We start from the raw sequence: 72,089 nt of genomic DNA, 5'->3' as shown, positions 1-72,089 counted from the left end.
TGTCTCATAGCTATCAGATCAGTTTCAAGGTAGATGTGTGTCATCCTTGGCAACTGTATCTTTTCTTGATCTTGAGTAGATTATCAAATATAATTACTCTTGTAATTATACCGCATGCAGATAATCTAACTCTATCAAGGGGCCCAGTGATGCTATAGCTCGTATAGAGATACAAGGGACAAATAGTATTCTTGGCAGACTATCACTTCCTCAGCTAAGTTATACATATGGAAATGCTACCGTTATGGCTGCTTTTTACAGACAGCGTTAGATAACACTTACTCATATATATTTCTTAGTGGGAACGATAAATACCTCATACTGTAGAACTTTGACACTGAATGAAAACATTAATGACACGAACACAATTTTATTTAATGTTTCATTCGGGGTCTGTCAAATAACATGTTCCTAGAACATGTATCTATGTGATTAAAATGACATCTCGTGTCAAGTGGTTTGTAAAACTTAACCATCTTTTAATCCACATACTAACCTTATAGCGGTAATTAGTGTTCCTGCTAATTACCTTGGTCAGTGACCTTTTAAGAGTATATATCATCTATATTATGGAGTTTCACAATTTCAGTCATGAACTCGAAATGATCCATAAATGCAATAATACTCACGGCAACAAAATGATATATAAATAAACATTCAATTCATGAACAAAGCTTTATGATTAATTTATCGTATTATTGACTTCTAGATTATTACAAACTAACACTTTGATGCTTCAAGTTAAATACTAACAGTTTTTTAAACGCTAATTAATGATTGAGCGGTCCCCCCATGTTTAATGGTCCCCAGTTGTGCGGGGACGATTAAAAAAAAAGGAAATTTTGTGCGGGGATAATTAATGGATTGATTTATTCTTTCATAAATAGATATCATTGCATAGGGTTTAATACCTGACAAATTCAAGGTAAATACTTTAATGTTTCAAGTTAAATACCCGCAGTTTTTTAAACGCTCATTAATGATTGAGCGGTCCCCCCATATTTTTTTTGGCAGTATCTGCGGGGATTGTTATCACTGTCCTTTTTTTTAACAATAAAATTAAAATTGGAGAATAATAAAAATATTGAGATTGAGAGAATGAGAGATGAAAATATTGAGAGAGATGTGAAAATTTGTAAGGAATTGGTGTATATTTATAGAATTTTGTTTGAAGGGATTAAAATTTGAATTTTTAAAATAAAAAAAAAACTGAAAAAAAAGGGTAGGGGTCCAAGTAGAAAGTGGGGCTGTGGGTCATGGGGGGAATTTGAGTTAAAATTTTGAATTTTAGACCAATAGTAAAAAAAAAAAAAAAAAAAAAATCTGCCACGGGCTCACAGGCACGGGCTTACGAGTTCACGGGCATCACGGGTACGGGGGTCCGGGTTCTCACGGGTATTTTTCCAAAAAACCGAGTCCGGCCCGTTTAATACCCGTGCTCGTGTACCCGTGCCCGTGTACCTGTGGCACGGGCACGTTTCGGTCCGGGCACGGGCGAACCGGTCCGGGTTGGGCCCCCGGGGGCATTTACCAAACACTATGTGTCACCACTGCATGGGATAGTTGGTACAGACATAGCCCCTACGGAAGGAACATGGGTAGAGATGGCAATGAATTGAGCCCACAGGTGTTTTACCAAATCCATACCTGATCTGCTTAAAAATTAATACCCAACTTGCCTGGCCCAATATGATGGGTCTAGATACTTATACCCGGCCTGCCCATGGGTATTTCCTTCAAACTTGTGCCTGCTTGTGCCTACGTGCCTATACTCATGGGTTGTCTTGTTCAGCCTAGCCCGATAATGCCTAGTCACATCCAACAGTAGTTTAACACCAAGTAGTATACAGTCAAATTATACTTAAAATAGCATAGTTTTGTCCAAATACAAATAATATACAATATACAACAACAGTTTAAAATATCATACAAATACAACAGCAGTACTAAGTACTAACAGTACACAATCAAATTACACAAATAGAACTTAACACTAAAATAACATAGCTTAACACCAAATAACATAGTTTTAACATTAAACAAAAGATTAACAAGCACATCTCTGATGAAATCAGCTCGATGCCGCATAAATTTCTTTAGGCTTGGCCCTACCTGACTTGTTTTAGTGTTAGGCCAAACAGGTAATGAGCCGGGCCGAGTGGGTATGAGCAGGCCAACGGGCCGATGGGCTTTTCTGCCATCCCTATACATGGGATCAATTCTGTTTGGGGACAGAATTGGGACCTACGGCCTATACTAATATATATATATATATGGGTCTGTCTAAATTGTTGCTGGCAGCATTTCAGCAGAGGTGCTGCCGGGGCTATATTTAGCCGTGTGATGTCCAAACAACAAATCCAAACCGTTAGATGTTTAATCTATATTATACTCTACTTGGAGACCAAATTTTACATTTTTTGGAATTTTTTTACTATATATTAAGCTGGTTTCAAAACCGCTGATTTCAGTAAATTTCTGCAGCATTGAAATCAGCGGTTTTCAAACCAGCTTAATATATAGTAAAAAATTTCCAAAAAATGTAAAATTTGGTCTCCAAGTAGATTATAATATAGATTAAACATCTAATGGTTTGGATTTATTGTTTGGACATCACAAAATAAAAAAAACAGCGGCAACACTATCGGCAGAAATGCTGCCGACAGCAAATTAGCCACAGCCATATATATATATATATATATATATATATATATATATATATATATATATATATATAGAGAGAGAGAGAGAGAGAGAGAGAGAGAGACTAATATGCATTCGGTAGCATATAGGCCGAAGTGCTACCAGTTCAAATTTAAAATTTAAAATCCAAAAAGTCGATCTGAACCGTTAGATATGATCTCTATATTGAAATGTGCTTGGAGACCAAATTTTACATTTTTTTTGAATTTTTTTACTATTTATTAAGCCACTTTGAAAATCGCTGATCCAACGGTGGCTTCTAATTTTACTGTTTTGTTAAGCCACCGTTGGATCAGCAATTTTTAAAGTGACTTAATAAATAGTAAAAAAAATTCAGAAAAATGTAAAATTTGGTTTCCAAGCACATTTCAATATAGAGATCACATCTAACAGTTCAGATCAACTTTTTGAATTTTAAAATTTCAAATTTGGACCGATAGCACTTTGACCCATATGCTACCGAATGCATATTAGTCACACACACACTCTCTCTCTCTCTATATATATATATATGCGCACGTGCGCGCACACACTATGATTACAACTTACAAGAGGACCATACATTTTTTTAGAATTACTTTTTTTTTTTTACAATTTTTATAATTTTTCATTTCTATAATAGAAAGCTTTCATTCTTCAGTTCTCATATTTCTTATTTGACTTTTTATTCAATTTACCTTTGTACATATTAACTTCTAAAGTTAATACTAAATTTTAAAATAAACAAGTACAAATTTATATGTTCAAATTATAAATTTTAACTTTTTTATTTGATATTTTAGTTCTATTATTTTACCTTAAACTTAAACCTATATACAATTGAAATTTAATGTGGATATTGTCTTTACATACATATTTATAATAACAAAGCAAGCATATGTATTTTATTTATGAAATATGATATATCTTAATCAACTAAATATGTAGAAAAAAACTTCAAATTATAAAAATAATTAGAAGAGTTCTTATGAGAAAATTTTGCACTTTAAACATGACATTAGATTCGTTATTTAGATTGCCTGTTCTTCTCGCTGGAGGTTATATATATATCGAAATTACATTTCATATTTTGTTTTGCATTGATGATGATGAAGCATCTCTAATAGTTTTCTATTTATTTATTTTATTCAATTTATAGAACAAGGTACTACTCGTCGGAAGGAGATTTACAATCTGGGAGTGTATGAAATTAAAATCTTACATGAGATGTTCATTTATTGTGTGAAAAATCTGTACGTATTGATGAATTTATCATAATAAGCAGTAGCTTTTACTAAATTAACATAGGTGCAGATTGTACCAAATTGATCATAATACGCAGTTCAGTTGACAGTTTGTGCTAAATTGACCAATTCAATTGATCATATCGTGTACATTCCGTAGTTGAATTTTATTTCGATGAAATTGAAAAGTAAACTGTAGGGCCCTATCCCTATGTGAAGAAGACATGCTCTCTCTCTCTCTCTCTCTTTTAATGAAAAACATAGAAACAATATCTAAGACGTTAGCCTAAGTTAAAAATTGGAGCTTCAAGAATCAAGATTGCCAATGTAATAATGTATAGGCCTGCGTCATTTATTCTTAAAATGGGCTTTAGTATCAAGTGTCAACAACAATAAAGTACCTCATACCAGAGCCCAGAGGATATGTAAAGACTACCAGCTCCAATTTGATTAATCACTTTGTAGATTTTGTCGGAGGTTAATATCTTATATCTAGGAGTAAGGAGTTGTCTCGATGTCTCGATGGGCATCCTACACCGTACGATTTCAAATCTGATCATCACCACTATTAGATTAACGAACCCTCTGATTTTAAACCCGGCGAATGGTTGCTCCATTCATTCCCTGGATGAGCGGATTGAGCGAAGACTAGAGAATAGCAACAGTGAGAAGAGAGCAGCAGCACCAATCGAGAGATCTTTCTGAAAGACTATACGGTCAGATCATTTAAGCTTGGTAACACCTCGATCACCAGCTCCAGCAGCAGATCTTGAGATCTTCAAATCAGACGTTGATTAGTCTTCTAGTAACGGAAACAAGAGAACCCAAGTGGGGTCAACATTTCTTTAGGTAACGGCTTCAATACGGCCAGCTACGCTCACGCTCAGCAACAAATACACCAAGCTGCCGAGACCACCGACGGTCAGGATTTATTGCCAGACCAGACCAACAATGCTCTCAGTATCTGGGTGACTGGGTCTCATGACTCATCTACTGCTGCTGCCACTCCCCTAATACCATCCACTGTGTGTCGAGGAATGTGAATTAAACATCAGTGGTATGTAGTCAAATTATGCTTCTCCAATGAAGTTTCTGTTGGAGTTACACAAGATTTTCAGACTTTAACATGAAAGAATAATCAATTAAAGAACGCTCATTGTCAGAGAGAACGCTGTAGGATAATTTTTACTGACAAACAAAAAAGGGTATAGCTCATTGTCAGAGAGATACTGGGAATTTGATAGTTGGTTCAGATAAAAAAAATAAACAATCAAAATCTTTCAACAAAGGTTGTCAGTACATAAAGCTTGGGTATGAAGGAGCTGCAATCTTTAATATTAATGAGATCCCACAAGGCTATTTGAGTTTAAAACACATACTGAAACACTGGTACCGGTTACTGGTACACGGAAGCTCCCTAGTACAGTGGTACCACACACTGGTACAGTGGTACCGCTCACTGATACAGTGGTAGTGCCTACTGGTACAAGGAGACTCACTGGTACAGTGCTACTTCTCACTGGTGCCATGCTACCGGTTACTGGTACAAGATTGCCATGCATTATTCTGGTGCTTTTACAACTTCATCTTTATTATTGCAGAGTTTAGGTCATTAGATTTTTATGATTTAATTAGTATAGATTTTGATTTCTGCTTCTTCTAGATTGTATTTTCTGTTGACTTTCTGGTCCTTTGTTTATTTTGTTTTGCACTTTGTAATTTTGAGACAACTTGTGTCCGTTACAAATGAAATCTTATGGGCTAGACCCTTACCTTACCTTTACCCCCAAAAAAAAAATTAAAGAATTTAATTAGCTGCCACCTAGATATAGGCAGGACCTTGAAGGGAAACTGGTTTAGGAATGGGCAATTTTGGGTTAGTGGGAGACGTGTATCAGTACTTGATGCTGGTAAATAGAATAAAGCTTGAAGGGAAACTTTATTTGATAGAATTATTTGTTATACTTATACATTATAATGTACAATACTGTTCCTATGTATAAATTCACAGGCCTAAACTAGACGAATCAGGCAAAAATAGGACTGATGAGGACTAATTGCTACGTATGTGATAGAAGGATGTGGCTTGATCAGGGATTATAATTTCTTTTATTCTATGAGTTTTTTTAAAATGTAAAAACATAGACATCTAATTAGGAACAAAATGACTTTAACTAGCAGATTTTAATGATATTTAATTTATTTTGGTAAATAACCTTCAAGAGAGAAAAACTAAACAAATGTGGGGTTTTATCATACATGTAGGTTTTGCCTGGTAATATTTTTTCAATTGTTGACCTTCTCACATAAATCCTATTCCAGATGCAGAAATGAATGTTAGAAACATTCTAACGGTTCAACTTGGAAAAAAATATTGTGACAAGGTACTTGAGTAAAATTGTGAAAGAAAGGGAATTAATTACTCTTGTTACCCGGCCATTCAGACTGCATTGTCAATTTCAGCAAACAATCTAACAATATTTTTTTCCAAGTTGAACCGTTAGAATGTTTCTAACATTCATTTCTGCATCTGGAATAGGAGGCAAAATATTAGTTAAGTCTTAGATGAATTAAGATGCGCTCTGACGAGGGAAGGTGTTCTCATGGAAACATGCTTCAACTCCCAATCTATATATCCTTCAGCATCGGCGCATCAATTGTTATATTCATTTCCCGCATCATTGCTATTAAGCTCAGATGATCCAAATTAGTCAGGAGAATGATCCAAATTACAAACACAAGCTTTCTTTTCCACCCGCTTGCAATCCATTATATATATCAATTATGAAATCATATCAGGTGGTTTGCTTTTCGCTCGAAATAGGCATTGGTTTTTGCCATTTTTTTGTTCAATCTGCACATTTATTAACCAAATAAATTTCAGTGGTTAGCTCCAAATAAATATTTTAATAGGTACAGAAATAATTAACTTACCAATCTATTGAGCATTTTCAGCTTCTAAAGATAAATTACATGTATATAAATATTGTATTTTGGCCTCTGAAAGATCTATATTAGTTTCAAAAGCTAAGTTATCAAAATTAACCATACCTGTTAACAAAATGATAGAACTATACTACATTCAGAATCTTAATAAAAGTATCGATTTGATATAGTGTATATTACCTGCTTGAATATTTAATGATGAAAACAAAATTTGGTGAACTTAAAATAATTGCTTCTCCTTATATTTTTGTTAAATTGATTTCCTCTAATATTTTAAACTAAAATTTTGTATTTGTTTGGGTTGGATTATTTTTCTGCAAATTAAAATAATAATTACTTTTAAACTTAGGAAGTGCTGGTGGTTGATGCAAAACACATCTTAAATAAGCTCACATCTAGCATGCATAAGATGATCAATTATACATAGTTTAGTCATACAAATTGTACTTGTTATCTTTCCCAAAGGTAGAAACATCACACAAATTGAGATTTCTTTATACATGTATTTATTTGCTAGGACAATATATTTAAATTTATGATACATGCAGTTGAGATAATTAAGTATATACATACATATTTAAATAAGTTTTCAGGACTCTCTATGCGAATTGGATAGTTTAGACTGAATTTCAAACAAATTTTGATCCGATGTCCATTAGAAAATGTCTATTCTCGTGCTTACTAACATGTCAAATTACTTTTAACAAGGGACGTTTTGATAAAAAGACACATCCAGTGCGAACCACACTGTGTAATGTGCGACGGGACTAATGCAGAATCGATTGTTCACTTGGTTTTCAGCTGTAGGTACGCGAGAAGAGTTTGGAGAGGTGTACAGCAGTTGCTTGGTGTTCAGATCTTGACCTTAAACCGGGTACCACAAACGGCATACCAGATTTGGAATCACTCGTGGACTGCAATCTCTTTCACAGGGGTGGTCAACAAGAGAGATTGGATGGCAAGAATGCTCTGCACTTGTTGGGAAATCTGGAAACAAAGGAACAGTCTCATTTTTAGAGGAAATAGAGTTGAGCCAGAGGCGTTGAGTGCTAAAATAGTGCAGGAGAGGAGGGAACTATGTGGATCAAAAATTGTTAACGGGTTAACGGGTGGTAGAGTCGTTTGGTCTAGCTGTGTGGCTTTATTAATACTACTGTAATCACCTTGACAGCCCCTGTCAAGCTCTCAAAAAAAAAAAAACTTTTTCACCAATCAGCATTGCTCAGTTTCTTTCTTATTATGTATGCTATTATTATATTTAGGACACTACTTGCTTTCTGATGAATCTATGAACATGGAAACAAAGCAAATAAAACTAATATGATATGATTGTACAATTATAGATGGACCAAATATTTGGCACAGGGTGTGTTAGATGTTGAGATTCAATTATTTCCTCTCAGCCATTGTCTACTGGGAATGGGATCCACCTTGTCAGTGTTTCCTTCTCAGGGCCACATCCGATCATTTTCACACATGGGCATATTTTAGGTGTTGAGTTGTTTTAAGACTTGTAATCAATAATCTAGATGCTATTCATTCTAGTGGAGAACCTTAATTTGATACTTGCATCGTTCTTGTTTAATGCAATTGATCCAAAATTTTAATTATTGATAAAAAATAAATCGTTAAATTTTGAAAGCGCTCGATATAAGGTGATTCGTAAGTAACAAATAATGATGTTTCTTTTGCTAAAGCTGCAATTAGAGTATGGCAAACTGACAACAAAAACAAAATCATGTTAATACCAAGGTAAATGAAATTTGCTAGAGAGTCGATTTGTTTCTTTATAATTTTGTTTACTTTATCCATGGCAATTCTTTTCTCTCAGGACCAAAATCAAATTTGAGTTCACTCCGCGGTTACGCATTTCACACCCGGGATTGACAAACTTATTTGCACAAGTATTTTTTTTTAAATTCATTGGAAAAAATGTTATTTTTTCATGGTAAATTTTTACATAGAACTTAATTACTTGAGACATTGAAACATACACCGATTTATTCTATACTTGTAGAGTTCTAGTACGCTTGAACAAGAAGAAAATTTGTATGCCGATGCAGTTTGTATCAATCTATTTTTGTAATAACATGTCAGTAATTTTTAGAACATCAAAACCTTAAAAATTGATTGCTCTCCTAAACCCCATGCAATTCCTTATTTCGTTTTAATTTTAGAATTTTCAAATATAAAATTTTTCCTCGAATATGAGTGAATTGATATTATATTACTATAGATTTCTATAAATATGAAGCAGAGCATATTAATGGGTTGTCCTTCTGTTGAAGGGTTCATTCGCCTCGAAATAGCTCTTTCAATTATTGATGACAAATTTACCCCAATAAAGAATTACTACATTAATGTATAGTTTCTAAATCCACCTAAATAAATCTTCATATATTTATACTTTGCATATTCAATGTCTCTGTTAGTCTGTTTTAAAAGTCCAACGTTATAATTTTTTTGAATTGAACCAGCTTATAAATTAATGTAATACAAACTGCGAAATTACGAATATATATACATTTATAAGCAGCTGGTTCAATTCAAAACTAGAGGTCAGACGAACAAGTAAATATATAGTGGAAAAAACAAAATAAAAATGAAAGCATGTTAAATGACTATAATCTTAGGAGTGCTATATTAAGATCAATAATTTCAATAATGAGAGCAGAGAGAAAATTTCTTATACTAATATCCAGTTTACCCTTCTCTTTTAATACCATATAAGTAGGTAATTAATGAAAGACTAAAAAGGAAATGATTCAAATATCAAACTGAGCAAACAATATCCAAATAAACCAAAATAAACCGAACAATACTCAAACCTGCCAAATAAATTATAAGTTTATAACAAACCTAGTAAGCCAAATACTACTCAAACATAAACCAAAATAGACCAACCGAACAATACCCAAACATATCAAATAAGCCAAAATAAAACAAGTAACCCAAACAATACTAAAACCTACCAAATAAACCAAAATAAACCAAATGAACCAAGCAAACCCAATAAAAAAAAAAAAAAAAAAAAAAAAAAAAAACATTAGATAGAGTTCTATATATGGTTTCCATTCTATACGTACAAAAAGAGATGAAAGACATTTGAGATCCAAATAATTTCTATACTAGTTATTCATTAATTACGTACTCAGATATAATATTAAAAGAAAAGAGTATATTGGACATTAGTATAAAAAAATTTCTCTCAACTCTCATTATTAAAATTATTGCCTTTAGAATAGCACGTAACTCCCATAATCTTAATACTGTAAATTGAACTTTATATTTACGAAAGCACATTAAATGCCTGTGCGCCTTTGGCGACTTTTATGAAGACATCTTCAAGAGTTGTGTCAGCCAAACCCCACGCGTCAATCGTAAACCGGCTCTTGGCCTTTTCCACTGCCAGAAATATATCTGAAATTCTGACCTCCTGTTTTGGTATTTCAAACTTTTGCGTACCAGATATGTGGTAGATCTTTTTTGCATTTGCAGAGAGGCGCCGCACTAGGGTTTCTACTTCCTGTTCCTGCTCTGCTGAAGTAGTTATGGTAAACACATATGACCCTCCATACCTTCCTTTCAACTGCCATTTAAATTATACAAGCTAGTCAAATTTGTAGAGTGTATAAATAAATTTGTTTCTAATATAAGAAAAAGGAATAAACAAAAGTGAGACCAGATCAAGTACCTCCTTAGGATTGCCTAAGCACTGGAAGCTTCCATCCACAAAAATACCAAGCCGGTCACATAAGACCTCTGCTTCCTCCATTGAATGTGCTGAAACAAAACAATTTGGAAAGTCACTGGCTGTAGTTCTGATTGTTATAAAAAGATAAATTATGACTGAAGAACAAATAATACTTGTAAGAATAATAGCACGGTCTTTCTTGGCACGCTTGACTACATTCCACAAATTGTTTCTTGAAGCGGGGTCCAACCCCGTACTAAGCTCATCCATGTAAACAACCTAAAAGAGTGAAACTGTGAATGATGAAATTATCCTCAGCTCGCAACTTAATAGTAAATTATGCTACAAAACCCAAATTAAATCAGCTGGTGAATCTGAATTCGAGTGGTACAGTATTGCATACCATAGGGTTTCCAATGAGAGAAATCGCAACACTGAGTCTTCTTTTCATGCCACCACTATAGGACCTCACTTGTTTATCCCCAATCCCACCGTAGAATAAATTAACGTCCTTCAGTGATTCTTGGACTGCCTATCTTTGTGGGAAAATTAAAAATGTTTGCTAATTGGTGTTTTTGAGAATATAGCTAGGATGCTCAACAAAAAATAAATAAGAAAATTGCATTTAATAGCGTTATGTGAAGATACCTTCATTAGAGCATCACCCTTAAGATTCTTAAGCCGTCCATAAAATAACAAATGTTCCCGTCCAGTTAGAGTTTCCCATAATAAACTACATTTTTTACCAAAAAAAGCGTTCATCAAATTTCCTGTGAACAACCTTAATTATATGAATGACTTATTATTTCTATCATTTTTTATCAGGATGTAATTAACAAGGGAAGAAAGAGAAGTAAAGAAAGATAATTTGGAACATGAGGAGGATCAGTAAATTAAGCTTACTCATGCTGGGGGCAGACACCCATGTTAGTATGGATACCATCCATGTCAGTTCTCATGTCCATTCCTTGTATATATGCTGTACCTGATGTTGGTTTAATCAACCCTGTCATCTGTTCACACCAAAAGTAATCCCCCTATTTATTACCTAAATATCATTTACCTATATATGCACTTTAAATTCTGATTATGAACAGTTAACAGTTCAGTTAGAAGACAAGAACATGACTACTGGAACAGAAGATTACTCACAAGCATTGGTTCTGGATCTAATAGTCTAATACTACACCTTCCGTTGGAGGAAAAATAATATTTAATGTTCTCAAATTGGAGAAGGTAAGTACAAACCATATCGATGAAGGATGTCTTGCCAGCACCATTGGGGCCGAGCATGCCGAAACATTCACCCTGTGGCAGAGCGAGAGAGAGTCCCTTCACTGCTAGCTTGTCAGGGTTGCCATCCTGTCCAGGGTATACCTTTCTTAGGTTGTCAGATATCACCGCATAGTTGCTTCTATTTTCCTCCATCACCAGCTTCTCCACCAACTCCCTCTGAAATTCAGTTGATTATAAGTTTATAACTTAGTTAACTTATATCCATTCCATTGATCCAATCCAACTACTTTTCCAATTATCTTTGAACCTAGAGAACTTCCTATTATTATACATAACATAACCAAGTAACCAAGTACTATTCTTCTCAAAATAGAAAAACAAAAAGAAACAAAACAAAAAAGAAGAAGATGACATTAAACACACCTCTTGAGTGACATCAGGCTTGTTGTGGACATCAATGATCACTTCGTTGTGGATCTGCACTGTACATCTTCCCTGGAGCGACAATGACCTGCTCATCTTCTTCTTCTTCATGAAGTTCAAGAAAAGGAGGGAATCTTTGCAAATGTTGCCCCCAAGGGACGACACCCGGTTGAGGCAGAGTGCCAGAGGAAGCATAACCAACCACTCGAGCACCATAATGATAATCACATTTCTCATACCGTTCTCTGAGCTGCTTAGGTCCCCCCACTTCATTCCTTTTGTGCTCATGACACTTCCGCTGTACGCGTATTGCCCAAACTCGTACAAGCCCCGGTACAGAGAGAAGCCTGGTACCAGCTCCATCAATATAATCCAACCCTCTGTGTGGAAAAAAAAAACTTTTTAAGTTTGAAAGAAAATTTTGGCTTTTTGGCCAATTAGCCCAGTAGAGGTGAGTAAATTGCTCATAACTCGTGAGCCGCTCATAACTCGCTCATTAAAAACTCGCTTAAACTCGCTCATTTACTTAATAAGTGAGCATGAGCATGCTCCAACTCGCTCATAACTAGTTCATTAAGAATTTGCCACATCTAATCCCTGCCACATTTAATCTCAAATAAATTTCTGCAGCACTAAATTTCTGTAGCATTAAATCAATAAACTAAATTTATGCAACATTAAATCATCCTTGTGGTCTTGTCTCATTAAATCTCTGTCATGTTCATACATTCATATTTTTGTAAAGTCGGCAGAACAAAATCGATAGCAGCTGATGCTATTGTGGAGAATGTAATATGTTGATTCTATTTTTGTTAATTTTTGTTGAATTTTTATTCTATTTTATTTAAATGAATTATGACAATTTGTTAAATTTTGGTACTCATAACTCGTGAGCCGCTCATAACTATTTCATTAAAAACTCGCGCATTTACTTAATGAGCCGAGCATAAGCATACCCTAACTCGCTCATGCTTGCTCATTAATCACCCCTATAGCCCAGTACAAAAGTGAGCATCTCCTACTGTCACGTTAATATGTACTTAAGAAATGATCTTACTTGGAAAAGATGGATCTTCCACAAAGAAACGCAAGAGAAATGCACTAAGTAAGCCAGTTCCAAACACATAAATGTAGCCAATCACTGCATCACATAGTTTAAACGTGCAACACTACAATTAATTTTTTTCTTCATTTAGAGATATTTACAGAGTTGCTGATTAGGTTCCATCGGTTTGCATTTTTAATACAAAAAGTTCTTAGTCTGACCTGAAGCAGTCTTGACAGATGAAAAGAAAGAAGTTACAAGGAAAGAAAAGGCGATCTGAAGATTGATGTAAATGAAATAAAACACCACTTGTATGCTGTAGTCATTTAATCTGAAAAAGTTCAACCCTGAAGGAAACAAAGAGAAATTTATATTAAATGGCTCAAACCATTGGCAATAGTACATATATATATATGCATGAAAAAGGCTGATATAAAAAACAATCAAAGAAGATTGCTACCTATTAAAGAGCCAAATATCACAAAGAAAATCATGTACATTGCAGATAACAATAGGAAGTACAAATAAGAAATGAACCAATAGGGGCCATCAGTTAATCCATGCATCTTCATCATTATCTTCAATTTTTGTTGCTTGTCGTACACCAAGTGAGTGAGTATAACCTTTAATACATGAGGAGATGAAGTATTAGTAAGAAACTATAAGATTACTAATTGGTGTAATTTATTAATAGTATTTGTACTTACCGGAAAAAGTAGCTGAACTACCCAAGTGAAGAATAAAGGACCCAGAAGAGAAGAGAAATCTAACCGAAATTCTGTTCCAACTTTGGGTGTCTCTTTCACAAATTTAAATTCCATAGTTACTTGAGCTCCTTTTAGAAACTTGAGAAAAGCATTTGATGCCTGTTATATGCAGGTGGCGAAAATTATTATGTTTATTCTTTTTTCATTTAAAAAAAAAGAAGAAAACTCTTAGAAGATCAAATTATTATTTCTTTGATGCCTATCTAGTATCTACTATATATTGGTACCAATACAAGGACCATTAATTATAAATAGCTTCTGGTTTCAGACTTTCAGTAGTCAATGTTCCAACACACAATTCAATGCAAGAATATTGCCTTGGATCTTCATGGTTTAGAGGTCTTGATGAAACAAAGTCAAAAACACAAAAAGGGGAGGTTGAGGTTTGTTTTTTTCCTTTACCACATTCAAAGAGCAGGGGACCCTCAGGAAACGAATGCGGTTATATCCGTTATTTTTACTGTAGGTTGAGTTGTACCATATATCAATGTTGTAGCCCATATCACTCGTATCTAAAAAGTCATAAGCTGCCAAACACAAGATTGGAAAAATCGTATCAGCTTCAAAATTAAATAAATTATGGAAATAAACTCTGTCAAAAACATATATAATGCAAGCACGAGAGCACTACCAGTAAGAAACTCGTTTGATTTCCTCTCTGTATTGCTTTGCCAATAACCCCTAAATAGCTCATCATTTATCACTGACGATGCATTGCGCCATAGCGGCAACCCCTGAACACATTCTACATCTGTATATTTTTCGATTCAGAGGAGGCAATATACTTTAGTTTCTCCAAAACTGATAAAATCAAGGTTACTTGGTAAACCAAAGAATTAAGTCATTAACCATGGAGTAGAATCAGACGGACCTATAGTAAAGGATCGATAACCCTAGGTAATTAATTGATTGTACCTTTGGTTGAAGCATTAGAGGGGCAGGATGGTTGAATGTAATAGAGACGTTTGTTTGGGATAAATGCTGGCTCAATGTAATAGGGACGTTTGTTTGGGATAAATGCTGGCTCAATGTACAAACTGTCTCTCGTGCTCATGTATGTGCCCTGAAAAATAAAAAAAACAAATAATACAACTAATATTTGAGAAATTTCTTGCTCGACAAACTTTAATTAAAACACGCAGCTCAGGTTGAGATTGTTAAATGAAAACTCACGAGTACAACATGTGAGATGGGACTAAGATAATCAGAAAAGTTGGGAGAACTATATATCACTGGAAATAGACTCCATATCACTGGAAATAGATTCCCTGCAAGAGCTGTCATGCAACCAACAATAAAGAAATGAATCACTTAGAACAAATAAACATGGCTCTGAAAATCAGAAGCGCAATCGGAATAATCAGTCAGAATCGGCCGAATCGGATCGGAAACTCAGATTTTTTTTTTATCAGAAACTCGTTTATATTAAAGTAAAGAAAAAAAATATTTGTGTAAATTAAATCTTCAAACACATATATTGTGTAAATATTTTTGTATAAAATAACTTTAATATCCATACTAGTAAACTCTTCGATTGAATTATAACTGATCGAAGTTCTATAAAACCAACGGTCTAAGATTTTCAAATCCAAAGACATAGAATAAATAATTATCAAGGCCAATATATATATTTGTGCAAAAAGGTGAGCCTCAATACAAAAGAATATGGATAGTAATTATTAAATGATTAAATTAATTATTGTAATTCGATAATTAATCTTGACAAGCATATTATTACAATCATACAATTTACCGATATCTAGATTCTAGTATGACTAAACATGAAAATTAATGTTTTATATTATAATTATATTCAAGTATTAAAATAAAGATTATAATAATTTCTCAATTTTTACAATTCAAATGAATATCGTGTGCCAATTGATCATTGACATTCTCTTCTAATAAATATTTGTTTGACCAAATGCATCTTCAATGCTCATCCTTTTTTGTGCCCCTGGTTCACTGTGGACCAAACACATTTTCTATTTCTATACTTAGTGGTTCAATACATCAATTTAAAAGAGTTAACCCGGTTCAACCTTTTTCGGTGGAAAAAACACCCAGGCAAAACTCGGGTAAATCTCGACTAGGTCCCAACTGGTACCGTTTCGACTCGGCCGATTTTCTAAACCATACAAATAAAGCTGAAAATTATAACAAATTATATAAAAGGTAAAGATTCAACAAGAAAGAAAAGAAAACGATGAATTGAAAGCTCAGAAAACATACTTTGTACAAAAGTCTGGTTTTGGCCGGTGAAGAGCACAGTGGCAGGACAAGAGCCAGAGAGCCGACATGACGAGTCTGGCAAATCAAGAAATGGGAGATACACATCACGGACCGCACGGAACTCAGGCCGTGGCACCTGCATCAGGGCAGGCCACTTGGTTGGGTTTTCTACGGCGCAGCTACCGACCTGGTCGAAGGTCGAGTACTGGGGCCCACAAACATTCTGGCACTTGCCCGTGCCATTGACCGGGATGCACTTGCATCCACACTTGTACTTGGGCTTGTCAATCTCATTGTTGATCAAAGTTTGCAAGATTATCAGAAGGACGCATATTAGGACTGGATATGCTACAATGCACATGTTTGATTTTACGTTCCTCTTCTGTTCATCACCGCGCGATATTAATTAGTTTATTAGTGTATATATAGTTATATACTTAATTATATTTCATGATTAAGTCAATTTGATTAGCTAAACACAAGGACTTAGTTAATCAACCGGAACTTGTTAATTATTTTTCTCGTGAGGGCCGGTGCCCAAGTCAATATATATGTTGAATAGTATTGCCTCTTGGGTTGTTTAGTAAAGATTAAATTGAGAAAGCAATCTCTTGCTTGCTTCTAGAAATAAAAATACAAAAAATAGAAAGGGGGTCAAATTTGTGCAAATTCTTTTATTTAGCATCCAAGTAATATTGTGCAAATTTGTTGGAATTACGAATTAGTATAGAAAACAAGAGAATAACACATAAATACTTATTGAGTATATTCAAATGGAGATGAGCTTCTTCTTTCACATAGAAGTCGATCGGATGTTGAATAGAAACTGAAATATATAATGGGAACTAATGGAGACAAAAGAGTAGACCTGAAATGTGAGATTCTTTCGGAGAAGAGCATTAGCCTGAGTTAAGAAGCTCGCTGCGCCTCTCTCTCTTGCTACGTCACCACCGCCTTCACAGGAGCCTGGAAGGCTCCGTTCTGATGCCGAATGCGATGATGCTGGTAATATATCTGATGCCAACATTACAACTCTCTCTCTTGCATCACTCAATTAATTTCCTGAATAGTATGATTATTGGAGATGCATGTAGACGAGACGAAGAGATGAGAGAGAGAAAGAAAGTGAGCCTAGCATTCTTTCTTCTCTTCCATTTCCAGGTAATAACATGTATTGAATTCAATATTATCTTTAGTTCATTATTAATTCCTGCCCCCACCCGGTCTCCTCTTCTTTTTCTTTTTTTTTCATTTCTATACGTCAGTATAAAAAGACAATTAAATTTTGAAAAAGGAAGTACGGAAACGTTCCTAGTGTTTTTGGATACAAAATGACAGAACATTTCATGCCCTCTGCTTAGAGCTGCTAATGAATCGAGCCGGCTCGCGAATCAATGAGTTGAGCGGCTTAATATTTCATAATGAATCGGACTCGAAACTAAAAAATGCCCTAACTCGACTCGGCTCACTTTTGAAAGAAAAAAGCTCGGCTCGGCTCGGCTCGCGAGTCGGCTCATGAGCCAGCTCATATTACATGTTAAAAAAATAATCATTTAATTATTTTAAAGAAATATTTGAAGTGGCATAGAGATATTCTTGTGACTTTAAATTACACGTTGAAAAACTTTGATTATTTTTTAAAGAAATGATCTAAAAAAATTTGAAAAAAATATCATTTTTTTAAAATAATTTCAAAATGCCAGCTCATATTACATGTTGAAAACTTTGAAATTTGAAAAAGAAAAAATTTGAAATTTGAAATATGAAAAAAAATTTGAAATATGAAAAATTTTGAAAAATCTGAAAAATTTGAAATCTGAAAAAAATTTGAAATCTGAAAAAATTTGAAATCTGAAAAAATTTAAAATCTGAAAAATTTGAAATCTGAAAAATTTTGAAATCTAAAAAATTTGCAATCTGAAAAATTTGAAATCTGAAAAAATTTGTAATCTGAAAAATTTGAAATGAGAAAAATTTGAAATGTGAAAAAATTTGAAATGTGAAAAAAATTTGAAATGTAAAAAAAATTGAAATCTAAAAAAAATTTGAAATCTGAAAAAAATTTGAAATCTGAAAAATTTTGAAATCTGAAAAAAATTTGAAATCTGAACAAATTTGAAATCTGAAAAATTTGAAATATGAAAAAATTTGAAATCTGAAAAAATTTGAAATCTGAAAAAAATTTGAAATCTGAAAAATTTTGAAATTTGAAATCTGAACAAATTTGAAGGTAGGGCTCATGGCAAATGAAGATATACATGTATTACAAATTTGAAAAAATTCGTCTCTATATGTAAATTAATTAAACATCAGCATGAAGGTAGGCCTCATAGCAAATGAAGATATATATGTATTAAAAATATGAGTCGGCTCGTGAGCCGGCTCGCGAGTTCGTGAGCCGAGTCGAGCTTTTTCTTTTATGAGCCGAGTCGAGTCGAGCTTTTTCTTTAATGAGCCGAGTCGAGCTGAGTTTTTTTCTTTCAAAAATGAGCCGAGTTAAGAGCCGAATCATTGGGCTACAATTGACAAGCCGAGTCGAGTTTGAGCCGAATCTTAATCATTAGCAGCCCTACCTCTGCTCCGGTGCCCCTTTGAGCTTTTGCCTTTTGACCATGACGGCATGATACATATAATATTATATGAGCATTCAAAATTAACAAATTAATATAATTAAGGTCTAACAAATATTAAGAGCATTTAATATTATGAGCCTTTACTGTACGTAAAACCGTTTCAAAATCGTTTCGCTATTGAATTTGACAACCTTTTTCCTCCTTTGCTTGATCAATTAACTTCTATTCATATTTCATTGAATTATAGGTTCAGCTAAACTGAAAATTAAAGCCATTAAATTGAATGATAATGATATTAAGCTGAATTCTAAGAATAATAGAGATAATAATAGGAAAGAAAATATTGGTATATAGCAATTCCTTTCTAGAAAATATATTTTTAATTTGTTGCAACCAATTTAATTCGATTCACTGCACTAAATAATATCTATTACAACCGATTAATTTTATAGCAATATCATTAATTTTTGTTCAGTTGCAATAATTTGTTGTAAAAAGTATATTTGGGATAAATTATTTTGTTTGACAATTGAATATTGGTATGTTAATGTCCATCATACAGATTGTAAAGAGACAAGAAATTATATTTTCCCTTTTGATAGTGTTGTCGTTGGTTCTCTTATGGTAGGGGCTACCATGCAGCTTAGGTGAAAGGAAAATAAAATTACAACAACATTCTATTCTCCATGCAAATCATGCACGTGATTAACAGCGCGCCCACACATGATCGTGCAGAGGAGGGGAGGGGAATTAGTTGAACAGCTCTAAACCCTAAACCCTAAACCCTCTTTCAAATCATGCACGTGAACATCTCACAACTAATTTCCCTTAAAGGTTTATTTTTTCGTCGGTTTTTTTCTTTTCCTGTTGTTTATATTTAAGCAGCTGTATATGATGTAGTAAACATATTTACTTTTTAATTTGTAAACTTGGTAACCACTACCAAGTAATTTCAAAAAAAAAAAAAAAAGTTTTTGCTTTGTAGGTGACTAAATGTTTCTGCCCCTAAAGAACTGTCTCCTTTTAAAAGTCTCTCTCGGATTGAAAGAGGTTAGACTAAATATATATCTTCTCCATATCCATAAGAGAAACTCTCATTTTCTCTTTTTTATATTTAGTAAAAATACAATAAATAACTAACGAAGTTTAAATTTGGTGTATAAAATTGAAAGAGGTTTGAGAGAGTACTATTGACTTAATAATTTTCTTATTTTATAAAGACTCTCAAGTACATTTGATCTAGCTAGCATATATACTTGCTGCCGCAAAAAATTTCCGAAATAATTTTCTCATAAAATTTGGCATCACCTTAATTATGATATTGTGTGTGTTTCTTTTTTTATTTTAATGGTTATGGGTGTTAAGTCCACAATATGTCTAATAAATTAAATTATTCTTTGAGGCTCGCCGTGTACTGTCCGCAACATTCTCCTCCAATAAAAAGATAACAAATAAGAAAAAGAAGCAATAGGAAGGAAAACAATAAAAATACAAAAAATAATATTTAAAAAAAAGTTAACTAAACATGAAGTAATTTTCGAGACAAAGGACAGTAAAGATAAGAGCTAGCAGAGATTTTATTAATGCTGTACATTGAACTCATATATATTTATGAAAGCACATTAAATGCCTTTGCCCCCTTGGCAACTTTTATGAAGACGTCTTCTAGAGTTGTGTCAGCCAAACCCCATGCCTATATCGTAAACCGGCTCTTGGCCTTCTCCACTGCCTGAAAAACATCTGAAATTTTGACTACTTCCTGTTCCTGCTCTGCTGAGGTAGTCATGGTGAACACATATGACCCTCCATACCTTGCCTTCAACTGTCATTATATTATGCAAGTCAAATTTGTCATGTATTATTGCCGACAATTCAGACACATGAACATCGATCGAGTGTGAATATAATATTGTTACTAATACAGGAAAACAATTCAAAGGAAAAAAAAAAAAAACACAAAATTAAGACCAGAAAGTACCTCCTTAGGATTGCCTAAACACTGAAAGCTTCCATCCATAAAAATACCAATCCGGTCACATAAGACCTCTGCCTCCTCCATTGAATGTGGAAGTTATTGGCTGTAGTTCTGATTGTTATAAAATGTTAATTTATGATAGGAGAAACAAATAATACTTGTAAGAATAATAGCATGGTCTTTCTTGGCACGCTTGACAACATTCCACAAATTGTTTCTTGAAGCGGGGTCCAATCCCGTACTAGGCTCATCCATGTAAACAACCTAAAAAGGTGAAAGGAGAAATGATCATCAACTCGCAACATAATAGTAAATTAGGCTAGCAAACGTTAATTAATTAAATTAGCCAATAAATCTGGATTGCCGTAGTACAGTATTGCATTAATTGCATACCATAGGTAGACGTTTGCTAAACCCCTAACGGGTTCAGCCCGTTTTGCCCGGTCCGTACCCGTTACCCGAGCTACCCGTACCCGTTGCCCGGGTACAAACGGGTAGACGGGTAGACGGGTACGGGTAATAAACGGACCGGACAACCTAATTTGAAAAAAAACCCGTTATACCCGTACCCGTCTACCCGCCTACCCGTACCCGCCTACCCGTACCCATCTACCCGCATACCCGTACCCGCCTACCCGCATACCCGTACCCGTTACCCGTACCCGACCCGTTTCACTTCAAAAAAATTTGAATTTTTTGAAAAAAACAGAAAAAAAAGGGAAAAAACAGAAAAAAAAAAAAAAAAAAAACTGGGCGGACCGGACCCGTACCCGGATACCCGGATCCGTACCCGCGGTACCCGTACCCGTCAACCCGCAACGGGTACGGGTAATAAACGGACCGGATAGAGGTTTTGGAAAAATTACCCGTCTACCCGTTACGGGTTTTACCCGTACCCGACCTACCCCTTTACCCGTCCTACCCGTTACCCCTAACGGGTAACCCGGAACGGGTCACGGGTAACCCGTTAGCAAATGTCTAACCATAGGGTCTCCAATGAGAGAAATGGCAACACTGAGCCTTCTTTTCATGCCACCACTATACGTCCTCACTTGTTTGTCCCCAACCCCACCATAGAATAAATTAACGCTCTTCAGTGAATCTTCATTCTTCAACTGCCTATATTTGAAAACATAGTTGTTTACTAATTAGTGTGTTTTCAAAAATTAAGGACACCCAACTAAAAATTATTAAAATTACATGTAATAGTGTTGTGTAATGTACCTTCGTTAGAGTGACACCATTAATTAAGATTCTTAAGTCGGCCATAAAAAAACAAATGTTCCCGTCCAGTTAAAGTTTCCCATAACAACCTACATTGTTTTAGCACAGAAAAAAAAAGATAGAAGCTCATTAATTAAAATATAAGAATGACTTAGATATTGTTTAGATTTTAGATTTTTTTTTTTATTGATGTAACTATGAGGGACGAAACAAAGCTAAAGAAAGATAATTTGGAAAATAGGGAAGATTAGCGTAAGCTTACTCATGCTGCGGGCAGACACCCATATTGGTATGGATGCCATCCATGTCAGTCCTTATGTCCATTCTGTTGGTATAAATTTTCAGAACATTCGGATAGTTAGAAATTAATTAAAATAAATCAAATTGAAATAGAGTTACCCGGATCGTGTACGAAACACTTTCCTTAAGCGTATTCCGTCTCATCGTGCAAGATGGAACCGCAACCAAGATAATCCGGAGTTGTTGCTCCTTAGGCACGCCATGGAAGCAACTGACGATGACTCCGCAATATCCAGCATAGATCAAAATTTGATTAATTGGAATAAAATGAAAATGGAGGATTAATCAAAAGACTTTCTGTGGGAGTAAATCAAAGAAAAGGTTTTTACTCCTTTTCATATATTTCTCAGATACAAACGAACAGAGGAGAGAGATATACTAAGGATTGTATTAGAAGTTGAAAGGATTAAGAGTATTTATTTTTTATTTCTCTGCTCCCATATCAAACAGAGGGAACATATGTAAATATATAGATCCAGTCTAGAAACTTAATGTTGATTAATGATAATTATAAAATGAAAAGAAACGCATCATGAAGATGCTATGAAGAGGTGTAACAGTAAAAGTCATTAACACAATAATGGTGATAATTAGCAATATAACTCACCATTAAAGAAATACTTATTCGATTTAACCCTTTAATTTGCATATATCACAAATGAATATTTTTATCAAATATAAAATATTGAGTTGGAATTTTGAGTTTTCAAATAAAGTTCCAACACATTCCTTGTACATATGCTGTACCTGATGTTGGCTTAGTCAACCCTGTCATCTGTTCACACCAAAAATAAGTCCCCTATTGATTACCTAAATATCATTTACCAATATATGCACAGACATGCACATTATATTGTGATTTTGCGCAATTGACATTTCAAATAGAAGTCAAGAACTAGATTACTGAAAAAGGGAGACGATTCACAGCAGGGATGTAAAGAAGTCACACCGTGACTGGATACATCATGCCACGACATGGAATGTGTAACGGTCACGTGCTGTGACTCGCGTGTCCCGTGTCATGGCTATTCGCGTGAGGTGACCAACCTTCAAAAGATTGGCACGACATAACACAACATGAGAACTAGTTTGGTCATGGCACGACATGACACTTGGTCATGAGAGTCACGCGTAATAAGGACCGTTATACCTTGATTGAATGGTGAATCTTGAATAAACTATCTTAAATTACAACAAAAAATAGTTACATGTGACCAAACACAACAAACATAACTAGCCACGTTTGGACACGACACTTAAGGTCACGGCGCGACTAACGTGCTGCGACCATTCATTTGCTAGGACCATCCATCCGAACTTGGTCATGGCACAGCACGTGACCCAAGTGACGGCATGACTAGTGACTGCACAACACAAATTTACATCCCTCCCAGCATTGGCTCTGGATCTAATACCACATCTTCTGTAGGAGAAAAAAAAAACAATATTTATTTGAAGTTCCACATGGAAAAAGGATAGTACGGACCATGTGGATGAAGGATGTCTTGCCGGCACCGTTGGGGCCGAGCATGCCGAAACACTCACCCTGTGGCAGAGCATGGGAGAGGTCCTTCACTGCCAGCTTGTCAGGGTTTCCGTCTCGTCCAGGGTACACCTTGGTTACGTTGTCAGATATCATGGCATAGTTGTTTCTTTTTTCTTCCATCACCAGCTTCTCCACCAACTCCCTCTGAAATTTAGTTCGTTATAATTTAGTAAGAACTATTCCATTGATCCAACTCCAATTTATCTTCAAACCTGGAGAGCTTCCTATTATTGTACATAACTTAAGCAACGGACTAATATTCTCGTCAAAATAGAAAAACAAAATGAAAAAGGGGACATCAAACATACCTCTTGATTGACATCAGGCTTGTTGTGGACTTCAATGATGATTTCAGGAGATCCCTGGCATTTGAAGCTAGTCGTCAACTGATGCGAAAATGACCTGCTCAACTTCTTCTTCACGAAGTTCAAGAAAAAGAGGGGGTCTTTGCGGCTGCTGCATCCGAGGGACGACACCTGGTCAAGGTAGAATGCCAGAGGAAGCAGCAGTGCAGCACCATAATGATCATCACATTTCGCATGCCATTCTCTGAGCTGCTCAGATCTCCCCACTTCATTCCTTTTGTGCCCATGACACTTCCGCTGACTGCATACTGCCCAAACTCGTACCAGCCTCGGTACAGAGAGAAGCCCGGTACCAGCTCAATCACTATAATCCAACTTCCTGTGAAGAAATTTAGATTTTCAAGTTCAGAACAAAATTTTGTCGTTTTGGCCAATTCACATCTCCTACTGGCTGGTTAATATGTCCTGAAGATATGATCTTACTTGGAAAAGATTGATCTTCCACAAAGAACCGCAATAGAAATGTGCCGAGTAAGCCAGATCCAAACACATAAATGTAGCCAATCACTGCGCCACATAGTTTAAATGGGCAACATTACAATTAAGAAAAAAATTATGTAAGAGATACTTCATGAATTACTAATTTGGTTTCTTCAGTTTTCATTTTATACAAAATGTTCTTAGTCTCTGACTTGTAGCAGTTTTGACAGTTGGAAAGAAAGAAGCTACAAGAAAAGCCAAGGCGATCTGAAGATTAATGTAAATGAAATAGAACACCACTTGTATGCTGTAGTCGTTTAATCTGAAGAAGTTCAATCCTGAAGGAAATCAAGAGATTACTCACCATTACATTAAATGTCTCAAAATCTTCACAATACTATGCATGACAAGGCTCATATAAAAAAGAAAAAAAAAAATCAAAAGAAGAATGCTACCTATCAGAGAGCCAAATACCACAAAGCAAATCATGTAGGCTATGGATAGCAATAGGAAGTACAAATAAGAAATCAACCAATAGGGGCCATCAGTTAATCCATGCATCTTCATCATTATCATCAATTTGTGATGCTTCTCATACACCAAGTAAGAGAGTATAACCTATAATACATGAGAATTATGAAGTGTTAGTAAGAAACTACAAGATTACTAATTTGGGTAATTTATGAATAGTATTTGTACTAACCGGAAAAAGGAGCTGAACAACCCAAGTGAAGAACAAAGGACCTAGAATAGAAGAGATCTCAAACTGGATTCTTGTTGCGCCTTTGGGGGTCTCTTTCACATATTCAAATTCCATGGTCACTCCAGCTCCTTTCAGAAATTTGAGAAATACATTTGATGCCTATCATATGCAGGTGACAAAATATTATATTCCATTTTTTCATAATTTATAAAAGAAGAACAAATTTAGAAGAACAAATTATCATTTCTTTGATGCCCATTTACATTTTGTATCAGCATATCCGTTTCTACATAGAACCAGACATACTGGTACTAAACTACTAATACAACGACCACTATAGATAGCTTGTGGTGCCAGTAGTTAATGGTTAAACACATACATTTCAGCGCATGATTATTTACTTGGATTATGTAGTACTAATTATGGCCTTCATGGTTAAAAGGCCTTGATGAAACAAAAGCACAAAAAAGTGAGGTAGAGACTTTTTTTTTTCCTGTACCACATTCAAAGAGCGCGGGACCCTCTGGATGGGAGCAGGGGCGTTCCGATGTCCATCGGACCACTTTTGGGTTCGATGGGTTTCCTGACCGTCAGATCTGTTTTAGGATTCATGTGTACGGATATTAAAGTAGATGTAAAATTGCGGGTGCGAATTCTAAAACAGATCTGACGGTGAGGAAATTCATCGAACCCAAAAGTGATCCGATGGGCATCGGAACGCCCCTGCTCCCCCCTCTGGATACGAATGCAGCACCCCGTCTCCTCTTTCTTCTCTTTCGGTTTCGTAATTCAGTCTAAACGATCAAATTTAAATTTGAAAAATGAAGTACTAAAACATACCTCGTTCACGTTGTGATCATTCCTCCTGGAACGTTCCAATTATACAAATTGACAGATTTGCCCTTGCCTTAATTTGACCAGACGGCACGACTCAGAATGTCAGATAAACACATCTCTTTTGTATTGGGGGATCGATTGTGTTTTTTTTTTTTTTTTTTTTTTTTTTTAAGGTTTTGTTATAGAGGATTGTTGTTATACTCATTCAAATATTTTAAATTGTGTACTTTTTATCAAAACAAATATATTAAAATTTATTTTAGAGGAAGCCATCATATCCGAGCGGTTCCCCCAAGTAGTTTAACAGAAAAACTTTTCAATATTATATAACTTTCATTTCCAGTGCTAATATCCAAACATTTAAAGCTATGTTTATAATATATTAAAATGTTACTTACAAGCATATAAATATCTGGCTGAAAGCATTTTTAGATAGTTTTAACTCTCAACTATTTTTGTCTTCAAGCCAAAAAAATGAAAGATTATATTTACCCACTTTTTTTTAAATTTTGTCTCTAATTATTATAATTTATTTTTCCAATGATTCGTGATAAATTTTACGAATCTAAAAATATTAATATTTTCTATTCGATTTTATATTTCAAATAAGATCAATGAAGAAATATTTTTAAGTAATTTTAAAGTCATTTGTTTTTTTAAAGTAAAACTCATAAGCACTTTAAAATTTTCAAGGCTTTTGACATGAGGTTTATATGCTTTGTAAATGCAGTGTTATTGTTGAGGTTTATATGCTTTGAAGTGTTATTATTGAGATTTAAATTATTTGTACATGAGGTTTATATGTTTTATTATAGAGATTTAAAGTGTTATTAATGAGGTTTATATGCTTGTAAAAAGAGGTTCAAATTATTTTGAAGAAAAAAAAAACTGAAAGTCACAGAGATTTAAAGTGGTGAAAAAAATTACGACACAAATATAACTCGAAAGTTATTCTTCATGGATCTCGTTTAAAAGAGAAAATCGGGTAAAAAGCATTCATATTTTTAGATTCGCAAAATTCATCACAGATCATTGAGGAAATAAATAAAAATGATTAGAGAAAAAATTAAAAAAAAGTGGGTGAAATGAATCTTTCCATTTTTGGTTTGAAAATAAAAGTAGTTAGGAGTTAAAACTATACAGATTTAGAATTTTAATGTTTGCAGATAGAGGTTTAAATGATTGTGAGTAGCATTATAAAATGTTTGGATATTAGCGCTGTAAATGAAAGTCAGATAACATTGAAAGTTTTTTCTGTTAAACTACTTGGGGGACGCAATCGGAGATTTTGTTTGAGGTACAATTATCATGCTCCTTTATTTTAAATTAAAATATTTTCTTATTTTTTTTCTTATATTTATTAGTTCTGAAATTTTTAAACTTAATCATTTATTTAGTTCTCCTTTGAAATACATTTTTGTTCTATTTTTAAATAGAAACGTCCATAACATACAGTACTCCGTCCCATTTTTTTAAAATACAACATATGTCCTATCCAGTGTTCTAAATAGCGCGCTATAGCGCCGCTATAGCGTTTTTGGAGACCAGACGCTATGCTATGGCATTAAAACACGCTATTTGCGCTACAGACGCTATAGCGGTAATAGCGGTCCGCTATAGCGTATAGCGTATAGCGCAAATAGCGCGCGCTATGCAACATTTGCTGTTTTTTTTTTCAATTTATATGAGCTTTAAAATAAATAAATGGTGAAGATATTGTTTAATTTTGATGAATATTACATTATATCAAATTCAGGTCCGCTATAATAATTTTTTCATTTTGCTCTTGGTTTTTTTTTAACGGATGATAAATCAAATAAATAATTGCTAAATTATGGAAATTTTAGGGACTAACAAGAATTTCTTCAAGGATCATCTGTTTATTTTACTAGAAGTATGATTTTTTTTCTTTTCAATTTCTAGGTTATTTTGAAATTTAAATAGAAAAAGATAAATTATGTTATGATGTTGAGGATATTTTAAATAGAAAAATATTGATAGTTTATGATATTAGTATTACTATAGATATTTTGAGTCGCAATTTGGACTTTGTATTGGTTCAATATGAATATTATAATTTTTTAATCAATTTGATATTATTTATTGTTCTATAAGACTAAATAATGTTGATATTTAGTACAAATATATAATATAATTTTTATAAAAATAAAAAACGCTATTTGGGATAGCTTTCGCTATAGCGTCGCTATTCTCTATAGCTTTTTCTGGAGGCTCCCCGCTATGACGCGATAAACGCTATTTAGAACCTTGGTCCTATCTTTCTGTTATTATTTTTAATATTGATTAACTTTGCATCCTAAGTGCTATTTTATTAACCATCGAGACAAATACTGTTTTTTCTTTTCTTTTCTTTTTTTTTGAGATAGTTCTAGGCTTATACAGAGTTGTATTTGTAGCTAGGTTTGTGGATGTGTGTGTGTTTTTTTAAAAAAAGAATGGAACAACTTTGAAATAACTTGTCAAGAGAAAAAAATGACAGCCCTTTTAATTAGACTGAAGGAATTAATAAAATATTAAGGAGTTCTTTTAAGGCCGTCACTCAAAGTTACATGAAAAAGGTCAATAACAGATTTGTTCATTTATAAATATTATTTTGAAATAATATAGACAATTAGATTAATTATATATTTCGATTTTATAGAAAGAATTAAGATTTTTTTTGGTTCTTTTAGGAGATTCTTAATTTGAGAATCGAAAATAATGATTTCTTAAAGACTTATGTATCGCAGAGTACTACCGAAATTTTTATTAATAGCATAATAAAAAATAAAATAAACTAAAACACCCTCATTTCTGAAGAATTTCATATTTATCTAAGCTGCAGAGCTAATGTGCGGACTCAAATACTAAAGTCCGCAGATTTAATTCAATCCGCAGCTCCAGACTGAAATATGTAGATTAAATCTGCGCCCTAACTATTTTTTTATAGAATATTTATTAATAAAAAACAAAAACAAAACTTTGAGGCTAAAACAAAATTTTGTCACAGATATAACAAAGAAAACGGCTGGATATCTCAGAGGACGTGAATTCCAAGAAAAAAAAAAGTAAAATTAGAGGACGTGAATTACAAAAATTTGTCACTTTTGATTTCTCTGACGTGAATTTTAAAAAAAAAATAGTAAAAATTGAGACCACAAATTGTCTTTACAGCCCAAAACCATCAAAACAAGAGTGTTTCACTGATTTGGTTTTTTTTTATTATACTATTAATAAAAATTTCGGAGAGTACCACACTACATAAAATCCATTTAATACTGAAAATGAATTGGAAAATTTCCGAATTCCTTTTGAATATCCTAAGGAATCGAAAATAAACTCTTAATTTCTTTTAGGGTAATTATAATTTCCCCCACCTATCCATCCCCCATCTCATCCCCCAACTAATTTTCTATTTTAACTATAACTATAACTACTATTTCTAACAACATTTTATTTCTTTCCTCTTTCTCCCTTCTCTTTCACCTCTATTTTTCTCTTTCACCTCCATATTATTCTCCCACCTCTGCCTCCTCCTCCAACCTCCCTCTCCCACCTCCCTCTCTCATCTCTGCCTCCTACACCTCACCTCACCTCCGCCTCTACCTCCCTCTCCCACCTCCACATCCCACCTCCTCCTCCGCCTCCGTTTTTCATTCGATAAGCTCCCCTCCCTCTCCCACCTCGAAATTGTAAATACAATAAGCTCCCTCCCTCTTACACTTTCGCCTCGGTTTTTTCCATCTACGCCTGCTACTCCTGCTCCAGCGAACGTTCTGCCGGAGATCATCCGTCACTCCATCCCAATCAAGCACGCCTCTGCCAGAAATGAATACTTCAACGTATATGAATGAATACTTCATTGTGTATGAATGAATACTTCAATGTGTATGAATGAATACTAGAGCACGTCTCTACCGGGTCAGATCCGTCACTGTCGATCGTATCAAAATAATTTTGTATATGTATATGCAATTAATATCTTTCATGTTTATATTCTCCTTCCTCATGAAGTAGTGAGTTTTGCAAAGAACAAAGCTTTATTAATGGTGAATTAGGTCATTGCGTATTAAATAAATGACATAAAAACAAATTTTGAAAAAAAAATAGAGATATATGAATGAATACTTGATGTGTTAGAATGAATACTTCAATGTGTATAAATGAATACTTGCGTGACAAGATATTAATACTTGTGCAACGGACAACTCGAAAGTATGTCATCATGGATCTCATTTGAAAGATAAAATTGTGTAGAAAACGTTCGTGGTTTTAGATTTGCAAAATTCTTCACAGATCGTCATAAATATTGGTTAGATTGAACGGAGAAAAAAAACCACCTATAAAAATGTGTAAAAGATGGATGAGTTATGTGTTCAGTTTTTATATTTGCACTTGCACGACGAGGATGAATATTTTCTCGATAAGGATGAATACTTGTACAACGGACAACTCGAAAGTATGTCATCATGGATCTCATTTTAAAGATAAAATTATGTCAAAAACATTCGTGGTTTTAGATTTGCAAAATTTCTCACAAATTGTCAGAAATATTGATTAGATTGAACGAAGAAAAAAAATCTCATCTCTAAAAACGTGTCTTGTTTTTTTTTTAAATACTTGATATATTAGGTATGAATACTTGATGTGTTATAGATGAATACTTGATGTGTTATATATGAATACTTGATGCATTATAGATGAATACTAGCGTGCGCCAGTTGTAAAATCTTTCAAATATTATGTGGTCCCCAAATAGTAAGTGGTCCCCTTAAGTAGTTAGTAGTTATTGAAGTAGTTAATGACTAGGGGGTGAAATGGGGGATTGTTACGGGGGGATAGCTAGGTGCTCCCTTTTTTTTATAAGATCGGAACATGAAGACAATTTATATAATAGTCTATATTATTTTAAAATATTTTTTATAAATAAAAAATCTTGAAATTAACCTTCTCAACTTCGAGTGATCCTTGAAAGGGCTTCTTGACATTTATTAATTCCTTCATTCTCCTAATTCACCAACTAATTACGGCCATTTTTATTAATACCCAAAAAATAAAACTTAATTTTAAAAATAACCATCAGTTCTGGTTTTTTTCAAAAATAACCAAACCGCCAGAACTACGGGCGGTTTCCTTGGGGACCAAACCGCCCCTCCCACGGGCGGTCTCCCTGGGGACCAAACCGCCCCTCCCACGGGCGGTCTCCTTTTTTTTTCTTTTTTTTCTTTTTTTTTTAGAGAGACATCTGAATATTTTGATTTAAATAATGTTGTGAAAAAAAACGACATCACTTCATAAATTAAGTTATGGGAATTTCATGAGTAAACAACGAATGAATTATCGAATTTGTATTCTTTTTATCTTTATATATAATTGATCATCAAATGGAAATTCCCATAATGTATTACTTATCAATTGCCCACAAAAAAAAATTAAAGTCATCAAATATATATATTTTTGTTTACTATATTAAACATAAGGATTGTTTCAATAATATTAACTAAATAAATTTATTGAATAATATATTGGAAGAAATCAATGTAACTATTAGTAAATGGATAGTAAATAAAACAAAAAGAAACTTCATTCAGTGGGTTTCACAAGCATAGAAAAAAGTATTGTGTTTTATTGGCACAAGTTTTTTCTTGCAGAGGAAGATCTAAGAATCACAGAGCTAGCATTTGGCCCTCCTGAAGAAGACAGAGGTTGTATTATCTCCACTTACTCAATGTCTTAGATACATGCAAGGATATAAACTAGTGAAAATAAAAGTAAAATGATAATTGTTAACTGGCTTCAAGTCTTTGAATCCTAAATGGGAGTGAAATTGAGTTTCCTTCCTCTTGATATATGGTGCAGAGAGAAGGATATTCTTTTTAGTTTTACTATTTAGTGATAGTATTTATAGAGTGAGGATATATTGTTCATTGTTGCACTGCACATCATTTTTTGTAAACTAATCTATAAATTGTTATAGATTTATGTGATATTAACCAAATAGTAGGACTGCAACCTAATCAGACAAGTGACAAATTTTAGCTAATCAAATTGAAAAGGCATATAACTCACAACGGCCTCTATTATTCTTTCTAAAAACCCAACTTAGCTCTCCACGGCCTAGTTAATTAATTTTTAATTTTACGCACTTCAATGAATGCTGGTGACATTGATTTGATTTAGCGTGAAGAGCCACCACCTCCTTTTTCTTTTTTTTAATACAACAATTCAAGTCGGCATAGTGATGGACTAGTGGATTTTTTTAGAGAACATCCAATGAAACTACATGAACCAACTACCATATTTGTCATAAGTTTATTGTGAATACATTTCATATTTTCTTAGCTGGCAAATCTTTCATGAGTAAACTATGAATGAATTATCAAATTTGTATTATTTTCATCTTTATATATAATTGATTATCAACTATAAATTCATAATGTATTAGTGCGCACAAAAAATTACAAGACAGCAAATATTTTTTTTGTTTTGTTTGCTATATTAAAAGTAAAGATTGTCTTCCAATAATTTTAACTAAATAAATTTTGAATAAAATATTGGAAGAAATTAATGTTAACCAGAAGAAATTTATTGAATAAAATATTGTATATTATACATATATTATAAAAACCGGAAAAAGATCAACAAGCTGTCAGAGCTTGAAAATTTTTGAATAAAGGCCAAGTCATTCATTAGTGTTATATTTACACTTGTGATATCTAACTGACAAATAAAGTCAAAGTTATAAAGAGTAACGACATCACTTCATAAATTTATTAAATGTCTTAATTTTTTGGCATACACTCTAAACAAGAAAACTTTTTTTTTCACAACATTATTTAAATCAAAATACTCAAATGTCTCTCTAAAAAAAAAAAAAAAAAAAAAAAAAAAAAAAGGAGACCGCCCGTGGGGGGGGCAGTTTGGTCCCATAGGAAACCGCCCGTGGGGGGGGGGGGGGGGGGGGGGGGGGGTTTGGTCCCATAGGAGACCGCCCGTAGTTCTGGCGGTTTGGTTATTTTTGAAAAAAACCAGAACTGATGGTTATTTTTAAAATTAAGTTTTGTTTTTTGGGTATTAATAAAAATGGCCGAGCTAATTAATCTAATATTCTTAAAAAAAGTTTATAATCTCATTTTGAAAATCATACTTAATGAAGTCGGAAAAAAATATCGATTTTTATTATGAGGTCGAAATTAGCCTATATTACTTTAAAATAAAATATATTAATAAAAATATATATTATTGGCCTCCTGTGTAATTTTGGGTGACGTCTTAAAAGGACTCCTTGACATTTTATTAATTCTTTCAGTCTCATAATTCACCCGTTAATTAAAAGGGTTGTCACTTTCTTTGTTTGATAAGTTATTTCATCGTTAGCTCTTTTAATAAAAATTTACAGTTATTTTAGAAGAAGAGGAGAGTTCAAATGTTTTTTTTTTTTGGCTCCATCATACTATTATTTTTAAAACGTAAATAATTCAAAATTTAAAACATCAATGTTAAAATAAAACCGTTATATGTGATCTGTGTTTATTTTCTCTACGTGCTCATCCAAAATTATCACAATTTTGATTTTGTTTTTATATGAAACAATAAGTTGAAAATTCAACACCTATAAATTATCCACATTAGTACATTTTTTACAAGCTCTTCATATCAACCAAAACAAAGTTGAAATGTCATCATTTTTTACAAATGCATTGATAAATTATATAGATTGTATCTAATGGTTTTATTTAACTTTTGAATTATTAATGTTTTTAAAAATAAAAGCATAATTAAAGTGAAAAATAAAGACATTTGAACCCTTCTTAAAAGAAACTCAAGGGAAATAAAAAAAAAATTAAAGGAATTATTTTTAGTTTTCTTCTCCACAATCCATCTAATATCGTACAATATTATAATAATAAATTTATAAAATATAAAAGACTGGGTCAAGGAGCTTCTGGAATTTTCGAGCTCAGTTTGACAATGAATACATAAAATGTTAGAGAGCGATTGATTTGAAAAGAATGGAGGAGCCGCTGAGATTCTTAACGGCCCAATTAATGTCATAAATTTAATTTTATTTGTCTATTACTATTGGTGTTGATAAAAAAAAAAAAAAGGAAAAATCAGCATTGCGGCATCTTTATTTAGAATAATTATTTCAATCCCCACCACTCCAGTATCCGCATTGTACCCCCATCTCTTAAACATATTTTAATTTCCCATAAACTAACTTAACTAACTAGTTTAATTAAATTTATTCACAACACTGTGATATTCCAAGTTTAATTAAATTCATGGGTATAAATACTTGGAAGATAATAAATTAATATTCGCAAATTAAGATATATTAACTTGCATGTCTAATTTGATATAACTATATAAAGGGACCACTCAAACTACATGGAAGAAGAATCATATACGTTTTTAGAGGTGAGTTTTTTTTTCTTTTCAATATCTTCCACATTTATCACGTTCTATGAGGAATTTTGCGAATCTAAAACCATGAACGTATTCTACGCAATTTTATCTTTCAAATGAGATCCATAATGACGTACTTTCGGATTAATCGTCACACAAGTATTTATATCTCATTGTGCAAGTATTTATACCTCATCGTGCAAGTATTTATACCTATACTTGTAAGTATTTTATTCCTAATCGTGGACCCCGCATCTCCGCATCACATTTCCCTTAATCGTCCATGCGTCAACCTTTCTCTAACAAAAATAGTTGACCACATAGATATAAATACTTCCGTACATAGGTATAAATACTTGTAATACTTGATATTAATACTTTTAAATGTCAGCAGTGTCATATGTGAAAAATACTAGGTATAAATACTTAAATGACAAGGTATAAATACTTATATGATGACGAGCTCGAAAGTATGTCATTATGGATCTCATTTGAAAGATAAAATTGCGTAGAAGACGTTTGTGGTTTTAGATTCGCAAAATTATTTATAGATCATGAGAAATGTGAATGAGATTGAACAAATAAAATTGGAGGGATAATGGAGGGATGAGAGTACGGATACTCATATCACGTCCCCTTTATTTATATGTAGTCAAACAAGAGGCATCTAATAAAAAAAGTTAGATAGAATTCTGTATCCGAATCAGACCTTTGATTAATTAGTTTAACAAAAAGATAATTACGGCACGCCTCGTAAGCAAATCTTCTTTAATTCCCATGACATCCATGTTCGTATGACAATAATGCCCTCGGCACTCATCTATTTCCTTTTCTAGACTTAGCTCACCTAATCAATAGGAGCACCAGCTTTGCTAATTATATGTCAAATTGTTGTATGATATTTGATATTATGTGTGTGTATATCCTATAATATGTGTGTGTATATCCTATACATACACACGATAAAACTTTTTATTTATGTTTTTTGATATTATTATATGTCAAATTGTTGTATGATATTTGATATTATATTCGAATCGAGCTATTATTTGATATCATCGGTACTTAAAAATAAAGAATCATCTCATCATCAAATTGTTATCAGAGTTCATGATTTATTAAAAATACAGAATCATATAAATTTTCTATTAACATGTGTCTTAATTTTAGATAATTATTATTTTCATTGATATATTTTGTTTTTATAATATGTCCCCGTTGCAACGCACGGGTATGATACTAGTAATGTATTGATTTACACTGAGTAATGAAATTACTCCTACGAGCTTTTATTGTCCAAAAAAAATATAGATCATATTTCTAACTAAAATTTTATTTTTAAAATTATTAAAGTTGTCAAAATAATTATTTTGATTCGTCCTGCATAAATATCATAGTATTATGGTCGTCCAATCTCGCTATGATCTTTTTTATTAAAAATTAAAGGTGAAATCATCTAACAATTTAATATCTACAAAATAATCTTCAATTCAAATTTCAAATCTGCAATTTTTTATGGTCCGGTCTCGTTAGTGGAAATTTGACTCTAACTCAATCCAGCTCATTAAAAGAAGTTTCGAAGTTCAACTAAAATGTTTGTTGGTAATTTAATGGTTTGAGTTCTAATTATTATGTATGAAGCCATGGTTCAATTTCCACTAGTCACTACTTTTTTATATTATTTACATTTAAAAAAAAAGTTCAACTCAATTCAGCTCGCTTTTAAAAGTAAAAGTCCAACTTGATTCGGATCATATAAACGCCACAGCCCAACTGAACTCGAATCAGGTCAGCCCAATTTTTTTTCGCTAAAGCAATTCTGATCTTCTGTGGCCTAAAATACTTTGCCCCCCACCCCCCATAGTGACAAGATACCCGAATTATACCCGTTTAATTCTTTTTTGGGGTGATGCCGAACCGAACACCGAATTATTTGGTTGACCGAACTTTGACCGAATTAAACCCGAATAATTCCCAAATTTTACGATTTTTTTTCCGAATTTTACGAATTATTCACGAATTTTTCCTGAATTTTTCCAATAACAATTATTTTTTTGCTTCCTTACAGGATTGAGATTTCTGATCCGGATAATTCCGAATCATTCCCGAATTATACCCGAATCACGAATTTTTGATCTCGCCGAACCAAACCCGAATAATTCATTTGTCACTATGACCCCCCCCCCCCCTCCTCACATTCTTTTTACTTTTTGTGAATACTAACACCTCAATTTGTATTTATCTAAAACTGTGGCGTAAATAATCTTGCACTATCTAAAACTGGAAATCTTTAGGAGATTTTTTGGAATTGGGATTTATTCAAAAGAACTTTGGACAAAGTCTCATCTAAAGTCAAAATTAAACATTTAATTTGTATTTAGATTCGTACAAATATATTTAAAATTTAATAAATTTAAATGACTTCTTGAATCTAAATATTTATAAGGATTTTAATACAAATTGGACGATTTAGATGAGACTTTGTCCAAAACTGTTTGGACAAAAACCCCACCTAACTTTTTTTTGGGTTCATTATGCAACACAGAAATTCTAAATTTTTTAAATTATGATGAATTTCTTTATGCATGTTGTTAGTTTTATAATTAAAAAACTTAAAAGTAAAATAATTTCAAAATTGTTTTGTGGATACAATTTTTATATATGCACACAATCATTCCTTACACTTCATAGAGAAAATATTATAAATAAATTTATAAAATTTTATTCTAGATAAAACTAATATTAAACTTCTGTATTATTTTTATGATTCAAAAATCAGCTCAATATTTTGTTCTAAAATTGTTGTTTCTTTCCAATTTCTAAAATTGAGGAAGAAAAAATAAGATAAAGCAAAAACAAAATTATCACATTAATCTAAACCAGCAACGTTCCAGTACATCATCTGACTGAAGAAGCAAGTATTATAATTGCTCACAACAAGAGAACACATCACCAAATTCATTTTGCTTAGAAAGATGTCCATCCAGAAAACATTAATAGAAGAAGAATAGTCAAAGATTATTATATTAAAATGGGTCTCGAACAATCGGATACAGGTAAATATTTGAAATAGAATAAACGGATCTGATATCCGATTATATATAAAATCACACAAAATTTGTTTTCGTCTCTTATGGGACTAAATAATACAGATCTGGACCGGACATGTTTTGCTCTGGTCGCTTTGAGTTGCACTTCACGCTGATATATTTACTTCTTTTTTTCTCTAATCTTCTCCATTTAAGGGCCAATGGTCACCTCCATTTGTTTTCATTTTTTATGTTTTTATTATTATTGCTAACTCCTGTTTTCATATTTTTTTCCTTTTTTATTCAACTTAAATTATTTATTATTCTTTTTTATGGGTCAACAATAATGTAAAAATATGAGAAAATTTATTTAAATAGATGAATTTTCATATTTTATTTTTTCAAATTAGTATTTATTTCTTAAAGTTCATATGAGTCAATTATCCGACAATTATTTATTTTGTATTGGATTATCCACTCTGTATCCGTTTAAGATGAATTTGGTTTTAAATTTTGAAATCCGTTTACTATCCGTATTTGTATCCACTCAATGAGTGTCAGATATGAATTTGGTATTAGTATTATCCATTCCGAATTCGCTCTTTTTTCACCTCTAACAATAAAGCATATCTTTCAATTTTTTATAACATGAAATATAATAAAAAAAGAAGCATATTTTTGAAAAAAAATTAAACTGTGTGGATTCGCCAATGTATAAACATGTAAAAAATATTTTTATAGTGGCTGGAGACAAACAAAAATAGAATGAAAAAACATGCGACTGTAATTATTTCTACTTTAACAATTAGCTATATATAATGGCTAAATTTGTCAGGACGAAGTGAGAGAAGGTGACGAATTTGTCAGTCTTGATTGCTACCAGTTGAAAATCAATATAAATTCCAATTGATATAAATTAATATAAATTGATTAAACTTAGTCTGAGCCTCATATTGTTTTTTAAATTAATATAAATTCTTTTGCAATGGTGTCGTTATATTAGATCTTTAATTAGGACTAAAACTTATTTATTAATTATATTGTAAAGCTTTTGACCTAGAAACATGTCTTGGTTTGCTAATGTACTAGGTTTGAACAGCTCATTTTAAGAATTCTCGGATATAAATAGGTCTGTTAATTGAATAGGTTTGTTCATATACAAACGGGCCGAACGACAACAATTGGACAGTATTTGAACAGTATGTTATAAGAAGAAGATAGAAAATCTGTTATGTGCAATCTCAAAATTATTCGTCAACACACTGTAACTTGGAGTTGCAACAATCGGAACCCTTGTCTCAGGTAAAACATGTAGCAGTGCGAGAGAATGAGAGATGGACATTTGGAGTCTCTTGTGGAGTATTAGCTTGCCTATTGTTGGAAGAAATACTGTTTATCTAGCTTGATTGTCACAGAGGTCAAGATATTACAATCCTACTCGGTCTTGATCCTTATGCTCATGTTTTTTGGAATTATTATTATTATTATTATTTTCCTCTTAATTTCATAACAATATTGTTATTTTTATAAATACATTAAATTGCAATCTTTATTTGACAATACTTTTACGGACATTACTAATTTTTTTAATATCTAATGCTTCTTTTTAATAAATCATAAATAAAGAGGCTGGGATATCTAGTATTTTATATCGACACAGCTATTTTACTATTTTTGCAACAATATAAAAAACTTGTCATGATAAAGGACTCGAAAAAAGAGGATTTGTGTTAGCCCAATAAAATGGGCCCATTTTTGGGCTATTCCTATGAAGCAAAATAGACCGACCCAACTAATTGGCCCAACTTCATTTAATTCTTTGCAACGACAACGACAATAATAACAGAAAATAAATAAATAAATAAATAAATAAATAAATAAATAAAACTTTACGTTTAAAACAAGTAACAAATGGTTATTACAATCAGGTGCTCAATTATTAAGAAATTTCGTTACAGAAGGCAACTTCGCCTATCTATTAGGTACGCGGCATCGATTAATTCGGTGGCGCCTATTTAAAATATATAATGTCTGCTTTGACATTCGTGTCAGATTAAAATGGACAACTCACATCACATATCATTCTTCGTTTACTTTTCTTACTTTGACTGAAATTTTGTTTTGTAATTAATGGAAGCAGCGTAGAGGACTGGTACACTGTTTTCCTTCCCCGATTTGCATGGTCAAGGAAATTTGTGGATTATTGATTATCGGTTGTCTATTGTTGAATTTTCAATCTAATCCAACTTGGACATTTTTGTCAGATATTGCTTCTCTCTGACCAAACTCCGGTTATGAGAAATTACACAAGTAATAACAAGTTGTCATTAAGGGAAAAAAAATGTGAAAGTTATTCCTTCAAATTATTTGATTATAATAAATAAGGATTCTAGTAAGACGCACAAGAGCTAAAAATTCACAAACTATGTGAAAAGGTCCCAATTATTCTTCATATACTACAGCAAGGAAAAAAAAAAAAACAGAGAGAAATATACAGGGGAACTAACCAATATCAATCCCTCACCCCCCAATTCAAAAGATAATAATAACAATATTAACAACACAGAAAAAGAAGCAACAGAAATTAAGGAAACAAAAATAAAATAAAAAATAAACATGAGTAATCTTAATGTTGTAAATTGAACTTGTATATTTAGGAAAGCACGTTAAATGCCTGTGCCCCCTTGGCAACTTTTATGAAGACGTCTTCTAGAGTTGTGTCGGCCAAACCCCATGCGTAAATTGCAAACCGGCTCTTGGCCTTCTCCACTGCCTGGAAAACATCTGAAATTCTCACCTCCTGTTTTGGTATTTCAAACTTTTGCGTACCAGATATGTGGTAGATCTTGTTTGCATTTGGGGAGAGGCGCTGCACTAGGGTTTCTACTTCCTGTTCCTTCTCTGCTGAGGTGGTCACGGTGAACACATATGACCCTCCATACCTTGCCTTCAACTGCCATAATATTATTATACAATTCAAATTTGTCATGTCTAGTGTGAAATATTTTTGTTAATAACTCAACAAAAACAAAAAAGTAAGACCAGAAAGTACATACCTCCTTAGGGTTGCCTAAACACTGGAAGCTTCCATCCACAAAAATACCAAGCCGGTCACATAACACCTCTGCCTCCTCCATTGAATGTGCTGAAACAATTAAAACCATTCGGAAAGTCATTGGTAATTGTAGTTCTTATTGGTATAAAATGATAATTTAGGATATATAGAAGAAACAAATATTACTGGTAAGAATAATAGCACGGTCTTTCTTGGCACGCTTGACAACATTCCACAAATTGTTTCTTGAAGCAGGGTCCAATCCCGTACTAGGCTCATCCATGTAAACTATCTAAAAAAGTGAAAGAAGAAATGATCGTTATGTAGCAACTTAATAGTAAATTAATATACGAAACCCAAATAAAAAGTGCCAGTGAATCAGAATTGGAGTGGGGCAGTATTGCACACCTTAGGGTCTCCAATGAAAGAAATCGCAACACTAAGCCTTCTTTTCATGCCACCGCTATACGTCTTTGCTTGTTTGTCCCCAACCCCACCATAGAATAAATTAACGCTCTTCAGTGATTCTTCAACTGCCTATTTTTTGGAAGAAAAAAAAAAAGTTGTTTGCTAATTTAGTGTTTTCGAGAATTATGGACACTAAACAAATAAATAATAAAATGTCATGTAAGTGTGTTATGTGTAATGTACCTGCATTAGAGCATCACCCTTAAGATTCTTGAGCCGGCCATAAAATAACAGATGTTCCCGTCCAGTCAGAGTTTCCCATAACAAGCTACATTTTTTAGTGAATAAAAGAAAAGAAGTTCATTAAATTTTCTGTCAACAACCTTAATTATCAGAATAACTCATATTTGTATGATTTTTTTATCAGAAGTAACTAATTAAGAGGGACGCAGGAAAGTAAAGAAAGATAATTTGGAAAATAGATAAGATTAGCAAATTAAGCTTACTCATGTTGGGGGCAGACGCCCATGTTGGTATAGATGCCATCCATGTCAGTCCTTATGTCCATTCCTTGTACATATGCTGTACCTGATGTTGACTTAATCAACCCTATCATCTGTTCACATCAAAAATAATATCATTTACCTATAAATGCACATTATATTCTGATTTTGCACAATAAACAAAATTATGTTACAAGTCATTGTTCCAAAAGGGGACACACATATATATATATATACTTATTCAATGTTCCAATATTGAAAAAGGAAAATACAAACCATATGGATGAAGGATGTCTTGCCAGCACCATTGGGACCGAGCATTCCAAAACACTCACCCTGTGGCAGAGCAAGAGAGAGTCCCTCCACTGCCAGCTTGTCAGGGTTGCCGTCCCGTCCAGGATACACCTTTCTTAGGTTGTCAGATATCACCGCATAGTTGTTTATGTTTTCTTCCATCACCAGCTTCTCCACCAATTCCCTCTGCAATTCAGTACATTATACTTTAATCATATCCTTTAATTCCATTGATCCAACTACTTTTCCAATTATCTTCAAACCTAGAGAGCTTCCTATTTTTATACATAATCAAGCAACTGACTACTATTCACATAAATATCAAAAAAGAAAAAAAAAAAAAAAAAAATAGAGAACATGGAAAAGGAAGACATCAAACATACCTCTTGAGTGACGTCAAGCTTGTTATTGACATCAATGACGACTTTGGCAGAGCCCTGGCGGTTGAAGCTTTTCGTCAACTGAAGTGATGGCGACCGGCTCATCTTCTTCTTCTTCTTCAAGAATTTCAAGAAAAAGAGGGGATCTTTGCGGATGTTGCCACCGAGGGACGACACCTGATCGATGTAGAATGCCAGAGGAAGCAGCACCATCCACTCCAACACCATAATGATCATTGCATTTCTAATGCCGTTCTCTGAGCTACTCAGATCCCCCCACCTCATTCCATTTGTGCCTGTGGAACTTCCACTGGATGCGTACTCCCCAAACTCATACAAGCCCCGGTACAGAGAGAAGCCCGGCACCAGCTCCATCACTATAATCCAACCCTCTGTGTAGAAAATGTTGATTTTGAAGTTTAGAAGAAAAAATTGGCATTTTGGCTAATCAACCAAGTAAACAAAGTGAACATCTCTTATTGTCTCATGAATATGAACTTCAGAAATGATCTTACTTGAAAAAGATGTATCTTCCACAAAGAACTTCAAGAGAAATTGGCCAAGTAAGCCAGTTCCAAATACATAAATGTAGCCAATCACTGCACCACACATTTTAAACGGGTAACATTACAATTAATTATTTTTTGAGTGAGAGATATTAAAGAGTTGCTAATTAGGTTTTGTAAAGTTGGCATTTTTAATACAAAAAATTCTTAGTCTGACCTGTAGCAGTCTTGACAGTTGAAAATAAAGTAGCTACAAGAAAAGCAAAGGCGATCTGAAGATTGATGTAAATGAAATAAAACACCACTTGTAAGCTGTAGTCATTTAATCTGAAAATTTCCAATCCTGAGGGAAACCAAGAGATAACATTTACATTAGGAATCTCAAATTCATGGCAACAGTATGCATGACAAATTGACAAGTCTGATATAAAAAAAATAAAAATAAAAGAAGATTGCTACCTATTAATGAGCCAAACATCACAAAGCAAATCATGTAGGCTGCAGATAGCAATAGGAAGTAGAAATACGAAATCAACCAATAGGGACCATCAGTTAATCCATGCATCTTCATCATTATTTTCAATTTTTGTTGCTTCTCGTACACCAAGTAAGTGAGTATAACCTATAATACATGAGAAGTATGAAGTGTTAGTAAGATTATAAGATTAGTAATCTGAGTAAATTATAAATATTATTTGTACTAACCGGCAAAAGTAGCTGAACTATCCAAGTGAAGAACAAAGGACCCAGAAGAGAAGAGATATCGAACCGATTTTTCGTCCCAGGTTTGGGTGTCTCTTTCACAAATTCAAATTCCATGGTCACTCCAGCTCCTTTCAGAAACTTGAGAAATGCATTTGATGCCTAGTATATGTAGGTGGCAAAAATTGTTATTTTATAATTTTTTGATTAAAAAACAGAATCAGAAAAAAATTAGAGGAACAAACTTCATTTGGATCAGCTTACCAATTTCAACATTGAACTGGACATACTGGTACTAATACAAGTACCACTATAGATATTTTCTGGAGCCATAAAGTTAATGGTCAAATACTTACATTTGGATGCATGATAATTTCAATGGATTATGGAGTACTGATTGTGATCTTCAAGTTTTAATAATGTTGATGAAAAAAAACCACAAAAAGAAGTGGAGGAGGATTGTGTGTACCGCATTCAAAGAGCGTGGCACCCTCTGGATAGCAATCTCCACATATGCTGAATTATTACTGTAGGTTGAGTTGTACCATATATCTAAGTTGTAGCCTTTCTCATTCGTATCTAGAAAGTCATAAGCTGCCAATGCAAGATTGCAAAAGTTTTGTCAGCTTTAAAAGAAATTATTCAAATATACTCCTTAAAAAATATAACACAAGGATGAGAACATACCAGTAAGAAACTCGTTCATTTTTCTCTCTGTATTGCTCTGCCGATAACCCTTAAATAGCTCATCATTTATCAACGATGAAGCATTGCGCCATAGTGACAACCCCTGAACACATACTACATCTGTACATATTTCAAAGGAGGCAATATTATTTAGTTTAACCAAAATATATATCAAATAAAGGTTATTCGATAAACCGAAGAATTATAACAAAAGAGTTGAAGGAGTACAATCGGACCTATAGCAAGGGATACCCCTTGGTAATCGATTGTAGCTTTGGTTGAAGAATTAGATAGGCAAGATGGTTGAATGTAATAGACAGGCCTATCTGAGATGAATGCTGGTTCAATGTATTGAGTGTCTCTAGTGTATGTGTCTGAGCCCTGAAAATGAAAAAAATAAATAGCTAACAATTAATAGAGAAATTTCGAGCAATACAAACTTTAATTTAAAACAAGCAACTGAGGTTGAAATTGTTAAATGAAAACTCACGGGTACAACTTGAGAGAAGAGAGTAATATAATCAGAAAAGTTGGGAGAAGAACTATCCATCACTGGAAAGAGACTCCCTGAAAGAGCTGCCATCCAACCAACAAGCAAGTGAGCAACAACAAAGAAATGAATCACTTACTTACACCATATAAAGTCTAACAGAAAGAAAGAAAAGAAAATAGTGAATTGAAAGCTATGAAAATATATATACTCTGTGCAAGTGTCTGGTTTTGACCGGTGAAGAGCACAGTGGCAGGACAAGAGCCAGAGAGCTGGCATGACGAGTCAGGCAAATCATTATACGGGAGATACACATCGCGGGCCACACGGTACTCAGGCCGGGGCACCTGCATCATGGCTGGCCACTCAGACGGGTTGGCTATGGCACAGCTGCTGATCTGATCCAGGGTCGAGTACTGGGGACCACACACCTTTTGGCACGTGCCAGTACCATTGACCGGGGTGCACGTGCAGCCGCACTGGTACTTGGGCTTGTCAATCTCGTTGTTAATCAATGTTTGCATCAGTATTAAAAGGACGCATATTATGAATGGATATGCGACAATGCACATGTTTGACTTTACGTTCCTCTTCTGTTCATCACAAATATTAGTACTTTATTATTAGTGTACAGTTATTTTTAATGATTAAGGGTATTTGTTTAACTAATCACATGTATTAGTTAATCAACTATTGTATCGTAATATTGCCTCTTGGGTGCACCAGTCAGTCAATACGTTGAATAATATTGCCTCTTGGGTTGGTTATAGTAAATACTAAATTGAAAAAGCAATCTCTTTCTCCTAGAAAACACAAAAAACAAAAGGGGTTCAATATAGTAGATAGATATTGTCATTATTTTATTCAGCATTCAAACTAATGTACTAAAATGCATAGAAGGAAATATCGGCCGATACTGATCTGTATCGGTATCGGCCATGACCGATTCGATACTATGGATTCTGCGTTTTTCGTCTAATTTCTACTATTCTGGTCCAATACCGGTCATTATTCGACTAAAACAGAATGAACTATGCAGATCCATTGTGTACCCGTGATTAAATAGAAAAGAACACGTGATTAATCAGCACAGAGAACAACCACGGGCAGTGAACAAGTGTGTTTATAGTTTTAATACTTGTATTATTGTATTAGTGGATTATTTTATTGTAATCATTTATCTAAACATAAATTATTGACAATTTTTTTTTTTATCAATTTTTTTTTTATTTTTTGTGTAAAACAAGCTTCTGGTCAAAAAGTTTGATTTTCCGAGCCGAATCGGCCGAGACCGATCCCGATATTTCCTTCTATGCTAAAATGTCCAATTTTGTTGGAAATTAGCAAAATTCGTCGGAATTAGGATACAAAACCAGAGAATAAGACATAAATATATGTTGATTATATTCAAATGGAGCTAAGCTTCTGCTTTCACATAGAAGCTCTTGAATAGAAACTGAAATATATATATAATGGAACTAATGGAGATAGAAGAGTAGACCTGAAAGGTGAGATTCTTTCGGAGAAGAGCATTAGCCTGAGTTGAGAAGCTCGCTACGCCTCTCTCTCTTGCCACATCACCGCCTCCGTCACCAGAGCCCAGAAGCCTCAGCCCTGACGGCGATGGCGATGGCGATGATGCTGGTACCGTTACTGATGCCTCCATCACAACTCTCTCTCTCTCTCTCTCTCTATCCTCACTCAGTTGCTTTCTTAAATACTATGATTACAATGATTATACAATCATTCCAAGATAGATTGATTTGAAATTATGTAACTTAGAGATGGGAGGAAGAGAAAGAGAGAAAAGAACCGAGTATCAGCACGAGTTCATTATTCCTGCCACACCCCGTCTCCTCTTATCATTTCCGTAATTCAGTATATATAAAAGACAAAATTAAAAGTAAAAAAACAATTACTACAACGTATCTGTCATGCATGGTGTCATCATACGCGTAGCGAGGAATTTTATCCGGCTAGGAAAACAAATTACGACTAAGCTAAGCAAATTGTAAAATGTGAATCAATTAATTAATTAAGTAATATTTTGTGGACTGACTGTCGTGAATTAGTTAATTCAGACAGTATATTATTTAGAGTAGATAATTCAATTATACATAAATTAAATTTATGTTTGACTTTTAAAATTCAAATTTAGAGTAATTCTGTCACTACGTGTCATAATTTTGGCTAAAATCCAAGCATGCAAATTAAAATGACAGACTTAATTGCCCGATCTACTCCACCACCTCTTTGAGTCTTTGACTAGCTAAGACGCCATGACCAGAAATCAGAATTCCAGATAAACAAAACTATTTTATTAATTACTATATAATATATATTTATATTTAGTAGGTATGGATAATACTATATTAAATAGTTAAAAAAAAATGTTAATTCAGAAAAAATTTAAAAAAAAAAAAAAAAAAAGTTAAAAACCATATACTATCGTTTTTCCGAAAATTTCAGATTTACCACGACAACTCGATAATTCAGGAACTGATTATAATTAATGAAGGGGCTTGTTTGTAAAACAATTTATAATCATTTTGGGGCTGTACCTGTACGTATGTACGGTCAAAGTTTTGACTTTTGTTCCTCTCTCCTTTTACTTTGAAAATTAAACCACGCCTTCCTTCCCAGTAATTCACTAATAAGCTGACGATTAAATTTTGACAAATACCCCACTACCCGTTTACCTACCTACCTAATTAGCAACATAGTCAATTTGCAGATTAAATCTGAATTAAATTCGAATAATTCATTTTCTTGGTGATATCGAATCGAACGTTGAATTATTTGGTTGTCGGAACTTTGATCGAATTAAACCTGAATAATTTGCGAATTTTACAATATTTTTTTTTATTTTACGAATTATTCGTGAATTTTTCTCGAATTTTTTCCATAACATTTTTTTTTTTTTTTTTTTTTGCAGGACTGAGATCTCTAATCCGGATAATTCCGAATCATTCTTGAATTATACCAAAATTATTCCTGAATCACGAATTTTTAACTTTGCTGAACCGAACTCGGATAATTCATTTGTCACTATATTAGCAACAGGTCATGCTTTTGATAATTAAGACCTTTTAATATTTTTGGGCCGAAATATATATATATATATATATTTTTCATTTTCTCTGCTGTTGTAGTAATAATTTTCAAGTTCAGCTTTAGCAATTGTAAAAAGACCCAAGTAGTTTCAAATATAAGTCCGAAATCCAAATCACAATCAAATTGAAGTTAAGTAGTTAACCCAAATTTATGGGCCCGTATATGTACAATTTAAAGGCTTTTTAACGGTTTGACGCCATATGTTGAGCTAATTCATCAAAATTTTGCACGCTTTGAGAAGTGCCGTGATAAGCAAGCTCAAAGCAGCTCCATAGTTTTTTTTTTATGTGACATGAATTTCATCTTCAATTTATCCAACAGAACTTCTAATTCTACACGATTGAAATTTGAAGCTCATGAATTTGTAAATAATAAAAGATAAATGCATCCTAACTACAAACACTGTCCCCAAATTGCTTTCCAAGCATGAAGATTTCTTCATTTAATTACTTTTCTTATTTCGAATGGAATTTTGTTTTGTAATGAAAAAAGCGTAGAGGAGTAAATTTCAAAGTCCCAATTTCATGTATACCCTCAAAAAGTTCGAAATTACCTATTTTCCCTCTAAAGTTCATAATATCTTTTTTTTAGGAAATAAAGTTCATAATATCATTTTGAGTTTCTTGCTCGGAAAACAACAAACCACCTGATGCATATATTTTTGTATGCTTTGTGAAAAATAATTAATCAAATCATCTCAATCTATAGTTTAAATACAAAATGCAAGTATGGGCAATCATAATCACAACAAAAAATTAGTAGACATCACAACTATTAGACAATCAAACATTATCAACTCATGACATCACACGGCTTTCACTTCTTACTCCGATGTGCTTGTGAATTCTTTGCCCGTCCCCTAATTTTAAAAAAAATGTATTGTCAGTTTCTACAAAAGAAGTATAGCTTTACAAGTTTGATGATTTGTATCTGTAACATTCCGGAAAAAAACGAATTATTATTATTATTACTAACAAGACTTTTTCATAATGTAATGAAGATTATAGGTATCTGATAGCATATTTTATTTGTAAAAATATAAAATAAAAATATGAATAAAATAATTTTAGTCATTAATATTCACGTTTCTTTGAATTATATTCTAGATATTAGTATAATATATTGTACTATTGTACTTGAAATATTACGGTAATACATAATATATCTACTATCTTACTTGTGTTACACCATAGAGTATATTTTAAATTTAATAGATCTTCACCTTTTGTAGCTTTAATATAACAAGGTCACAAACTATTATGTATCTCTGCTAATTTTCAATATGCCAATAACCACTAATCTACTGTATTTACAAAAGTTCAATTTTATAAATATTCGTATCGTCTAGCTCTATGCATCCCTTCCAATTCACCCATGCACCCCTTGAAATAAACCGCCTATATAAATTAACTTCCATTTAATTTTGGATTTGAACCGCACCCTTAAATTTATTTCATTTTCCTGCCGCCTATTTGCTTCGTTTTATCCGGTTAAACTTCCCTTCAATTCCCTGCCGCTATCCTTATAATTCCTTCAATTAATGTTCCCTGCCACTATCCTTATAATTCCTTCAATTAATATGATCATGTAATTTGATTACAAACCTTTTTATTCAACTTCCTGCCACACTATCTCTCTCATTTTTACCTTGCACAACCGATTAAGAAGAACCCTATTATATGTCTGATTCAAATTCCAACTACATCGTACTTATTCTCAACCGTCGTTGCAATCCAGTTGGAAATTCTGAACATCTCGCTATATATAAGGTAACCGGACTTCTCTATAAATGTGTTTTCGTTTTGTATGGTTGATTTGAATATTGGTATATGTTGCATATTGAATTATAATGGTATATTTAACAGGATAGCGGGTCTGAGGTTGGAATTTGGTCTCTCATTGTTGGATGGATTTTCCAGTGGGTTGGCAGTTTAAAGGAATTGTGTTATGAGAATGTGGGAATCGCCTGTGACAGGGATTACACATGTGTGAATATGATGTGACTGGTTTTATGGATAACCTAGACCGACGTGCTATTACTGGTTAAATATGCGTGCATAATTTTATGTGTATTTGTGTGGATTAATCTAGCCTATTTGATTGATTGTTAAATTAAGCCAATTATAGAGAAGCGCGTCGTTAAATAACCAGTTACTGAGCTTTGTAGCTGACTCCGTTTTGTTATTTTGTTTTCATTTCTGTTGACGACGTAGGTTGACGGGCCAAGGAAAGATGTGAAGATGCTTATATAATCACGCTCCGGATGGTAAAAATCTGGGGTGTGACAGTATCAATAAACATGAACCAACAACTAAATTTCAAAGAAGACAATAAACATGTATATACTGGTATCTACGTCAATAAAAATCAGAAACATGATAATTTGCAAGTGTATGGATTTAGTTTCCCTATGTAATGCTAGCCCCTTCTTATTACAATTTCTATTGGGCATTTTCACAAACACCTTATGTGCGATCCAAATTCCTGTTTTTTTTTTCTCATTTTTTATTTTTAGTTATGAAGAAATTATGTTATACTGGTTCTAGTACAGGATTGGAATTATAAAATGTATTAGCCCAATATATTCTCATAGAATTGCTTGCATTTTGAGTACGACCTCAAATTTAATGTATGTCAGAGGCCTCTATTATGATATGCATTAAAATAATAAATCACAAAAATACCTACTATGTTTCAATGGATATAAGAGAAATAGATGAAATTACTCAGATAACAAAAAAATGTTGATATCAGAGAAGGGCGAGGCACTTATCAGAGAAATCGTTGAGAACCTAAATTAGTACTTACCCAATAATAGGTGAATTAGGCATATTCTCCCATCTAGGTCCCGAGGGATTGCTCGCAACCAAGTCCATGTAACTGTGCGGAGCAAATAAAGATTGGTCATTCAAGTCTGATGTTATATCACAATGGCTCGGAATAAGCAAAGATTGGGGCAATGATGCCATATGTGAGAGGGGTGAGGCACTAGGTTTTCTTTAGAGAAGTAATTTATGTGAGATAGGAAGATAAATTTATGGTGAGAGAGGAGAATTTTAGTGTGAGTTTTTGGCGCTAGGTTTTGCAGAAGCAGAAGAGAGGAGAGAAAGAAGGGAGGGAGGGCATATTAGTTATTTTTCATTAATTAATATGATTTATTTAATTTTAAATATTAAATTTGACTAGTTTAGTGATTTTGAGTAAATATGTGAGCTTCTAATGTTTTGAAAGGTAAATATGTTATTATAATTTTTTGAGGCGAAAATATGTAATATTGAAGTTTTTGAGGGGATATGTGAAATTCCCCCTATATAAAAATTCTCTTTTTTGTACAAAAGTAAAGAGAGAGAAAAAAAAAACTCTCTTTGCACCCACGTAAAAGAGGAAAGATAATTTGTTGCACCACGTGAAGAGTCAAAAGAGGAGAGAGAAGATTAGAATATTGAAAATCAAGTCTGAGACTATTTTTAATTTCTCAAAAAAATGAACTGAAATGGACACGTTTGTGGGAACAAAAATGAAAATAGATGACCAAATGTGGTTCCAATTAGCTCCAAAACCTACTCAATCAATTCCCATCTGCCATCCAAACATGCCCTTAGATTAGTCTGCTTAAACAAATAAAAAAATGATGGCCACAAATTCAGTCTCCTAGTTTATTTGAATAGTAGTCAATAGTCAACGAGCAATTAACAAACGAAAAATTACATATGCGCCATTGCAAAATCTTAGTATAACATATGTGGATCTTCTAATGATTTCTAACGGTTTGAAACATTTTTGGTCAAACCCAAATCCATTCTTCATATACTACAGCAAAAGAACAAAAAAACGAGTAATTTACAGAGAACCTAACTTCCCACCCCCAATCAAAAGATAATAATAATAACAACAAAGAAAAAGAAAAAAAATTAATAGATAGGACAACAAAATATAAAAAGAAAAACAAGCTAACTAAACATGAGTAATCATTATGCTGTAAATTGAACTAATTTTACGAAAGCACATTAAAAGCCTGTGCCCCCTTAGCAACTTTTATGAAGACGTCTTCTAGAGTTGTGTCAGCCAAACCCCATGCGTAAATTGTAAACCGGCTCTTGGCCTTCTCCACTGCCTGGAAAACGTCTGAAATTCTCACCTCCTGTTTTGGTATTTCAAACTTTTGTGTACCAGATATGTGGTAGATCTTTTTTGCATTTGGGGAGAGATGCCGCACTAGGGTTTCTACTTCTTGTTCCATCTCTGCTGAGGTAGTCACAGTGAACACATATGATCCTCCATACCTTCCCTTCAACTGTCATTATATTATACAAGTCAAATTTGTCATGCATATATTGTTATCTACATTTCAGACACATGTAGTGTATAAATAATTGTGTTAATAATTCAAGAAAACAAAAAACAGAGAAGACCAAAAAAGTACCTCCTTAGGGTTGCCTATACACTGGAAGTTTCCATCCACGAAAATACCAAGCCGGTCACATAATACCTCTGCCTCCTCCATTGAATGTGCTAAAACAACAATTTGGAGAGCCTTTAGATGTAGTTCAGATTGTTAAAAAATGTTAATTTATGATAGGAGAAAAAAATATTACTTGTAAGAATAATAACACGATCTTTCTTGGCACGCTTGACAACATTCCACAAATTGTTTCTTGAAGCGGGGTCCAATCCCGTACTAGGCTCATCCATGTACACAACCTAAAAAGGTGATCGAAGAAATATTGTCAGCTCGCTACTTAAATAGTAAATTATGTTTCTAAACCCAAATTCAAATTAAAGTAGCCAGTGAATCTGAATTGGAGTGGTACAGTATTGTGGCACCTTAGGGTCTCCAATGAGAGAAATTGCAACACTGAGCCTTCTTTTCATGCCACCGCTATAAGTCTTTGCTTGTTTGTCCCCAAACCCACCATAGAATAAATTAACGCTCTTCAGTGATTCTTCAACTGCCTGTTTTTTTGGAAAAAAAAAGTGTTGTTTGCTAATAATTAGTGATTTTGAGAATTAAGGGCACTAAACAAAAATAAATAATAAAATTACTCGTAATAGCATTAAGTGCAAATTAAATACCTGCATTAGAGCGTCACCCTTAAGATTCTTGAGCCGGCCATAAAATAACAAATGTTCCCGTCCAGTCAAAGTTTCCCATAGTAAACTACATTTGTTTTTTGTTTTTTCAAAAGTAACTAGGAGGGACGCAAAAAGAAGTAAAGAAAGATAATTTGGAAAATAGATAAGATTAGCAAAGCTTACTCATGCTGGGGGCAGACACCCATGTTGGTATAGATGCCATCCATGTCAGTCCTTATGTCCATTCCTTGTACATATGCTGTACCTGATGTTGGCTTAATCAACCCTATCATCTGTTCACATAAAAAATAATCCCCCTATTTATTATCGAAATATCATTGACCTGTATATGCATATACATGCACATTATATTCTGATTTTGTACAATTACCAATAAAATTACAAGTCTAGAACTTGACTACTGAAACAGGAGGAGACACACAGACTTATTCATTGTTCCTATGTTGAAAAGGGAAAATACTTTCCGCAAAAAAGAAAAGAAAAGGGAAAATACAAACCATATTGATGAAGGATGTCTTGCCAGCACCGTTGGGGCCGAGCATTCCAAAACACTCACCCCGTGGCAGAGCGAGAGAGAGTCTCTCCACCGCCAGTTTGTCAGGGTTGCCATCCCGTCCAGGATACACCTTTCTTAGGTTGTCAGATATCACCGCATAGTTGTTTATGTTTTCTTCCATCACCAGCTTCTCCACCAATTCCCTCTGCAATTCAGTACATTATATTTTAATCATATCCTTTAATTCCATTGATCCAACTACTTTTCCAATTATCTTCAAACCTAGAGAGCTTCCTATTTTTATACATAATCAAGCAACTGACTACTATTCTCATATATATATCAAAAAAGAAAAATAAAACAGAGAACATGGAACATGGAAAAGGAAGAGACATCAAACATACCTCTTGAGTGACATCAGGCTTGTTGTTGACATCAATGACGACTTTAGCAGAGCCCTGGCAGTTGAAACTAGTCCTTGACTGAAGAGACGGTGACATGCTCATTTTCTTCTTCTTCAAAAATTTCAAGTAAAAGAGAGGATAGTTGTGGATGCTACCTCCAAGGGACGACACCTGGTCAAGGTACAATGCCAGAGGAAGCAACACAATCCACTCCAGCACCATAATGATCATCACATTTCTCATGCCGTTCTCTGAGCTGCTCAGATCTCCCCATTTCATTCCTTTTGTGACAGTGGCATATCCGCTGAACGCATACTCTCTGAACTCGTACATGCCCCGGTACAGAGAGAAGCCCGGCACCAGCTCCATCACTATAATCCAACCCCCTGTGTAGAAAATGTTGATTTTCAAGTTCAAAAAAAAAAAAAATTGGCACTTTGCCCAATCAACCAAGTACACAAAGTGAGCATCTCCTATTGTCTCATGAATATGAACTTGAGAAATTATCTTACTTGGAAAAGATGGATCTTCCACAAAGAACTGCAAGATAAATGCAGCAAGTAAGCCAGATCCAAACACGTAAATGTAGCCAATCACTGCAGCACACATTATAAACGTGTAACATTACAGTTAATTTTTTTTTTCAGTGAGAGATATTTAGAGAGTTGCTAATTAGGTTCCATTAGTTTGTATTTCTAATAAAAAAAATATTTTTAGTCTGACCTGTAGCAGTCTTGACAGTTGAAAAGAAAGAAGCCACAAAAAAAGCGAAGGCAATCTGAAGATTGATGTAAATGAAATAGAACACCACTTGTATGCTATAGTCGTTTAATCTGAAGAAGTTCAATCCTGAAGGAAACCAAGAGATTACTGAACATTAACATTAAATATCTTAAATTCTTGGCAAGAACAAGGCTCATATAAAAAAAAATATTCAAAGAAGAATTAATGCTACCTATTAGAGAGCCAAATACCACAAAGCAAATCATGTAGGCTGCAGATAGCAATAGGAAGTACAAATAAGAAATCAACCAATAGGGGCCATCAGTTAATCCATGCATCTTCATCATTATCTTCAATTTTTGTTGCTTCTCGTACACCAAGTAATTAAGTATAACCTATAATACATGAGAAGTATGAAGTGTTAGTAAGATTACAAGATTACTAATCTGTGTAATTTATGAATAGTAATTGTACTAACCGGTAAAAGTAGCTGAACTACCCAAGTGAAGAACAAAGAACCCATAAGAGAAGAGAAATCTGACTGAAATTTTGTTCCAACTTTGGGTGTCTCTTTCACAAATTCAAGTTCCATGGTCACTCCAGCTCCTTTAAGAAACTTGAGAAATGCATTTGATGCCTAATATTTGCAGGTGACAAAAAATAATTATTTCATTCTATTTTCATTAAGAAAAAAGGGGGGAATTTCATGTATACCCCACAAAAACTTCCAAATTATGTATTTCCCCTCTAAAGTTCATAATATCATATTTACCTTCTAAATTTCAAAAAATTCATAAATTTACCCGTTTTATTGTTTTTTCTATAAAATACTCATTTTACCGTTTATTAAAAAAAACATCTCTAGCATGTTTCAAAAAAATGTGATCTTTTATTTAGTCGGTTTCTGAGGGCAATTGGAAAAATTCTCTACTTTTGACGCTTATATTGTGACAATTAAGTATATGCTAGTAGAAGCATCAGAAATAGAGAAATTACCTAATTGTCCTCGAAAATCGATCAATTAGAAGACATGACATTTTTCTGAAACATGCTACCTATGTTTTTTTTAAAGTAGGGTAAACGGGTGTTTGTAAATTTAAAATGAGTTTAATAGAAAAGATAATAAAATGGGTAAATTTGTGCATTTTTTTAAATTTAGAAGGGTAAATATAATATTACAACTTTAGAGAGGAAAATACGTAATTTCGAAGATACTGAGGGGTATACATGAAATTCCCAAAAAAAGTAATAAAAGAACGTCATGTACATTTCAACCAATTTCTTTTTCCTTGAATTACGATGTCCTGATTATGGTATTCATGGTTTAAAAGTCCTGGTGAAATAAAACCACAAAAGGGGAAGGTGGAGGATTGTGTGCACCGCATTCAAAGAGCGCGGCACCCTCTGGATCAGGGTAGCAAACGCAAAAGATCCTGTATTATTACTGTAGGTTGAGTTGTACCATATATCTAAGTTGAACCCTTTCTCATCCGTATCTAAAAAGTCATAAGCTGCCAATGCAAGATTGCAAAAGTTGTGTTAGCTTTAAAAGAGATTATGCAAATATAATCTGACAAAAATATATCACACAAGGATGAGAGCATACCAGTAAGAAACTCATTCAATTTTCTCTCTGTATTGCTCTGCCGATAACCCCTAAATAGCTCATCATTGATCATCGATGATGCACTGCGCCACAGCGGCAACCCCTGAACACATGCTACATCTGTACGTTTTTCAGAGGCGGCAATATAATTTAGTTTAACAAAAATAGATGAAAATAATAAAGGTTATTTGGTAAATCAGAGACTTATAACAAAAGAGTTAAAAGAGTAAAATCAGACCTATAGTAAAGGATACCCCTTGGTAATTGATTGTAGCTTTGGTCGAAGAATTAGAGAGGCAGGATGGTTGAATGTAATAGAGAGGTCTGTCTGAGATAAATGCTGGCTCAATGTATTGAGTTTCTCTAGTGTATGTGTCTGAGCCCTGAAAAAGGAAAAAGATTAAAACTACCAATTGTGAAATTTCAAGCTATAAAAACTTTAAATTATAAAAAAAAAAACTCAGGTTGAGATTGTTAAATGAAAACTCACAGGTACAACTTGAGAGAAGACTGTAAGATTATCAGAAAAGTTGGGAGAAGAGCCATCCATCGCTGGAAATAGAGTCCCTGCAAGAGCTGCTATCCAACAAACAATAAAGAAATGAATCACTAACACCATATAAAGCTGAAAATTATAAAAAATTATAAGAAGGACAAAAATTCAACCAAAAAAATGATGAATTGAAAGCAAAGAAAACATACTTTGTGCAAGAGTCTGGTTTTGGCCGGTGAAGAGCACAGTGGCAGGACAAGAGCCAGAGAGCCGGCATGACGAGTCAGGCAAATCAGCGAATGGGAGATACGCATCGCGGGCCACGCGGAACTCGGACAAGGGCACCTGCATCAGGGCAGGCCACTCGGGCGGGTTGGCTATGGGGCACTTGGCGACCTGGTCCAGGGTCGAGTACTGGGGCCCACAAACCTTCTGGCATGTGCCGGTACCATTGACTGGGATGCACGTGCATCCACACTGGTACATGGGATTGTCAAACTCGTTGTTAATCAAAGTTTTCATGATTAACAAAAGGACACATACTATGAATGGATATGCCACAATGCACGTGTTCGTCTTTATGTTCCTCTTCTGTTCATCACCAATATTAGTTTATTAGTGTTTAGTTATTTTGAATGATTACGAGAATTTGTTTAACTAATCACAGGGATTAGTAATCAATTATTGTGTAGTAACCAGAACATTTTTTTCTGGGGTTGCACCAGTCAATATGTTGAATAATATTGCCTCTTGGATTGGCTACAAAAGACTAAATTGAGGAATCAATTTCTTTCTTCTAGAAATCAGAGAAAACAAGAGGGGTTCAATGCAGTAGATAGATATTGTCATTCTTTTGTTCAGCATTCAAAGTAATGTACAAAATGTGCGAAGTTGTTGGAAATTAGCAATATTGATTGGAATTAGGATACAAAACCAGAGAATAAGACATAAATTATGTTGATTACAATCAAATGGAGCTGAACTTCTGCTTTCACATAGAACTCGGCTCTTGAATAGAAACTGAAACATATAATGGAACTAATGGAGAGAGGAGAAGAAAGAGACCTGAAAGGTGAGATTCTTTCGGAGAAGAGCATTAGCCTGAGTTGAGAAGCTCGCTACGTCTCTCTCTCTTGCCACGTCATCACCTCCATCGCCGGAGCCCATTAGCCTCTGCCCTGACAATGATTGTGATGATGCTGGTACTGGGACTGATGCCTCCTCCATCACAGCTCTCTCTATATTCACTCAAGTGCTTTTTAAGGTTCATTAATTGTTTCATTTTAGGATCATTGTTTTCTTGTGTTGTGCATTTATTGTACAAGATATGAGAAGGAAAAAAATTGAAGAACAAATTAGATATAAAGAGCTCCACCCATTTGCAAATAATAGAAGATAAATGCATCCCATCTACAAACACTGGCCACAAATTGCTTTCCAAGCATGAAGATTTCGTTTACTTTTCTTATTTTGTTGACTGACTTCTTGTTTTGTGGATTACTGACTATTGGTTGTCTATTATTGAATTTTCAATCTAATTGGACTTGGACACTTAGTCGGATATTGCTTCTCCACTGGGAAAACTCTGCTTGTGACAAATTACATAAGCAATAACAAATTGTCATTAAGAAAAAAAACAAAAACAAAAAAAGGTGAGAAAGTTATCCCTTCTGATTCAGCTATGATAAATAAGGATTCTATAATACATGAGCCAGTATACGAATAAGATGCACAGTAGCTAAAAATTCACAAAACTATATTAATAAATTCACGACCCAATTATTCTTCATATACTACACAAAATATATAAACGTAAGAAATTTACATAGTCCCCCCCCACTCCCCCCCAAAAAAAAAAAAAATCAAAAGATATTAATAAATACAACAAAGAAAAAGAAAAGAGAAAAAAGGCAATAGAAAGGAAAACAAAAAATAGAAGGAAAAAAAAAAGCTAACTAAACATTAGTAATCTTTATGCTGTAAATTGAACTTCTATATTTACGGAAGCACATTAAAAGCCTGTGCCCCCTTGGCAACTTTTATGAAGACGTCTTCTAGAGTTGTGTCAGCCAAACCCCATGCGTATATTGTAAACCGGCTCTTGGCCTTCTCCACTGCCTGGAAAACATCTGAAATTCTCACCTCCTGTTTTGGTATTTCAAACTTTTGCGTGCCAGATATGTGGTAAATCCTGTTTGCATTTGGGGAGAGATGACGCACTAGGGTTTCTACTTCCTGTTCCTTCTCTGCTGAGGTAGTCACAGTGAACACATATGACCCTCCATACCTTCCCTTCAACTGCCAATTATATTATACAAGTCAAATTTTTCATGTATTATTATCTACATTGGAAGAAAAAACAAAAGACCAGAAAGTACCTCCTTAGGGTTGCCCAAACACTGGAAGCTTCCGTCCACAAAAATACCCAGCCGGTCACATAATACCTCTGCCTCCTCCATTGAATGTGCTGAAACAAAATAATTTGGAAAGTCAATGGCTGTAGTTCTGATTATATAAAAAAAAAAAGTTTATTTATGACAAGAAAAACTAATGTACTTGTAAGAATAATAGCACGGTCTTTCTTGGCTCGCTTGACAACATTCCACAAATTGTTTCTTGAAGCAGGGTCCAATCCCGTACTAGGCTCATCCATGTAAACAACCTAAAAAGGTGCAAGAAGAAATTATAGTTAACTCACAACTTAAATAGTAAATTATGCTACTAAACCCAAATTAAGTGAGCCAGTGAATCTGAATTAAAGTGGGGCAGTATTGCACACCTTAGGGTCTCCAATGAGAGAAATCGCAACACTGAGCCTTCTTTTCATGCCCCCACTATACGTCTTTGCTTGTTTGTCCCCAACCCCACCATAGAATAAATTAACGCTCTTCAGTGATTCTTCAACTGCCTATTTTTTTGAAAAAAAAAAAAAAAAAAGTTGTTTGCTAATTTAGTGTTTTCGAGAATTATGGACACTACACAAAAATAAATAATAAAACTTTATGTAATAGCATTATGTGTAATGTACCTGCATTAGAGCGTTGCCCTTTAGATTCTTGAGCCGGCCATAAAATAACAAATGTTCCCGTCCAGTCAAAGTTTCCCATAACAAACTAAATATTTTAGCGAAGAAAACAAAAATTCATTAAATTTTTTGTCAACACCCATTAAAAGAAAGACTCAACTTCCTATCATTTTTATCATCAGATGTAACTAAGAGGGACGTAGGAAAAGTAAAGAAAGATAATTTGAAAGATAGGTACATAAGATTAGCATAGCTTACTCATGTTGAGGGCAGACACCCATGTTGGTGTAGATGCCATCCATGTCAGTCCTTATGTCCATTCCTTGTACAAACGCTGTACCTGATGTTGGCTTAATCAACCCTATCATCTGTTCACACCAAAAATAACCCTCCTATTTATTACTGAAATATCATTTACCTATATATGAACATACATGCACATTATATTTTGATTTTCCACAATTAACAAATTCCAGTTAGAAGTCGAGAACTTGGCTACTGAAACAGGAGACTACTCAAAGAGTTAGTTCTGGACCTAATACCATATCGAGTGATCTCCATAGTACAGACCAATCCGCGTATTGATCCGTACTATGGATATCGCGTATTGATCCGTACTATGGATCAATATCTTCATTTTCAAAGTTCAAATGGTCAATATGAACCGTTCAACATGATCTCCATAATTTTCCATTTTTTAGAATTTGTTTACTATTTTCTAGATAGGTAGAGAATCACTAGTTTTGAATGGTGTAGAATTTTTAGATCAAATTGTAAAAATGTAAAATTTGATCTACAACTACAAGTACATTTTCATATGGAGATCATGTTCAGATCAACTGTTTGGACTTTGAAAACAGAGAAATTGATCCATAGTACGGACCAATCCGCACTATGCATAGTACCATAGCCTCACTCATACCATATCTTCCATTGGAGGAAAAAAAATATATATTTATTTAATGTTTACATATTGAGAAAGGTAAGTACGAACCATATGGATGAAGGATGTCTTGCCAGCACCATTGGGGCCGAGCATTCCAAAACACTCACCCTGTGGCAGAGCAAGAGAGAGGCCCTCCACTGCCAGCTTGTCAGGGTTGCCGTCCCGTCCAGGGTACACCTTTCTTAGGTTGTCAGATATCACCGCATAGTTGTTTATGTTTTCTTCCATCACCAGCTTCTCCACCAATTCCCTCTGCAATTCAGTTCATAATGTTTTAGTCATATCCATTCCATTGATCCCAACTACTTATCAAATTATCTTCAAACCAAGCAACTGACTACTATTCTCATCAAAATTAAAAGCAAAAATTGAAAAAAGGAGGAGACATCAAACATACCTCTTGAGTGACGTCAGGCTTGTTGTTGACATCAATGACAACTTTGGCAGAACCCTGGCGGTTGAAGCTAGTCGTCAACTGAAGCGATAGCGACCTGCTCAACTTCTTCTTGAAGAAGTTCAAGAAAAAGAGAGGATCTTTACGTATGCTGCCTCCGAGAGATGACACCTGGTCAAGGTAGAATGCCAGAGGAAGCAGCACCAACCACTCAAGCACCATAATGATCATCACATTTCTCATGCCGTTCTCTGAGCTGCTCAGATCTCCCCATTTCATTCCTTTTGTGCCCCTGGCATTTCCGCTGAACGCAGACTGCCCAAACTCGTACAAGCCCCGGTACAGAGAGAAGCCCGGCACCAGCTCCATCACTATAATCCAACCCTCTGTGTAGAAAATGTTGATTTTAAAGTTTAGAAGAAAAAATTGGCACTGTGCCCAATCAACCAAGTACACAAAGTGATCATCTCCTATTGTCTCATTAATATGTACTTGAGAAATGATCTTACTTGGAAAAGATGGATCTTCCACAAAGAACCGCAAGAGAAATGCACCAAGTAACCCGGCTCCAAACACGTAAATGTAGCCAATCACTGCACCACACAGTTCAAATGTGTAACATTCCAACTATTTTTTTTTTTTTTTTTTTTTTTTGCAGTGAGAGATATTTAGAGAGTTGCTAATTAGGCTGACCTGTGGCAGTTTTGACAGTTGAAAAGAAAGAAGCTACAAGAAAAGCCAAGGCGATCTGAAGATTAATGTAAATGAAATAGAACACCACTTGTATGCTGTAATCGTTTAATTTGAAGAAGTTCAATCCTGAAGGAAATCAAGAGATTACTCACCATTACATTAAATGTCTCAAAATCTTCACAATACTATGCATGACAAGGCTCATATAAAAAAAAAAAAAAAAAAATCAAAAGAAGAATGCTACCTATCAGAGAGCCAAATACCACAAAGCAAATCATGTAGGCTATGGATAGCAATAGGAAGTACAAATAAGAAATCAACCAATAGGGGCCATCAGTTAATCCATGCATCTTCATCATTATCTTCAATTTTTGTTGCTTCTCGTACACCAAGTAAGTGAGTATAACCTATAATACATGAGGAGATGAAGTATTAGGAAGAAACTATAAGATTACTAATTTGTGTAATTTATGAATAGTATTTGTACTTACCGGAAAAAGCATCTGAACTACCCAAGTGAAGAACAAAGGGCCCAGAAGAGAAGAGAAATCTAATCGAAATTTTGTTCCAACTTTGGGTGTCTCTTTGACAAATTCAAATTCCATGGTCACTCCAGCTCCTTTAAGAAACTTGAGAAATGCATTTGATGCCTAATATATGCAGGTGGCAAAAAATAATTATTTTATTCTATGTTCATTATAAAAAGAAGAAGAAGAAGAAGAAGAAAAAAAAAATTGAAAGAACGAGCTATTATTTTTTTATGCCTATTTGCATTGGATCAGCATGTCCATTTCAACATTGAACCGGACATACTGGTACTAATACAAGTACCATTATATATAGCTTCTGGTGCTAGTAGTTCATTGTCAAACACGTATATTTCCACCAATTAACATTTCCTTGGATTGAGAAGTTCTGATTATGATCTTCATGGTTTAAAAGTCTTGATGAAACAAAATCACAAAAAGGGAAGGATTGTGTGTACCACATTCAAAGAGCGCGGCACCCTCTGGAGAGCAATCTCTACATATGCTGTATTATTACTGTAGGTTGAATTGTACCATATATCTAAGTTGAGGCCTTTCTCATCCGTATCTAAAAAGTCATAAGCTGGCAATGCACGATTGCAAAAGTTGTGTCACCTTTAAAAGAGATTATGCAAATATACACTCCGTCAAAAACATAACGTAAGATTGAGAGCATACCAGTAAGAAACTCGTTCAATTTTCTCTCATTATTGCTCTGCCGATAACCCCTAAATAGCTCATCATTTATCATCGATGATGCATTGCGCCATAGCGGCAAGCCCTGAACACATACTACATCTGTATGTTTTTCAGAGGAAGCAATATAATTTAGTTTAAGCAAAATAGATGAAATAAAGGTTATTTGGTAAACCAGAGAATTATAACAAAAAGAGTACAACTAGACCTATAGTAAAGGACACCCCTTGGTAATTGATTGTAGCTTTGGTCGAAGAAGAATTAGAAAGGCAGGTTGGTTGAATGTAATAGAGAGGCCTTTCTGAGGTAAATGCTGGCTCAATGTACTGATTGCCTCTAGTGTATGTGTCTGAACCCTGATAAAGAAAAAATAATACAGCTATCAATTGAGAAATTTTGTGGTATATAAACCTTAAATTAAAAAAAAACCGCTCAGGTTGAGATTATTAAAGGAAAACTCACCGGTACAACTCGAGAAAAGAGAGTAATATAATCAGAGAAGTTGGGAGAAGAACTATCCATCACTGGAAATAGACTCCCTGCAAGAGCTGTCATCCAACCAACAATAAAGAAATGAATCACTCACATCATATAAAGATGAAAATTATAACAAATAACAATAAGGACAAAAAACCAACAAAAATGAAAAAAAAAGGAAATGATGAATTGAAAGCTAAGAAAACATACTTTGTGCAAGAGTCTGGTTTTGCCCGGTGAAGAGCACAGTGGCAGGACAAGAGCCAGAGAGCCGGCATGACGAGTCTGGCAAATCAGTGAATGGGAGATTCACATCTCGGGCTGCGCGGAACTGGGGCGAGGACACCTGCATCAGGGCAGGCCACTCGGGCGGGTTGGCTATGGGGCAGCTGGCGACCTGGTCCAGGGTCGAGTACTGGGACCCACAAACATTCTGGCACGTGCCATTGCCATTGACCGGGATGCACTTGCAGCCGCACTGGTACTTGGGCTTGTCAATCTCTTTGTTGATCAAAGATTGCATGATTATCAGAAGGACGCATATTATGACTGGATATGCGACAATGCACGCGTTTGACTTTACATTCCTCTTCTGTTCATCACAGATATTAGTTTATTAGTGTATAGTTATATTTCATGATTAAGCAAATTTGAGTAACTAATCACAGGGATTAGTTAATTACTTAATTTATTATTGTAAAGTCACTGGCAGTTTTTTTTTTCTTTGAGGGTGCACAAGCTAATATGTTGAATAGCATTGCCTATTGGGTAGATCAGTAAGTACTAAATAAAGAAAGCAATCTCTTTCTTCTAGGAATCAAATAAAATAAAAAGGAGTTGAATGCATTAGCTAGATGTTGTAATGTATAAATTTGTTGGAAATTAGCAAGATTGATCTGAATTAGGATACAAAACCAGAGAATAAGACCTAAATGCTAGTTAATTATATACAAAAGGAGCTGAGCTTCTGCTTTCACCTAGAATTCGGGTCTTGAATAGAAACAAAAATATATAATGGGAACTAATGGAGAGAGAACAGAAGGGAAGAGACCTGAAATGTGATATTCTTTCGGAGAAGAGCATTAGCCTGAGTTGAGAAGCTCGCGACGCCTCTCTCCCTTGCCACGTCACCACCTCCGTAGGGGGAGCGCAGAAGCCTCGTGTCTGACGGCGATGGTGACGGCGTTGCCGCCGGTACTATACCTGATGCCTCCATCACCACTCTCCCTCTCTCTTTCTTCACTCAATTCCTTTCCTATTTACTATGATTTTACAATTATTCAAAGATAGATTGAATTGAAATTATGTAACTTGGAGAGGTAAACGAGACGAAGAAATGAGAGAAGGAGAAGTGAGAATTAGCAGGAATTCAACTCCGTATTATTTATAGTCCGTTATTCCTGCCCCCACCCCGTCTCCTTCTTTCTCTTTCTGTTTCGCAATTTTTTGACCAAACTAAAATTGAAAAGGGAAGTACCAAAACGTACCTTATTTGAGATAATTCCTCCTAAAAGCCAAGAATGTAAAATGACAGACTTGCCCTCTGATCCAGCGCTTCTTTTGAGCCTTTGACCAAGACAGGCATGAGAATCCCTGATGAGGATGGTTCAAATGTCATCTGTAGGAGTGAGTAAATTGCTCATAACTCGTGAGCCGTTCATAACTCGCTTACTAAATGCTCACTTGAACTCGCTCATTTATCCGCTCACTTAAACTTGTTCATTAACAACTCGCTCATTTATTAAATGAGCGAGCATGAGTATGTCCCAACTCGCTCATAACTCGCTCATTTAAAATTTGTCACATCTAATCCCGCCGCCACATATATTCATAGTTTATACATTTATTTATTTTTTTAAACAGACGCCTCAAAACAATGTGCTGTTGTTAGTTTATGTTTTTGGATTTATGTTGGATTTTTATTAGTGCTGCTTTAGTTTTTGTTGATTGTTGTTTGTTGATGCTATTGTTAGTTTATGTTGTTATTATTCTATTTTTGTAATACCGTTGATTTTTTGTTATTATTCAATTTAATTGAATTATGACAATTTATTCAATTTTAGTACTCATAACTCGTGAGCCGCTCATAACTCGCTCATTTAAAACCCACTCATTTCCGACTCGCTCATTTATTCGCTCGCTTGAACTCGCTCATTTAACAACTCGCTCATTTATCAAATGAGCGAGCACGAGCATACCCTAACTCGCTCATGCTCGCTCATTACTCACCCCTGGTCACCTGTGACTCCTTAATTTTTTTTTAAATTTTAATAACTCAAAATTTAAAATATAAAAGTTAAAATAAAACTGTTTAAATGTGATTTATGTTATTTTCTTTAAAAATTATCACATTTTAATTTTATTTTTATGTGAATCAATAATTTTAAAAATCAATGTCTAGAAATGATCCACATTAGTAAGTTTTTAACAAGCTCTTGATGATAGGGGTGTCAATGGCACCCTTTTATCTGTTTACCCGACCTGTACAGTATTCGATAAAACGAGTGTGGGTATGATTTTTTTTCCGTAAATTTATTGGAACGGATACGGGTAAAGATTTTTTTTCTATTATCAAAATGGATAAGGGTACAGGTAAAGCCTATTTCGTACTTGTTACCCGATCGGATAATTATATAAAAAAAATTATATATATTATATATATTATATATCTTAATGAGCATTGAATTATTATTCATCTCCAACAGTCCAACTGGCAACTATTCTAGATCTTAGAAAACAAAATTTTTTAAATTTTTTAATTTGAACAATTGACCATTTATGTAACTGTGTTAAACATAATTCACAATTAAAGCACTTGAACAATTGATCATCTTGCTTTTATTTGCATGCTTGATTTTTTTTTAATTAAAGAACAGAGATATTTGTGTTTTGATAAAATAAAAATTTAGTTGAAATTAATTTTCATATTAGTAATTTGATTATATATGTGACAAATAAATGTGTCTTAGTATTTTATTTAATAAATAATAAAAATAATTATTATACAAGTATTAACCGTTATTTATCCGACAACTACAACGGATAAGGGTAGGGCACGGGTAAAACAATTTGTAACGGGTAAGGGTAGGGTACAGGTAAGGATAATTTGTGATGGGTACGGGTATGAAAATGCTTCCACCCGACCCTTACCGTACCCGTTGACACCCTTAGTTGATGACAACCCAAATAAAATTGAAATGTTATAATTTTTTACACGTGCATAGATAAAATGATGTAGATCATATCCAACGGTTTTATTTTGACTTTTAAGTTTTAAATTTTGAATTATTAAAGTTTTAAAAAATTGAGGCATGGTGGAGGCACAAAAAATGGAGGCATTTGAATCCTCCTCATCCCAGATAAGCTAATTTTGCAATTACGATATATTTATTGGGTATGGATCTAAAATGTCTGAAACGAAACAATATATAATAGTTGGGGTATTATTTTTCATAAGCAGTAGGTTACAAACTGATTATGATTTAATCAAGGGACTTGTTTGTAAATTAGAACTATCTATAATTCATAGAGGGACTGTTTGTGGTCCAAGTTTGAATTTTGTTCCTCTCTCCTTATTACTTTGAAAATTAAAATACGCCTTCCTAGTAATTCAATTTCAATGTATTGATAAGTTTTGCGAACTAACAATTAAAATTTGAGAAATATCCCAATACCCAAATCCCCAACTGGCCATGAATTTTATAATTAAGACTCAATAAATTTCTTTCTTCATATATTTATTAGAATCGTACTTTTTAAATTTGATTTTAGTTAGTAATTTAACTAAAAAAATTGCACATCAGTATTTACAATTAATAAATGTAAGAATCTGAAGAAAAAAACTGCAAAGATATTAATATATATAGTCTCAAATTGAATTATAATGAATTATGAGGATAGAGATAGTTTCCAATTAATTAAGAAATAATTGTTAAATTTACTGATGTGCTAGAAAAAATCATATTTTATAATGGTGAAAATGAAGGTATTATTTGACTTGTGATCTCTTAGACCTTAAGTTGAGTGTCACCGTCATAGTAGACTAGTAGTTCATTCAATTTTTGTATATTTCATGTCACTATTACTGCGCACTAAATGCTAACTATTTAGTTTGAAATTTGAGTATGTTCACATTTACATTTAGCCATGTCAAACTGGAAAAGGTATATTCTGTTATCCAGCTCAAATTTAATTTAGAGAAATAACTCTCAACAAATTTGTAGGACTTTCGGCTTACCACAATATTTAGGCTACTTTAATCGAAAAAAAAAAAGTTAGTTTAAATGCATGTTTGCAGAAAAATATATTGTAATGATATAATTCTTACACGTCATCACAGGATGAGCTATTTCATTAAATTTATGATAGAATTCAGGGTAAACATTTTAACGGAACAATTTTTAATTCATACAGTGCACGAGTTATATACATTAATATTTTTATTTTTATTATCTATAGGCTGCATGAATTAAAAGTTCCTTTTGTCAAATTTTTCATTCAAGTACTGATTAGTTCTCATAGTATTTTTTTTTTCTTTGTATAAAATGTCAGTTCTTTGTAAACCAAATTAAATTAATTTATGGATACTTTGTAAACTCACCAGTAAGGCTGTCGATGGGTACGATACATGTAAGGTGAAAGCATTTTTATACCCATATTCACTAAGAATAACCTTATTCATATCCTACCCTTACTTATTAAAATTTGACCTTACCCTACCCTACTCTACCCTTACCCATTAAATTATTGGGTAACGAAACGGTAGCGGATGAATAACGAATAATACTACTATAATAATTAGTTTTATTATATTTTACAAATAGAACATTAAAACTCATTTATTGCTCACATATGCAATAATATTACTAATAAAAAATAAAAATAAATATGCAATCAATTTCAACTAAATTGTATTTTTTTATAACACGAGAATTCAAAACAAAAATATATCTTTCAACAAATTTAATTAGATAATTAAAGAACAGGACATACAAATAAAAATAATATATTTAATATTTTTCTTACAACAATAAAAACAATACACTAAATAACAAAAGAACTCACTAATTATTGCTCAAACATTATCATATTATTATATTTTATATAATTACCCTATAGGGTAACGGGTACGAAATAGCATTTACCCGTACCCTTACCCGTTTAGCTAACGAAAAAAAATTCTTACCCATACCCATACCCAATAAGCTAACGAAAAAAAAAAATTACTCATACTCGCCTTATCAAATATGGTACGAATCAGATAAATGACTAAAAGAGTATCATTGACACCCCTACCACCAGTGAGATATTTTTACACAGTTTGAATTGTCTAATCTCAAATTATTTATTGGTAAGAATAGTAAATATTATTAAAAAAAAAAAAGTAGCAAGATTGATAAAAAAAAATTTCTGTATTTCAGCAAAATTCATGCCATCAAAAATCCCAAAATAGAGACTGCGGCTGAAATCCTCCGGTGCTATGAAGGAAAGCAACTCCATGGACAACAAATAAACATATATACAGAGTTAGGCTAGGGTGCTATGGATAGCATAGTGGCCTCTATGCTATGGCTCAATATTCGAGTTTTCAAAATCCAAACGGTCGATCCGAACCGTTCATCTTATTCTCCATATTAATATCTGCTTGGAGACCAAATTTTACATTTTTCTGAATTTTTTTACTATTTATTAAGTATTTTACAAAATTGTTGATCCAACGGTGGCTGCACAAAACAGTAAAACCGTTGGATTAGCGATTTTCAAAGTGACTTAATAAATAGTAAAAAAATTCAGAAAATTATAAAATTTGATCTCCAAGCAGATATTAATATGGAGAATAAGATGAACGGTTCAGATCGACCGTTTGAATTTTGAAAACTCGAATATTGAGTCGTAGCATAGAGGCCACTATGCTATCCATAGCAACCCAGCCTAACTCCATATATACAAGCTCAACCTTAGAGAACTTGTAAATTTTATTTGAAGACATAAATAGAGAGCGGAACGTGCCGAATTTTTTATTAATAGAAATTAAATAAATTAAATATTTAAAAACAACAATACTGTTGAGTTTTATCGAAAACTAAGTAGACCGGGTTGCCTAAACCCGTCCCACCGGACGGATCCAAATACCCCGTCCCGGTTAATCCTAATACCCTTTGCCGTAATAAAAAAAAAAAAAAAAAAAAAAAAAAAAGACACCCGGACGGATTTAGAAGACCCGTCCCGGAAAAAAAAAAAAAAAAAAAGGAAAAATGCGGACGGGTTAAGGCGTCCCGTCCAGACGCAAAAAAAAAAAAAAAAATTAACCCGGACGGGTTAAGAGACCCCGTCCTGTCCCCAGCGCGTAAAAACCCCCTCCTTCCCTTTCGCTTTCGCTTTGCTCTCCTCACCCCGCTGCTCTGCCTTTTCCTTCTGTCGGACCCAGCCAGCAGCGACGCAAACCGCAAGAACTGTCGGACCAAACTGGACGAGGCTCAAGGACGGACTAACACAATCCGTCCGGATTTCACCTTGGTGGCTGCTGTGCTTCTCCATTCCTCAATTCCTCATTGAAGGTTTGTTTTTTTTTTATATATAACTAAAATAAATTAGTGTTAAAATCTGTTAATTAATAATAATTTATATTTTGATTTGTTATCAAATTATGAATTATAGTAAATTTTATTAATTTGTTAATTGCATTTTAAAAAAACTAATAAATTAGGGTTTTAGAATTTGGAAAAATTGATTTATTTTTAAACTCATTTGATATGGTATAAATTAATTTAGTTTAAATTAGTTCATAGCATAGAATTAAGAGTGTTGATTAGGGTTGTTCAAATGGTAAAAATTTAAAATCGAAATAGATGAACCGATTGAACTTTCATATAATATGAATTTGATCGGAACCACCCCGGTTTATTTGTTAATATCCCGGTTTATGAACACCCCTAGTGTTGATAGCATTATTTTAATTATTCTTGAGATTAACTATCTACTCTCAATTATTAGTTGCAATTTATTAGATATGAATAATTCATAGGATTATTTGGACAATATTCTAGGCTAAAAGTTCATAGTTCATTAATTTTAGATTTTTTGGTAATACAAGTAATTTAGGTAATGTAGGTACTTATTTTTCTAATCTATTATGAAAATAAATTGAATTAATTAGATTTCATTTTATTAGTTTGGTAAGTGTATTTTGCAAGAAGTGATAAATTAGATAATTTATTCAACTCGTATTTTATTTATTTCTCAATTTATTTATTCTTGTGAGTTTTAGAGTTCATAGGTAATTGCTTAATTTAGTAATTTATTTAATAATGTTAGTGGTTAGTAAATTTAGATTGTTATTATTTTTTTTTAAATATCATGCATGCAGAATGTCAATTAGTCGTGATTCGGGTGGCCCTTCACATGCTGCAGCTGCACATGATGATTTTGGTCTTGAATCGGCATGGTCAGCAAATAATTTTAGCAAATTATTATGGATGCCGCATGACCAACATAAGGTCTCACGAATCCATGATGTTGTAAGTTACTCCATGAATCATATAAATTTTTTTTTTATAGAATGATATAACTATTTGAATTACAATATTTTACTTTAATTAAATTGTATGACATTGACAGGATTACAGAGATGTAGGAGTGGACCCTCGAGGTATCTGGACTAAGATTAAGTACAACGACCTTTGCAAACCATTCTTGCTTAGTCTCGGTTTGTATCAGGTTTCTCAAATGGCTCACATAAAGATTGACCCATCACTCCTCGCTGGTCTCGTGGAGCGATGGAGACCAGAGACCCACAGTTTTCATCTTCCCGTGGGAGAGATGACAATTACGCTACAGGATGTTTCTTGTCTCTGGGCGCTGCCGATCGTAGGGTTACCGGTGACAGGTCCTTCAGACCGTACTTGGTCTATCTTAGTGGATCGACTTCTTGGAAATGGAACCGCAAGTGCGGTGCTTAAAAAGAAAAAGAGATCGGGGCCAGACGAAACGCAAGAGGTTCGAACAATTTCTGGGTATGCTATAAGTTTGAAGGAGTTGCGTATTCGATTTGCTGCAATGCCAAATACGAACCCGGGTGAGCCGACAGAGGAGCAGATACGGCAGTACACAAGGGCGTATGTACTCGATTTGTTCGGGTCTATGTTTTTTGCTGATTCGTCGGGAGATTCGGTTCCGGCAATGTATTTGCAATTTCTAGAAAATCTTGATTCCCCGGAACAGTACAACTGGGGTGGGGCTGTTCTAGCTTATCTCTACAGAAGCCTTTGTGTTGCGGTTCAGCGTAAAACAAAGCTTATGTCAGGGCCAACTGTGCTTCTACAACATTGGTGTTGGTCTCGTTTACCGACCGGCCGTCCTCGTCCCTTAAATGATTGGAGTCCAAATTGGTCCAATCCAAATGAGCAAGAGTGTCCAGCATTCGGAGATAAGTGGTGTTGTCTCCATGATTATCGCCAAGGTCACAATCGGAGTGGAGTTAGTTACTTCCGCAACGAACTGCAGAAGCTCGAAGATTACATGGTAAATTGGGAGCCCTACAACGCATTGTTAAATCAGATACCGTGTAAGCTGCCATCACGAGTTAATGCCGAAAGGGGTGTATGGCTAGCTCGTGTGCCACTTGTGCACTTTTGGATAATTGAGCATTATTATCCAGATCGTGTGATGAGGCAATTTGGGTATGCACAGCCGCTCCCGCCACCACTGCCGCTCCCCGAGGATGAGGT

At 33.9% G+C, this 72,089-nt stretch overlaps 3 protein-coding genes, 1 long non-coding RNA gene and 1 pseudogene across 7 annotated transcripts; 1 reads left to right on the top strand and 4 right to left on the bottom strand.

Annotated features, from left to right (window-relative positions):
- Positions 1 to 10,135: 10,135 nt before the first annotated feature.
- On the bottom strand, positions 10,136 to 17,327 carry LOC144544785 (ABC transporter A family member 7-like). The gene is made up of 18 exons (XM_078293339.1): positions 17,138 to 17,327; positions 16,270 to 16,651; positions 15,211 to 15,314; positions 14,953 to 15,100; positions 14,669 to 14,794; positions 14,440 to 14,564; positions 13,978 to 14,136; positions 13,731 to 13,893; positions 13,492 to 13,617; positions 13,283 to 13,366; positions 12,226 to 12,605; positions 11,815 to 12,018; positions 11,470 to 11,579; positions 11,215 to 11,299; positions 10,970 to 11,098; positions 10,740 to 10,845; positions 10,567 to 10,655; positions 10,136 to 10,461 (listed from the first exon to the last, which is right to left on the bottom strand). Exons 1-18 carry the CDS (start codon positions 17,294 to 17,296, stop codon positions 10,162 to 10,164), a joined length of 2,979 nt encoding a protein of 992 aa, XP_078149465.1. The 5' UTR covers positions 17,297 to 17,327; the 3' UTR covers positions 10,136 to 10,161.
- Positions 17,328 to 20,451: 3,124 nt separating this feature from the next.
- On the bottom strand, positions 20,452 to 29,956 carry LOC144544784 (ABC transporter A family member 7-like; annotated as a pseudogene). Its single transcript, XR_013508339.1, has 15 exons — positions 29,934 to 29,956; positions 25,875 to 25,971; positions 25,376 to 25,534; positions 25,128 to 25,290; positions 24,885 to 25,010; positions 24,676 to 24,759; positions 24,196 to 24,571; positions 23,828 to 24,031; positions 23,067 to 23,116; positions 22,304 to 22,366; positions 22,057 to 22,130; positions 21,801 to 21,961; positions 20,976 to 21,081; positions 20,821 to 20,909; positions 20,452 to 20,664 (listed from the first exon to the last, which is right to left on the bottom strand). The product of XR_013508339.1 is annotated as an ABC transporter A family member 7-like (transcript).
- A 9,772-nt stretch (positions 29,957 to 39,728) lies between these two features.
- Positions 39,729 to 58,688, top strand: LOC144545258 (uncharacterized). Its single transcript, XR_013508449.1, has 2 exons — positions 39,729 to 39,909; positions 58,162 to 58,688. It is a non-coding gene; the product is annotated as an uncharacterized LOC144545258 (long non-coding RNA).
- Positions 40,055 to 46,456, bottom strand: LOC144545255 (ABC transporter A family member 7-like). Its single transcript, XM_078293846.1, has 18 exons — positions 46,177 to 46,456; positions 44,887 to 45,268; positions 44,676 to 44,761; positions 44,422 to 44,566; positions 44,186 to 44,305; positions 43,968 to 44,092; positions 43,502 to 43,660; positions 43,256 to 43,418; positions 43,014 to 43,139; positions 42,806 to 42,889; positions 42,294 to 42,682; positions 41,893 to 42,096; positions 41,620 to 41,729; positions 41,357 to 41,441; positions 41,114 to 41,242; positions 40,892 to 40,997; positions 40,707 to 40,795; positions 40,055 to 40,603 (listed from the first exon to the last, which is right to left on the bottom strand). Exons 1-18 carry the CDS (start codon positions 46,339 to 46,341, stop codon positions 40,304 to 40,306), a joined length of 2,967 nt encoding a protein of 988 aa, XP_078149972.1. The 5' UTR covers positions 46,342 to 46,456; the 3' UTR covers positions 40,055 to 40,303.
- Positions 51,419 to 64,838, bottom strand: LOC144545254 (ABC transporter A family member 8-like). 3 transcript variants are annotated; one of them, XM_078293842.1, is made up of 18 exons: positions 64,415 to 64,824; positions 63,574 to 63,955; positions 63,349 to 63,434; positions 56,351 to 56,495; positions 56,113 to 56,232; positions 55,887 to 56,017; positions 54,985 to 55,143; positions 54,739 to 54,901; positions 54,507 to 54,632; positions 54,296 to 54,379; positions 53,784 to 54,169; positions 53,381 to 53,584; positions 53,046 to 53,155; positions 52,863 to 52,947; positions 52,614 to 52,742; positions 52,385 to 52,490; positions 52,213 to 52,301; positions 51,419 to 52,083 (listed from the first exon to the last, which is right to left on the bottom strand). In XM_078293842.1, the coding sequence occupies exons 1-18, from the start codon at positions 64,577 to 64,579 to the stop codon at positions 51,784 to 51,786; spliced, it is 2,970 nt and encodes a 989-aa protein (XP_078149968.1). In that variant the 5' UTR covers positions 64,580 to 64,824; the 3' UTR covers positions 51,419 to 51,783. The 3 variants fall into 3 exon arrangements, with proteins under 3 accessions (XP_078149968.1, XP_078149970.1, XP_078149969.1); XM_078293844.1 differs by lacking the exons at positions 63,349 to 63,434; positions 63,574 to 63,955; positions 64,415 to 64,824 and adding exons at positions 56,603 to 56,688; positions 56,815 to 57,196; positions 57,671 to 57,927; XM_078293843.1 differs by lacking the exons at positions 51,419 to 52,083; positions 52,213 to 52,301; positions 52,385 to 52,490; ... (10 more) ...; positions 56,113 to 56,232; positions 56,351 to 56,495 and adding exons at positions 58,259 to 58,903; positions 58,984 to 59,072; positions 59,162 to 59,267; ... (10 more) ...; positions 62,869 to 62,988; positions 63,095 to 63,242 and having other exon boundaries at positions 64,415 to 64,838.
- Between the last annotated feature and the right edge of the window lie 7,251 nt (positions 64,839 to 72,089).

The sequence above is a fragment of the Carex rostrata genome, chromosome 27, assembly GCF_964058835.1.
Source record: "Carex rostrata chromosome 27, lpCarRost1.2, whole genome shotgun sequence".
NCBI classification, from domain to species: Eukaryota; Viridiplantae; Streptophyta; class Magnoliopsida; order Poales; family Cyperaceae; genus Carex; species Carex rostrata.
This window is presented reverse-complemented; position numbering and strand designations above follow the sequence as displayed.

What these genes read in the sequence shown, in the direction of transcription:
- LOC144545255 (XM_078293846.1), bottom strand. Translation starts at nt 46,341, where the DNA reads ATGGAGGCATCAGTAACGGTACCAGCATCATCGCCATCGCCATCGCCG. An exon ending in GGCGTCTGCCCCCAACATGA is followed by an intron (nt 41,442 to 41,619) that starts GTAAGCTTAATT and finishes TAAAAAATGTAG; the next exon opens with CTTGTTATGGGAAACTCTGA. An exon ending in GTTTAGGCAACCCTAAGGAG is followed by an intron (nt 40,604 to 40,706) that starts GTATGTACTTTC and finishes ATATTATGGCAG; the next exon opens with TTGAAGGCAAGGTATGGAGG.
- LOC144545254 (XM_078293842.1), bottom strand. Translation starts at nt 64,579, where the DNA reads ATGGAGGCATCAGGTATAGTACCGGCGGCAACGCCGTCACCATCGCCG. An exon ending in AAACCAGACTCTTGCACAAA is followed by an intron (nt 63,435 to 63,573) that starts GTATGTTTTCTT and finishes GTTGGATGACAG; the next exon opens with CTCTTGCAGGGAGTCTATTT. An exon ending in GTATAGGCAACCCTAAGGAG is followed by an intron (nt 52,084 to 52,212) that starts GTACTTTTTTGG and finishes ATATAATGACAG; the next exon opens with TTGAAGGGAAGGTATGGAGG.
- LOC144544785 (XM_078293339.1), bottom strand. Translation starts at nt 17,296, where the DNA reads ATGTTGGCATCAGATATATTACCAGCATCATCGCATTCGGCATCAGAA. An exon ending in AAACCAGACTTTTGTACAAA is followed by an intron (nt 15,315 to 16,269) that starts GTATGTTTTCTG and finishes GTTGCATGACAG; the next exon opens with CTCTTGCAGGGAATCTATTT. An exon ending in CCATCTCACATGTTGTACTC is followed by an intron (nt 15,101 to 15,210) that starts GTGAGTTTTCAT and finishes TTTATTTTTCAG; the next exon opens with GGCACATACATGAGCACGAG.